This window comes from Dipodomys merriami, unplaced genomic scaffold (genome assembly GCF_024711535.1).
Source record: "Dipodomys merriami isolate MVZ:Mamm:240054 unplaced genomic scaffold, mDipMer1.0.p SCAF_16, whole genome shotgun sequence".
Taxonomy (NCBI): Eukaryota; Metazoa; Chordata; class Mammalia; order Rodentia; family Heteromyidae; genus Dipodomys; species Dipodomys merriami.
In genome coordinates, this window is record NW_027202937.1 from 13,173,710 (window position 1) to 13,245,798 (window position 72,089).

General features: G+C 36.0%; 3 protein-coding genes, 1 non-coding gene and 2 pseudogenes across 4 annotated transcripts; 5 read left to right on the plus strand and 1 right to left on the minus strand.

Annotated features, from left to right (window-relative positions):
- Nucleotides 1–4,489: 4,489 nt before the first annotated feature.
- LOC138827980 (olfactory receptor 2W1-like) lies at nt 4,490–5,449 on the minus strand. Its single transcript, XM_070023554.1, has one exon. It carries the CDS (start codon nt 5,447–5,449, stop codon nt 4,490–4,492), a length of 960 nt encoding a protein of 319 aa, XP_069879655.1.
- Nucleotides 5,450–28,548: 23,099 nt separating this feature from the next.
- On the plus strand, nt 28,549–28,655 carry LOC138828510 (U6 spliceosomal RNA). Its single transcript, XR_011372265.1, has one exon. It is a non-coding gene; the product is annotated as a U6 spliceosomal RNA (small nuclear RNA).
- A 1,928-nt stretch (nt 28,656–30,583) lies between these two features.
- Nucleotides 30,584–31,525, plus strand: LOC138827981 (olfactory receptor 2J3-like). Its single transcript, XM_070023555.1, has one exon. It carries the CDS (start codon nt 30,584–30,586, stop codon nt 31,523–31,525), a length of 942 nt encoding a protein of 313 aa, XP_069879656.1.
- Nucleotides 31,526–41,577: 10,052 nt separating this feature from the next.
- On the plus strand, nt 41,578–42,514 carry LOC138827801 (olfactory receptor 2J3-like; annotated as a pseudogene).
- A 10,448-nt stretch (nt 42,515–52,962) lies between these two features.
- LOC138827802 (olfactory receptor 2B11-like) lies at nt 52,963–53,901 on the plus strand. The gene has a single exon (XM_070023416.1). The coding sequence runs from the start codon at nt 52,963–52,965 to the stop codon at nt 53,899–53,901; it is 939 nt and encodes a 312-aa protein (XP_069879517.1).
- A 3,338-nt stretch (nt 53,902–57,239) lies between these two features.
- On the plus strand, nt 57,240–58,174 carry LOC138827803 (olfactory receptor 2B11-like; annotated as a pseudogene).
- The last annotated feature ends 13,915 nt before the right edge of the window (nt 58,175–72,089 follow it).

A 72,089-nucleotide genomic window follows, 5' to 3' on the forward strand; every position in this document is an offset into this window, starting at 1 on the left:
TGCATATCCTATGGAATGATTAAGTAACACTACTTAATGTAGACTTCATGTTATATAATACTTTTGTAGTGAGAACACTTAAAAATCTCAATAATGCCAGGCATCAATGGCTCATGGCTACAATTCTAGCTACTCTGGAGGCTGAAATGTGAGGTTCATGGTTTGAAGCTAGCCTAGGCAGGAAAGACCAAGAGGCTTGTAGCTAATAAATGAAGCTAGAAGCTGAGCTGTGGCTCCAGAGGTAGAGTGCTAACCTTGAGCAAAAGATGCTCAAGGACTGTGCCCAGACCCCAAGTTCAATCCACAGGACTGGCAGAAAGAAACCTCAATAACAATTTAGAAATGTGAGTATATATAGCATATATTAGTATTATTAGCTGTTGTCAATAAACTCTTGATGTTATTCCTAACTTTACTCTTTTTCTGTTCTTTTTTTATTGTGCTATTCACAAGGCCAGGATGCTGCCCCTGAGCTTTTTTGCTCAAGGCTGGGCTCTACCATTTGAACCACAACTCCACTTCTGCCATTTTGGTGGCTCATTGGAGATGAGTCTCACATACTTTCTTGCCCAAGCTAGCTTTGAACCACAGTCCTCAGATCTCAGCCTCCTGAGTAGCTAGGATTACAGATGTGAGCCACTTGGTGCTCAGCTGATTTGACTTTTACCATTTGACCAACATCTCACATTCTCTTTATTCCTTTGTTGATGGACACATGGGTTCCTCTTATATGTTGACTACTTGGATAATGCTTCAATGAAGTACAAACATCTGATATCTGTAGTGAATTCTTATATTTTATTTTATTTTGGCATGTATTTTCAATATAAATTGGACTTCCTTCTACTTTAAGCATGCTCCATAGTGTGTGGTTGTTGCCATCTTCCCAGCCGCCTCAAGGGTGTCAGTCTCAATGTCTGCCTTATACAACTGCCTCCTACAGAACACTTCTCTGGGAAAACTAGACTCTCCTTTGATCACCCCCGCCCCTCCCCCACTCCCCTGCTACGCTATCATGGATGGAATTAAAGGATCACTGCAGCATGCATCACTCCTCAGTTTTAATACAGCTGATAAATTCTTTTTCTTTTAATTTAATTTAATTTTATTTGTGAACATACTGTACAGAGGAGTTACAATTACATGGGCAGGATAATGCGTACATTTCTTACCAAGCATTGCAGCCTCCTCCTTTGTTTACCCTTCACATCCCTTCCCAGCCTCCCCCCCCCCCAATCCCAATCCTTCTCCTTCCCCCCCTTCCCCCCCCCACCAACGTTGTAAAGCTCGTTTTGGACATGACAACTTGTACTTCTCATTGTTGCAACAGATAAATTCTTATGGATTTCTCTAAATTGCCTTGTGCAATTGCAGATAGTTTAAGTACTTAGCATTGTTATAGAATGTGTGATTGTTTAGTAACATGGCTGGTGTTCTATATACCATTTTTTTGTGGTATATAGAACTGAACTTGATCATATGTGTTATTCCTTTTGTAACTTTATGTAAAAGTATCTGAAAACCTTTGAAGAAAATTTAAACATTAAGAATACATTGAGGGGGCTGGGAAGGTGGCTCAGTAGTAGAGTGCTTGCCTCGCATGCACGAGGCCCTAGGTTCGATTCCTCAGCACCACATAAGCAGAAAAAGCCAGAAGTGGCGCTGTGGCTCCAGTGGTATAGCACTAGCCTTGAGCTAAAGAGCTGAGGGACAGTGCCCAGGCCCAGAGTTCAGGCCCCATGACTGGCAAAAAAAAAAAAAAGAATACATTGAATGTCATTAATTGAAGTGTGCTGCTTTTTTATAAAGTCTTTATACACTTTATCCTTTTATTACTTAAGATGGTAAAAAGACTTCCTTTCAAACTTATATTAGCATGTATTGGTTGTACAAAGAGGCTTTGTTGTGATATTCTCTGTTTCCTCTATCATGCTCTCTCCCTACTTCTTAAAATAATTTCATCAGTTTCCATTTTTCTATTTGTGTACATGTTTATGCGGGACATTGACAAAATTAACCCTCCATTACTCTCTCCTTTAGTCTTCTCCCTCTAGCTGGTACCGACTCATGTTTATTTTTGTATGTATCTGTACCAAAGTTAGAACCCAAAGCCTCATGCTCTTCTTCAGCTTTCTTGCTCATGCTGAGGCTCTGCTACTTTGAGCCATACCTTCAGCCCATCATTTGGCTGGCTACTTGGAGAGGGAGTCTTGCAGACTTTTCAGCCCAGGTTAGCTGTGAACCATCTTCTAGGTATCAGCCTCCTGAGTAGCTAGAATTTCATATCTGAGCCACAACATTCCACTCTTTTTATTGTTTCAAGGACTAGATTCAAGGTAATGAAGTAAGCTAAGCATGCACAGTACATTCTCATGAATGTTGACGTGAATCTAGTCAGAAAGTAATTGTACTTTATATAAAATATTTAATTATTTTTGTTCTTCTATGTATATATTGATACAACATTTTGAGGCCACATACTATCTTATGTCTTAAACTTGACTACTAGACTAGATCTACTAGTCAGTTTACAGGAACTCAATGTATTTTAAAGGCTTATAATTTTAGTGTAGTGGCCTGAGTATTTACATTTATTTAGGAGAGTTTAAAAGAATGATTAGACAAAGGGTGAACCAGTGCAACTGTGATACCCACTAGGCACTATTTTGGAAATGAGCTTTACAACTCAGGGAGGAGGGGAGTGGGGGGGGACTGAGAAGGGGGAGAAAATGAGGGAGGGGGAGTAACACTGAAAAGAAATGTATTCGCTACCTTACTGTAATCTCTCTGTACATCACCTTTACAATAAAATATGTGTGATTATATTGGAAGAAAGTGGTATAATTTGCCCCCTAAATGCAGAAGTGACAAGCCAAAGAGGAGAAAAAATAATTTATATACACAAAAAACCAATTAAATATATAAAGTTAAATGTTATAAATGTCCATAATTACTGTATATTTTTGTTGTACATAGACTACTGAGGTTAATAAATGTTTTAGTATATCTCCCATTACTAATTATTAACCTTATCAGAGTAAGAATACACTTCTAAAATGTAAAAGTAATTGAAGAGGGGCCCTAGACAACACATATTACAATGAGAGAACTTATATTATCTCTATAGAACACTTTTATGGGCAGATGAATTCTTTCAGAAGGCAATTTCTAAAAGAGATAAAGACACTGACAACAACCTATATCATAGTAAACATTTTTGTAAGTCATTTCTAGGTTGTTTTGACTAAGCAAGCAAATAATTTTCCTACTAACAATTTCCTACTAACCCTTTCAGGAATTATTATCATTAGTAAATAATGGAGCCTCTTAGAAAAAAGTATCTGAACATATAAAATATCAAATATTAATGCAAAAGTCATATTTCCCATAAACATTATAACATCGTGGTAAATTAAAGTCAACAGGATAATCTTTGAAATTCCACTACATCATCACAATCTTTCTACATTTCTCAAAATTTACATAAAATCTTTGAGTCTATGGATCTAAGCCCAAAGCATTACATAGATAATACTGGTTATCAACCTGTTGAAACTGGAATGTTCACAGAAGGGAATTTTTATGCATGAGTCAGGAACAAATAAGTATACATTGTCACTATTTTAAATCTCTTAATCGATCCTATCCCACTTCCCTATAATATGCTAAAGAACTACTACATGTAATCAATAAAGACACTTTAGGTGGAGGAGGGAAGAGATAGTGGGACAACAAGGGAAGGGGTAACAATGACCTACAAGTAATGTACTCATTGCCTTACTCATGTAACTGTAACCCTGTACAGAATCTTACAATAATTAAAATTAAAAAATAAAATAGACACTTTACACAATTGATATCACCTTTCATTGAAAGAGCTGTAAATTGAAATCATGTGGTACTTATGACAATTACTTTCTCAGGGGCTACCATCACCCAAGCTAAACACGTTAATGTTTAGATAACAAGACAGAAGATTTGGCAAATGAAATAAAAACTATTTAATATAAAATCCAAATTTATATGGACCCATTCATTCAGTTCTATGTTTCTGATGTCCAAGCATTGGGTTTAATATACAAAGCTTAAGAGCTAAGACAGTTTCTTTGGGGCTTTAGAATAAATTAAATTGATTTACTTTATGTTTACATTCTCTGTATCATAAAGCAGATAAAATATTATTAATGACTTACTTTCCCAGACCCATGTGGTCAACTTGAAGCATAAAGGTAATGCTGCTTATATGCACAAAATGTTTTAAGTTAAGAACTATTGAAAGTGGCTCTATGGTTCAAGTGGCAGAGTGCTTTCCTTGAGCTGGAGCTCAGGGATAGCATCCAGGCTCAGAATTCAAGCCTAAGACTACCCCAAAAAAAAGAAAGAAAGAAAGAAAAAGAAATAAGAACTATCATGTTAATTCATCTTTATGATCTAAGTATTAAAGATTAGAAAACATGGTTCATTCTTTTATTTATTCAAATGCATGACATCACTTCAAAGTTTTCTTCAACTTTTCAGAGTCCTGGTGAACCCTCATCAGCTTCTTCAGTGCGTCTTTCATGTCCTTATTCCTCAAAGTATAGATGAGAGGGTTGAGACTTGGTGTGATAATGGTGTAAAAGAGGGTGAGGAACTTGCCCTGGTCCTTGGAGGCACTGTTACCTGGTTGCAGGTACAGGTAGATAATAGCTCCATAAAATATGGACACCACCGTGAGATGAGATCCACAGGTGTTTACTGCTTTGCGCCGGCCTGCCTTTGACTTCATTCTCAGCACAGCTTTGGCAATGTAGCCATAGGATATAAGAATAAGGATGAGGGGGGTGAGGACAATGATAATGCCCAAGGCAAAAACAGACATTTCCACCATGGTGGTGTCTACACACGCTATCTTCACCATGGCTGGCAGCTCACACAGGAAATGATCCAGAATGTTGTTTCCACATCTAGGCAAATTCACAGTGAGACTGCATAATACTACAGAATTGGCCAGACTAATACTCCAGACCATGATAATCATCTTGAGACATAGTTGTGGATTCATGATTACAAAATAATGCAAGGGCTTACAAATGGCTGTAAAACGATCATAGGACATGACAGCCAGAAGAAGACATTCAATGGAACCAAACCACATATAAACATAGAGCTGGATGATACAGCCCACATAGCTGATTGTCTTCTCAGGGCCCCACAGGTTAACCAGCATCTGAGGGACGATGCTGGTTGTGAAACATAAGTCTAGGAAAGATAAATTCCTGAGGAAAAAATACATTGGTGTGTGGAGATGAGAATCCAGGAGAGAGGCCAGAATGATAGCTGTGTTCCCCACCAATGTAATAAAGTAGAAGATGGCGACGACTCCTGACAGGATCATCTCCAGTTTGGGATGGTCAGAGAAGCCAAGCAGAATAAACCCATGTAAATAAGTGTAATTGTACAGTTCCATGATTCTCCAGAGCCTAAGCCCTAAAGTGTAAAGAAAGGGAGGAGTTGGGGTTGGAAGAGAAGGAAAAGGAAGAAAGGAAAGAGAAAGAAAGGAGATTGGTAAGAATAGAAGAAGAAGAAAGATAAAGAAAAGATGCAAGAATAATAAATGAGAAGGAACAGAGGGAAAGAAAGAAGGATGAAGAGAAGAAGGGATTGAAGGAGGGAGGGAAGAAGAGAAGCAGTGAATGATGAGGAGAAATATTTTGTCTACCTGAACTATAATTACATGGGGAATATAACTGAAGAAAGAGAGATAATTTATGTTTAAATTGAAATAAATTATAGAGGAAACGGAAGTATTTGTCAAATAATTTATCTGGTAATAGATTTAATATAAATTTTATGTTACTATGTATATTTGTTTATATTATAAATATAATTAATATAATATTAATAAAATTTGGTATAAATATAATAAAACAGAATATGCTTTTCTTCATTCTATTTATAACATTTAAAGAACTTTAAGTCAAATTATAAATATATAGTACATATCAAACTTGTAAAGTTCATCTTAAACTCAATCTGAATTTCCTCACATATAAATTTGAAAGGCTAAAATTAACCTGGTTCCAAATTGAAATGACTCTAATCTTTCTTATAAAGATAATTAGCTCCATATAATAAAGATTTTTTCATATATTTAGTGCTTTCAACTATAAAATATTTAAATATTAAAAATTTAAATATTAGTATTTAAATAAAATGTTTTAATAGTTTACTTATAAAATATTTAATATTTAAAATATTAACCAAATGATTAATATCAAAATAAAGACTGGTTTTCTTTTTCCACATATTAGCAATTAGCACTCTAAAAATCCCTGCTTTCTGTCAGAGATCTGACATTCACCCTGAGCCCTTTATTTCTCTCATTCTCAATACCTTTCTTGTCATTAAAACTGGCAAATTCACATGCAAAAATGTATCAGTTGTGATTGCATTAAAAATGTCTATCACGGGGCTGGGAAGGTGGCTCAGTGGTAGAGCGCTTGCCTTGCATGCCTGAGGCCCTGGGTTCGATTCCTCAGCACCACATAAGCAAAAAAAGGAAAAAAAGCCTGAAGTAGCGCTGTGGCTCAAATGGTAGAGCACTAGCCTTGAGCTGAAGAGCTGAGGGACAGTACCCAGACCCAGAGTTCAGGCCCCATGACCGGACCCCCCCAAAAAAATGTCTGTTACTATTATTCTCATTCAAACCAATAAGCTTCTGGAAATTATTACCATTCCATGGATCTAATATTATGCCTTGAAATTATTACAAGATTCTCTGAAATCAGGCCTTTGTAGACTTAATACATCAACTGCCTTCCAATTTAACAAATATTCCTTCTTTGTTTTTGTTTTGTTTTATGTTTTTTGCCAAACCTGGAGCTTGAACTCTGGGCCTGGGTGCTGTCCCTCAGCTTTTGCGCTCAAGGCTAGTGCCACTTGAGACATAGTTCAACTTCCAGCTTTTAGTGATTAATTGGAGATAAGTGTCTCACAGATTTTCCTTCCTAGGCTGGCTTTGAACCACAATTCTGAGTAGCGAGGATTACAGGCATGAACCACCAGCACCTGGCCAAATATCTATTTTTTAAGGAAGGTTTTGATTAGCTTCCTTTGAGCTCATTCTTATGACCCATTTTCTTTTACCCTTCTTTCAGCTTTTCAACATGACAATGTCCATTCCAGTCTAACACCCATGAAATTCTTGCTCTTATGGATAATTTCTACTTATGCTTGGACCATTCCTTGCTTAAATAGGGATTCCTGGAACTCTTAATCTCCTTTTTGTCTGATATATTTTATTCTGTGAGCAATCTTGTACAGAACTCCTACAGTTTATCAACAGAAGGTCATATTGAGCTTATATGTATCTTATGTCTGTTCTTTAGCAGTATATATATATATATATAAATATATATATATGAACATAGCATGATGTTCTTGCTTTGCTCATGTATGAAAATGGTGAAAATAAAAAGACCTAGAGTTGGAAATATAGATCAAATAATAAATGCAAGATGTGTAGAACATATTATGCCTCAGTATTCTTTCTTTATCTGAATTATAATGAGATTATAATCATGAACCATATTGATAAATGTTTAACACTTTCTTTCACACTAGTTTAAAATCTGTAAGAAAACAGAAAATCTACTTTTTGCATTCTATTTATGACACCTAAAGAACTATTCTTTAATCAAATTATAAATACATAATATATTTTAATAACTGAACATTTAAGCTACACTATGAATAGTGATGAAAATCGCTGAGAGTATAGTTAGCTTTTTAATATTAAAAATGGGTGGTATTTTGGAAAAATAACTAGTAGAAGGAGATGAATGGGCCAGAAAGATTGTGATTTATACAGATGGTAACAGCAATATTTACTCAGTTTGGTTAAAAAATAAATAACTCCTGAAAGGATTAACAAGCAGACATATTCAATGGTGGTTCACAGGTACAGTCCCTGTACATATACATTTGTATCTCAGGACCACCAAAATTTTAAAAATTAAACAGATGATCAACAACTAATCATGGAATGCAAAATGGTAACTTCTTACCACTTAAGGAAAAATAACATCTAGACAAGTTTCATTCTGTAGTGTATAGAGCACCTGTTTTCTACAAGGATTGATCCTATGCTAGTGTTCTTATCACAAGACCAAAAAGGAATGCTTCCCTCCCAGGAAGTTTTGGAGGTGATTAATAGCCTATGGCATAAATAGTAGTGATAACTTCACAAGTATTTATTTGCAAATTCACTGAGTCACACACAACAAATATATACAGCTTTCTGTATGTTAATAATACCTCAATATGTTTCACAAAAACTAAGAAAATATTTCATTGAGAAATAAAAGGACATCTCTCTTCCTGTATGTGGATTAAGTGCATAATTGTACTGTCATGTCATCTGAATTATATATCTTGATATTAGGAATAAATTTCTTTAAATTGCAAAAATGTCTCAGAATATATTGGTTGCAATAGCTGTTGTGCTTGATTCACTGGAAGATTTTTCTTAGAATTAGCTATTTAAAAATTATCATTGAATATGAGTTCTGCAACTGACCAATTTAGGTACTAAAATATGTTGCAAGCTGTAATGAACCATTACTATAAACATCATATTGTACTGCATAAATTAATTTAATTTTATAGGTCACTTAAAAATAATGAAATTTGACAATCTAAAAGAACTTTATGTCTGAGCAGAAAGAAAAATATTTACTTTAATAAAAATGTTAATATATGCAATTGAACTTAACTTCTCAATAAGACAAGACTTTATTTAAAAATTATTATGTAAATCAAAAGAAACATTCTTTTAAAACTGAAATCAACCTCACACTATTAAGTTCTTAATAGTTCTCATTATCACTCTATCTCCCAAAGATTAATTTTAAAAATTAATTAATTTTAATTAATTAATTTTAAAAATTCTTCTGTCAAATACTGAAATAATCTTCAAATAATTTTCAGATATATTATAAAAATTTAGAAGTGGACCGAGTCCTTCCAAGTGTCATAATCTTCAAGCCTAAACTACTTGCATTCTTCATTTTCAAGCTAATATACATTTCTGCTGGGTTATTAAAACTGTCACTGTCAGGAATTACAAATCCAGAAATAGTTCCATATCCTTTTCTTTTTAAAGACAATACATTTACTATTTCTCTCCTGGTCTGTATAAAATGTAGAAATCTACAGTACGTAATCATTCTTAGATTTGAAAGAAAATCAGGAGAATCAGTCCACACAGTTTTAAGTTCTTTTCTTTTACTTCCCACATTTTTTTTTACCAACCCAAGCTCACTATTTTCCAAGAGACATTAATGATCAACTTTACCGTAATTCAGAGAGAGTTCCTTTCAGGTCACATTTTTTAACCACTGTAGAGTCTAGAGTGTGGAAATATTTCTGGTTAAGCATCTGCTCTCCAGTCTTGTAGTTCTATTGTTTTCCTGAATTGCTATGGAAAAAGAAGTTTAAGAGGTCTTGTATAGTATGGTGACTATAATTAATGATGGCAGGTTATAGTCTCTAAAAATGTAGAGAACAAGGGGTTGTTAAGTGTTCTTATCACAGAAATAATAACCATGTGAGATAATGCAGTTGTTACATAGCTAGTTAACATTCATATCTATATATGCATAGATATACATATTTATTCAAAACTTTATACACTATATGACAAATAAAAAATCAAAGGCTTGGTATTAAAATTCTATGTAACCTAAAATTAAATACAACATTAGCTATCAGCATAAAAATCTGAGGAAAAAAAATCTCTTGGACAGGGAAATAAAAAATGTATTTTAAGACATTTTTCTCCAGGTAGTATATATGTGCAAATATTGTTTCTTAAATAAAGTACATTTCCAACATTAGAATGCTAGCATGCTAGTCTCAATATGATAATCTTATTTTTAAACACCCAGATTGATTGGAAATGAAAATTTTCTATAGGCAATTATCATTTAAATAAGTTACCTCTATTAGTTACCTCTGATAATCAAGTTCAAAACAGTTGTCTTGGAAAGAGATGTCATACTTAAAAGTCCTAGACCATAAGTTTGTGATCTTAATGTTTATATTCCTATTCAGTTGTCATGGTGACCAAGAGGTATGATTCAAATACTTCTGTGCCTATGACCATTTTTTTTTTTTTTGTCTCAGAGGTCACTATTTAAGTACCAGATCCTGGAGTAAGTACATACTCTGAAAACTTTTATGAATTGGTTGATGATAAGTTATAATAGCTCATTGAATTAAAATTCCAAAACATTTTATTACTTTTTGAATTTTAAATAATGCAAATATTATTTATAATAAATAAACACATAACTAAAAACTGGCTGCCATATGCAAATACATAAAAGCAGACAACTTTACATCATGCTGATTTATAAAACAGATTTAGCTGTTTCCTTCTATATGACAGTAATTAACATCACCCACAGTTTACATATAGTATGAAAGATGGTTAGATGTATAGATTATGAAATCAGAATATCTAGGATAGTATCTTGATGGTTCTAGTAAGCAACTTGGGAAATTCATTCTGTCTTTCAACACCTTAGTTTTTTTTTTAATCTAGAGTCAAAGTGTAATAAATAGTTAGCCTATAGTTATTTTAGAGGATTTTTTTTTGTTTTTGAAGATTCTTTAATTATGAGTTAAGTTGGACTAGAGTTTGGTTCTATGTAAATGTATAACTTATTGAGCCTAGCTATAGCTAATTAACTTATGAGTTCTTGGGTTTGGGTTTGATTAAAAAAATAAAAAATATACTTATTCATTTTAAAATATACTTATTAAAATAGCTTAAGGTTTATGGAGAGAGAAGTTCATGAAATTAATAATACATGGTGAAAATTCTGCACATGCATACATAAACATGTACAAAGACAGAGCTAAAATTAATATTTGCATTGACCATGAATACCTTATGGTTAACGATACTGGTATTTCATTTAAGCTCAGCTTATAATTGAGTTGACTGTGTTAAGGGTCTAATGGCCATGATGTATATCATACATCCTCTTATCTGGAAAAATGCCAAAGGTATCACACCACAGCTATGTGTGGTTATAGGCTGTGTACTCACCATTCTATTGACATTTCTTATAGATGAAACTGAGTGGATGTCAGGTGACGTGACTCTGGGGTGGGACCCAGACACCAGTTACAGTTAATTTCACGCCTGTATTCCTAGCTACTCAGGAGGATGAGATCTGAAGATCGTGATTCCAACCCCCCCCCCCACGACAGGAAAGTCTGTGAGACTCATCTCCAATAAACCACCAGAATGCTGGAAGTGGAGCTGTGGCTCAAGAGGGAGAGCCTCGCCTTGAGCTGAAGCACTCAGGGACAGCGCCCAGGCCCACAGTTCAAGCCCCATGGTTTCCCTTATTTGAAATAGCTAGTGTATGTCTGAGACAAGCATAAACGGTCAGATACGTTGATGTTAGGCGAAATAAACCCCGAGATAAGGACTCAAATGTTTTTTCTTTCTTGCTATTGTTTCTAACATATTTATAAGATGATTTCTTTTTTGCTTTGTATGTCCTTCCCCCACGGTATAACCCCTGCTTTCACTGTATTTGATGTTGGTATAATGTGTGGTGGGGAAGGGAAAAAAACAAATCGTTTAAATAAGGATACAGGTGGACCCATTGCAACAATGAGATGTACAAGACTAACGTCGAAAAACGAACTTTGCAACTTTGGCGCGGGGGTCGGGGGCAGAAAATGGGAAGGGATGGGAAGGGGAAGCAAAGGAGGAGGCAACAATGCTTGATAAGAAATGTACTCATTACCTTGCTCATGTAATTGTAACCCCTCTGCACGGTATTTTCACACACACACACACACACACACACACACACACACACACACAAAATCCCACATACTTCTGGAGAGAGTAAAAAGGCTTACAACTCATATAAGTTGCTGGTTTTTCATAGCGTGGTTGGTGGTAATATGCATGGTGGTAGAGATACAAATGTCGATGAGAAATTATTGAAATGAATGTGCCATGTGTGATTAGTGATCTTTTGTAAAATAATGGACTTAATATGTTGAACAATAGGTACATCATTATTTTGCTCCTATACAAATACCATGTAATTCATTATGTAATATGAATAATGTGATACATATCACTACAAAGAATACTTTATTGTTTGATTAACCATGTTTATTATATAATTAAAATGTACGTTTATTATCATGAATGAGCATTAATCACAATGTATGTGGTGTCGCTGAATTTAATCTGCTAGTTATGCTAACATAGTACATGAGGTTTCTTTATGTGTTCTCATGTCGGAAATGAATGGCATAAATGAAAGTTCCATTCAGTTGGGGTACAGATGGCAGAGAAAATGATTTTTTTCTTGATTGCTCTGGGGAGAAATATTCTCCATTTTGTTATACAAGACTAGTACTGTATAATATACTATAGAGACTCCTCATTTAACAGTTATTTTCAATTAAGCTGGTAAATGATATTAATATAAGGATAAATAAGGATAGGATAATATTGTCTAATAATGATGAAGCATACCTCTCCTGGCTGACCTCCAAACCGTGTGATGTCACAAAGTCAACTATTAGGATTCAGAATGAGCTTTGATAAAGGTGTTGGAATATTAGATTTTATGGCTCTGACAATTCAAGTGTTGGAACAATTGCTGAAATTAAGATTGAGAAAATTAAGAAAATGACATCTAATGTCTTAGGGATAAGTTGTAAAAATGTATAGGAAGTTAGTATTTATTGCTGACACCATGAGTTTTAGTACTTTAGAGTTTTCACTGGCATATAATTGGATTGGTCTCTTAAAATTCCAGGGCAAATGTGTTATATCTTAATAATTTTTTAAAGAATAACATTTTTAATTGATTCTATATTTACACTCAGTTGGATATTTACCCTTTTTATATTTATTCTTTGTTGAGTTGCATATTTGAATGGAGACATAGCTATAATTTACTTGGAAAAACTAATAAGAAAAATAAAATGAATTAATTGTAATAGGTTAGCTATTTTTTTTTTGCATGGGGCTTGAACTTAGCCCGAGGTGCTATCACTTGAGGTCTTTCACTCAAAGCTAGCACTCAAAGTTACCATTTTGAGCCACAGTACCACTTCTGGTTTTCTGGTGGTTATTTAGAGATAAGTCTCATGGACTTTCCTGCTGGGGCTGGCTCAGATCTTAGCCTCCTGAGTAGCTAGGATTACAGGCATGAACCACTAGTGCCCGGACTAATTTTGAACACTGTACACAAAGAGAGGGATAGATAGGAGCATAAATTAAACTAATTTTTTAAAAAAGATAAACTAACTTGTAATTAAATTAAAATCAATTATTTTTCCTAAGACATATTAACAACTTTAGTTGAAAGATCATTTTATTTATAACAATTTAATATACACTGAATAACATAGAAAAATATTTTTAACCTTTGAAAACCTCAAAATGAGGCAGGAAACACAAATTTTTAACAAAATAATAAATCTGTAAATAATTTCTGTAAATATTTCATCTTTACATAGTACACACAAAAAATTATATCTATATGGAAGAACAATGTTTCTAACAATATAAGACAACGTATAGGAAAGTGGCCCCATAAGATGATAATGAAGCTTCATGATTCCTGTAGTCCTGTGACACTGTAGCTGTTAAAGTGTCATGGTGTGGTATAGTATTTGAATGCTGCTCTAAACAAACCTGTGGTACTGTCAGTTGAATGGAAGCCTGGCACATAAAATTATGGGCAGCACATAATGCTTCATAATGATAATAAATGATTATGGTACTTATTTATGTATTTACCCTACTGTACTTTGTATTATTATTTTGAGATGTTCTCCTTGTTTTAAGTTTTACTGTAAAAAATAAAAGTATGCCATGTTCCATTGATTGCAATCAATCTTACACTTGCTGACTGTCCTGTGTCATTCTGTTATTTTCTCTGTGCGTTGACTTAAGTTCTTGCTGTGGTATTTATTCAAGGTCGAAGGTGAAATAGGCTGCACAACAAAAGCTCTGTGTGTGGGTACCAAAGGATCAAAGTGTATGTATGGAGACACGATAATGTTGGCCCAATAAGAAAATTAATGATAATTTCTTAGATATTAGCCACCTTGTTAAATGATACACAACTGTACACAGAATATACAGTAATGAGACTATTTTTAAATTAAGGAGTCACTATTTCATAAGTATATATTGTTTCAGTTGACTTCTGAAAGAGTACAATTAAGTTGGAAGCAATGTGATTGGTTGGTTATTAAGGCTAAGATTAGATCATGAAAGATCTTTGGCTCTTCGATGAGTATTTCAAATCAGTACTACTTCACAATATTTAAGATTTGTGGGCATACAGAATAGTTTTAAATAGCATTTGCCAAGTATTTGTCACAAGTTGGGTAACAGAGAAAGGAGACACTAAAATGGAATCAAATGCACTGTTTGGAGGGAGGAATGTGCAGAAATGGGCATAGGAGAATCTGAACTGTCCTTTAAGGCTCAATACCAGACTTGGTACATTCACATGGGAAGACCAACATTAAAATGGCCTATCAGATTTGCTCCATATTGGGAAGACATAGCTTGCATCTATAACCTTCTTTGGCAAGTCACTGATTATTTGACATGCATTGGTGAGGTGGAGCTGATGCAGATTCTAAAGGAGTGATTATTGAAAGCCAGCTACGAATGGTGCTCCCAGCAACTGGGCACAAGCTCTTCCTGAATGGGGCCGCCCTAAGCTGTGCACCTCCATGTCCACCTCACCTAATTGGCTGCTCAAATGTTAGACTCTCTGCAAAATTCCACTTGCTTTTTTAAAAATAAGGTATGCTAATGGGAGAGAAACATTTATCTCAACTTTTTTTGTTGGTGGTCATGGAGCTTGAACTCAGGGCCTGGGCCCTGTCCCAGAGCTCCTTTGCTCAAGGCTACTGTTCTACCACTGTCAGCCACAGCGCAACTTCCAGTTTTTGAGTGGTTAATTGGAGGTAAGAGTCTCATGGGGACTTTACTGCCTAGCCTGGCTTCAAGCTACGACCTTAAGATCTCAGCTTCCTGAGTAGTTAGGATTACAGGTGTGAACCACCAGGTGCCTGGCTATTTATCTCAACTTTTAAACAGCAGCCAAATAAATGTAGCTTATCATATATTCTCTGTGTTGTCTTTCTGAAAGCATTCTTTAGAGCCTATTTTATTAACCTCATTGTCTTTTCTACATCTGTTCTTTCCAACTTCCTAAGTGATACACTCGCCATACTCCATAGGACACCAGAATGGGTGGAGCTTTGGATACTATATATACATATATGTGTGTGTATACTATATACATGTGTACATATGTGTATATATGTGCTATATATGTACATGTACATATGTGTGTGTTATATACATATATGTATGTATGCACATAAATGATCAATCTACCATATATCTATGGTATCCATATATGTCAAATATATGCATATATATTGGATATACATATTGCATACATATATCTATATCTATAGCATACCCTTATGATGCAGAAAACAAAGTGAACAAAGATGAAGGTTTACATGGTAGAGAAAGTCTAGTTCCTGTTACTTTCTTCTACATGTACAGCATATAAGAGCCAGATAAATTCTCTCATAGTATAACTTGATCCAGTGAAGGAAGAATAGAATGACCATAGCTTAGGGAAGAGGAAAAGGGGGGTCAATAAAAAGTAACTACAGATTTATACTAATTCTCAAAGCAAAATGAATTCATAATGGCATCTCTTTTCTTTTGTGAGCAGACAGAATGTGTGATAGTTGTCCCAGGTCAGGAATTCCTTTGGAATAACAACAAAAATTCTGTTTAAACTTTTAGAAGGAATGACAATTGGGGAAAAAAAAGAAGATTTTTTTTTTAATCGAAGTGTTTTGAATTTGATATAATCTGATTCGCATTGCCAGAAAATCACCAATTACAATTACCAAGTGAGAGGTTAGAGCTGAGAAAAGAAGCTAGAGAAAAAAACACTTTAGAGAGAACCTAAAATGAGGTCTTAAAGGAATTAAAACATCTGTTTCTTTCTTGGATCTTGGATCTGTTATACATTGCTGCATAAAAGAATTATCTAAACTCATTCTTTTCTGATTAGATTGGATAATTCTTTTTTCATGTGGACTGGTTTAGCTGACCACGGTTGGGCTCTCTCATATGAACTCATTATGGTCAGTTGATACTTTGGTAGGTAGCTGGGTGATCACGAACAGCCTCAAATTCCAGAAGCTTCAAGGTTGTTATGTGGGCACCTCATTCTTCTGTTACTTGTCCTTTCCTGCAGGCCTGTCTTAATCTCATTCATTCATTTTAGGGCTTCAAGTGCAGTAAGAGAAGTGGCATTAATATGTAGGCTTTCATAAAAGAAATGCAAATCAAAACAACGTTGAGATTCCACCTCATCCCCATTAGAATGGCTATAATCAAGAAATCTAATAACAACAGATGCTGGAGGGGATGTGGCCAAAAGGGAACCCTACTGCATTGTTGGTAGGAGTGTAAACTTGTTCAACCACTTTGGAAAGCAGTATTGAGATTCCTCAGCAATCCCACTATTGGGTATTTACCCAAATGATCACAAACAAGGCCATATTAAAGCTACCAGCACAGCTACGTTTATTGCAGCATTATTTACCATAGCTAAGATATGGAACCAACCCAGAGGCCCCTCAACAGATGAATGGATCAAGAAAATGTGATATATATACACACACACACACACACACACACACACACACACACACACATACACACACACACACACACACACACACACACACACACACACACACACACACACACACAGAGGAGTGGAATTCTATGCCTCCATCAGAAAGAATGACCCTACCCCATTTGTTAGGAAATCAAAAGACTTGGAAAAATTACATGAAGTGAAGTAACTCAGACCCAAAGAAACATGGGTCCCATGGGTTCCCTTATTTGCAATAAGTAGTATATGTCTAGGATAATCTTACCAGACAAGCAGAAAAGGTCAAAAGTTATACACGTATGGCCATATAAGATGATGCTAAGTGAATGAACCCCAAGATAGGGACACAGAGATGTTTTTCTCTGATGCTGTTTTTGATGCACTAGATGATTTTTTTGTTTCTTTTGTATGTTCTTCCCCCTATCGTTTATCCCCTGTTGTCACTGTATTTGATCCCGGTGCCCTGCATCTTGTATATACATTTTTTCTAATTTGGAGAGGGGAAGGGAAATAACAAAATGCTAAAACAAGGACACAGGTTGACTCATTCTAACAATGAGATCTACACGACACTATGTTGAAAACAAACTTTTCAACTATGGGGAGGGCAGGCAGGGGTGGAAGAAATTGAGGGGGTGGGAAGGGAAGGGATAGTAGGGGAAAAACAAAGGACAAAGGAGGGGGTAACAATGCTCAACAGGAAATGTACTCATTACCTTACTCATGTAACTGTAACCCCTCTGTACAGTATCTTTACAATAAAAATATTTTAAAAATATGTAGGCACCATTTAACCCTCCACTTGTCTCACAAATGTTAGAGTTCATTTGGCATGAACAAGACAGGTGGCCAACCTAGAATAGGATTAGAGCATATGAACACACTCAAGAGTAAAGCAAATCCCTAAGCTGATGATGTGGTCACTGAGTAAACAACAAAACTAGAACATTATTTTAAATATTCTCTTCTTTAATATTGCTTTCACTTGAAACTCAGCTGACTGAGGCACATGATCTCCAGAGGAGAAAGATTCCAAACTATATCAGTCTAAAAGCTGGAAATCTAAGAATATTTCCATTCATGATATTGGTTGCAAAGATTCCATGTTTTGCTAACAAGGTATTTCTTTTTTTATTTGTTTTTATTAGCATGAAGGAATTATATTATTTTCATACATGCATCTAATGTACTTTTGTTATATTCAAGCCTCTATTACCCTTATTTTCTTTACTTGTAAAATTGGCTATAGATTTATCATACATAGACTTTTTTATGTTAAATAACATCATATTACTCTTAGTTTCTTCAGAGCTTTGTTCATGAAAAAACATTAGATTCTGCATCTATTGAAATGATGATATGACTTTGTCCTGGATTTTATTTATATGATAGGTTGCATTTATTGATATTTATATGTTGAGCAACCCTTGAATTACTGGTGTAAAAATATTAATCATGTGTGTGATGATTAATCTTTATATTAATCTTTTAAGTGTGTTGTTGAATTTGGCTTCAAAGCATTTTATTGAGTTTTGTATCTAAATTTACTAAGGATGTGGGTCTATCATGGATGTTTTATGTGTCTTTATTTTTCCATCAAGGTATTACTGTTTTCATAGAATGAATGTGGAAGCTCTGCATTTCTTTCTATTTTGTGGAATCGTTTGAGGAACAATCATGTTAGTTCTTCCTTGAAGATCTGCTAAAAAAAAACAAACAAAAAACCAACTTAGTGCTGGTGTCCCGTCCTATGGGTGTTTTTCTAATTGGAAGAATCATGTAATGATTCAATTGTATTTCTCATTTTATATCAAAGTAGGATTTTGTATCCCTCTGATTAAATTAGTGTATAGAAATGTATTCATTTCTCCTAGATTGTATCCATTAGAGCATAATTTTTGAAAAGATTTCCTAATGTTCTCTCCATTTCACTGGTGTCTATCATAATACCTCATGTCCCATTTCTAATCTTAATAATTTGAATCAACTCTCTTTTACATTTTGTTAGTTTGACTAAGGGTCTTCCAACTTTGTCATTTTGAAGACCCTTCTCTGTTTCATTGATCTTTTGCATGGTTCTTTTGTTAATTTCTTTTCTGGTTATTATTATGCCTTTTCTTCTGTTCTTTTTGATTTTTGGTTGATTTTTTTCTAAGATGCTGATGTGCATCGGTATGTTATTTATTTGCTATATATCAGATTTTTTTTAAAATCAGGCACTTACAGCTATTAACTTCCATCCTATGAGTGCCTTCACTGTATCCCACAAGCTCTGCTATTTATTTTTTTCACTTGATTCCTGGATGTTGTTCATTTTTCCTCTGTTTTTTTTTTCCAATGGTCAATTGAATGGTCAAAAGTACATTTTTTTTGAAATTTTTTAAATTGTGAAAATACTGTGTAGAGGGGGTATAATTATATGGGCAAGATAATGAGTACATTTCTTATCAAGCATTGTAGCCTCCTCCTTTGTTTCCCCTTCCCATCCCTTCCCATCCTCCCCTCCTACCCCCCATCCAATTCTCCTCCCACCCCCCACCAAAGTTGTAAAGTTCATTTTTCCACATAAGGACTTGTACATCTCATTGTTGCAATGGATCCACCTGTATCCCTATTTAAACGATTTGTTTTTTCCCTTCCCCTCCACAAATTATACCAACATCAAATGCAGTGAAAGCAAGGGTTATACCATGGGGGAGGGACATACAAAGCAACAAAGAAATCATCTTATAAATGTGTTAGAAACAATCACTTGAAAGAAAAAAAACATTTGAATACATATCTTAGGGTTCATTTCATTAACATCAACTTATCTGACCTTTTTTGCTTGTCTCACACATATACTAGTTATTGCAAATAAGGGAAACCATGGGACCTAAGTTTCTTTGGGCCTGGCTTACTTCACTTAAAATAATTTTTTCCAAGTCTTTCCATTTCCTAACAAATGGGCAATGTCATTCTTTCTGATGGAGGCATAGAATTCCATTGTGTATATATACCACATTTTCTTGATCCATTCATCTACTGAGGGGCATCTGGGTTGGTTCCATTTTAATATTACATATTTCTATGTTTTATAGCTTCTTTTGCTGTGTTCCCAGATATATTCCATTATTGTTAATATATAAAAATATTTCCTGCATATTTTTGGTATTTGTTAAAATGTACTTTATAGCCTAAAATGTGGTCTATTTTGGGAAACGTCCCCTGAGCTGCTGAGATATTTGTATATCCCTCATCTGTGAGATGTGCTGTTATGTAGATGCCTCCTTAGACTATTTTCTCTGTTCAATTTAATTCTGAAATACCTTTGTTAAGGTTTTGTCTATATGATCACTTTGCTAATTAGAGTGGGATTTTGAAATCTCCTATAATTCTTGTACCTGGAACTATTTGTATCTTTATACCTTCAGGTTTATTTTCTAATCAACCTAAACAGAAAATTGAACACATCACTGCACTGCTTTCTCATGACAGATATTTAAAATGTTGAAATAATAGTACTGTTGTGACAGCATGGAGAGAAAAGTAACTGAAATGTTTTATAAACTGCTTATGTCAGCAGTTTTTACGTAAAATTAAATTCTACTAATAAAATTCTGACTAGTTCCTATGAGATTACTTGACTGCATATTCTCACTGAAGTCTGTAAGTTTGGCACTCTCAAAACAATGGCTTTGAACCCAACTTTGTTCAAAAGTGACTTTGTTTTCCCCTTTCTTTTACCTTAAAAATGCATCATTTTATATTTAGAAGACAGAAAACATATATTTTTTTAAATCATCTGGTAATTGCTTGTCCAAATCAATTGAAAATCACTTTGAATTTTGACAACTTATTCTTTTTTCCTGTCCTCTATGTGAAAAATCTTTTCTCCTTAATTCCATGAGTAGTTGCTTTACATATCTTTATGATGGTTATTCCCTTAAGACAGAGAGAAGAAAGACAGTAGCACTAGGAATTAGTGTATTGATAGCCATCCTCACTATTTTCTGCAGTATTAAAGCTTTGTTGCATTTGATCATGTAATCTCCCCGAATGAATACGAATAATCTTTACAGATCCAGATATAGAACATTTTTTGTAAAGCCAAAGAATTAGTTAGGGAAATGTTTTAAGTACTCAATTTTTTTTCTAACAAGGAAGGCAAACTCTAGGGATCTCATTACTTTACAGCCTATGTACAGTGACTAATAGTAATGAACTCATTTTCACTATATCCCCAGGGTTTCTGTCATACACTGGAATAGTGGAGCTGTTTAAATATGTTTTATTCCCATGCTCAATGTAGCCATTTAAAAGTTTCCAGTGTTTATACTATTTCATCGTGAGATCTCTAGGGTGATATCTCTGGGAAGAAAAGAGATAATGAGGAGCTAATTATTGTACAGGGTAATGTACATATCTTATTCCATGTTTTTTTGGTAAACACCATTCAGAACACAATGGAACAGTGGGTCATCACTCCAATATAAAGATCAACTTTTAATTCTTGAATTTTTCGATGAAATCAGTATCATCATTTATTCCTTTAAATTGAGAAAGAGGAGAAAGAGTTAGTAGGCACCTCTGAGAAATAGGCCTTAAAATGGGCATTTTCTTGTGATGCATTCCAGAACAATAGACACAGTGATCTTCAGCATATAATTATTCTGCTTACCAGAGTAAGCATCTTTCACGACACAATCTAGGTGACCATGTAAATTATTTGCTAAAATAGAACATTTTTACAAGGGGAACATTATTGAAAATATGTGTAAAACTGAATACTGAGAATTTTTTAAATGTACTCACAATGATCATTGCACTTACATGATGGATTAACCTTGTACTGTAGCCAGAACATATTAAACTGCTCAGGAAAGCTGTTTGAAGATTTCCTCAAGAACTTAACATGGCACTGCCCTATGATCCAGTGATATCATCTCGAGCATTTGTCCAAAGGATTACAAGTCAGGATAGAGTAAAGCCACTTGTACAACCATGTTCATTGATGCACTATTCACTACATCCAAAGCATGGCAACAGCCCAGATGCCTTTCAATTGATAAATGGATCAAGAAAATGTAGTATATCACATTGAGATTCCATCTCACCCCAGTTAGAAAGGGTGTTATCAAGAAAATAAATAGTAAAACAAAGGAGGAGGTAACAATGCTTGATAAGAAATGTTCTCATTATCTTGCTCTTGTAACTGTAACCCCTCTATACAATATTTTACATTAAAAAAGTATAAAAAAATTTTAAAAAGAAAATAAATAGTAGATACTGGTAGAGATGTGGCCAAAAGGGAATGCTACTTCACTGTTGGTGGGAATGTAAATTGGTTCAACCAGTCTGGAAAGCAGTATGAAATTTTCTTATGATCCAGCAATCCCACTCCTGGGCATTTACTCAAATAATCACAAACAAGGCCACACTAAAGCTACCAGCACAACTATGTTAATTATTTGTCATATTTACCATAGCTCAGATATGGTAAATATCAGTATATGAATGGATCAAGAAAATGTGGCATATATACACAATGTAATTCTATGCTTCCATCAGAAAGAATGACATCCCCCCATTCATAAGGAAATGGAAAGACTTGGGGAAAAAATCATATTAAATGAAGTAAGCCAGACCCAAAGAAACATAAGCTCCATGGTTTCTCTCACTTACAATAATTAGTATTATGTCTAGGATACTCCTAGAAGAGGATCACAATAGCTCACTAGCTATGTACATATGACCATATAAAATGATGTTAATCAAAATGAACTCCAAGATATGGAAACAAGAGTATTTGTTTTGTTTTTGTTTTAATGTATTGTGTGAGTTATTTCTTTTTCTTTCATTTTTTCCCTTTGGTTTATCCCTTGTTGTCACTGTTTTTTATTTTGCTACCCTGTGTCATATATATATATATATATATATATATATATATATATATATATATATAAATGTATGTATGTATGTTTATCTAATTTGGGGAAGGGGAGGGGAATAACAAAATGGTAAGACAAAGGACAAAGGATGAATCAATGCAACAGTGATACTCACAAGACACTATGTTGGAAATGAACTTTACAACTTAGGAGGGGGAGTTGAGGAGAGGGAAAATGGGAGAAAATGAAGGGGGTGGTAACAATGTTTGACAAGAAATGTACTCATTACCTTACTTACGTAACTTCAACCTCTCTGTACATCACTCTTACAATAAAAAAGAAAATGTGGTATATATACACAATGGAATTTTACTCATCCATTAGGAAAACTTGGATGGACATGAAAAAATTATGTTAAGTAAAGTAAGTCAAGCCCAGAAGGACAAAAGAATGCAGGTTCTCTCTCATTTGTGGAAGCAAGAGGTAATCTCTAAATATACAAGTAAACACACCAGAATCATATGCTAATGTGCACAAATATATTAGCTGAAGTATGGAATATGCAGAAGTAAATTCAAATGGTGTAATTTCCTTAGAAAAAGCAACTCAGGATCCAAAAGAATGAATATCAGACGTCTAGTATTTGAGATGGAAGGAGATCAAGATGAGGAAGGTAGACCAAGGAAAACACAAACTGGGGAGAATGCAGTCATAAAATTCAATATATATCCTGTGAAACTAGGAAAATTGTGAGGTGGGGTTGTACAAGTACTTAAAGGTAATAAAAATATAATTTTTTGAAAAGTTCTAGACTCCTGATCCACAGATGCTGTAAGTTAATAACTTCTTTTTTTGGATCAATGCTTGTAGTATGTTGCACATGTATATACAGTCTTGTGTGTATATACATATTATGTGTATACATATACATTGTGTTATTTTTCATATTTTATCTGATACATATTTTCTGTTGGTTGTGGGGCCTGAACTCTGGGCCTGGGTGCTGTCCCTCAGCTCTTCAGCTCAAGGCTAGCATTCTATCACTTGAGCCACAGTGCCACTTCCAGCTTTTTCTGTTTATGTGATGCTGAGGAATTGAACCCAGGGCCTCATGCATGCAAGGCAAGTATTCTACCACTGAGCCACCTTCTTAGCCCCTGATACATTTTCTTAAATGAAGTTTTTATTTTTTCCCTGACTCAAAATCTCATTGTTCTACTTCAAATATATTATTTGATATTCTACTTGTTCAGATTTGCTGGACTCCTTGGGTGGTAAATCTCTCATTTCACTTATATTTTTAAAACTACTGAATTTCCTTTTCTGGCAAAGAACTGTCTATCACTACAGGTTCAATGTTTTTAAGAACACTTCTGCATTATTTGAGTCAGAAGCTGGAGCTGTGTGTTTCAATATTTTGTGGAAGTAGCTAAGTTTATTTGGGAATTAAGTAATCATGGGTGGGATAAATCACTGAATGCCTTAAATGGACTATGTCTCATTCTGTATTATCACATAGACTTATATGTAAGTCAAGCATGGTATTTGGGGACCACTGACAACTTCCCTCAGAAGACTTACAAAATACACAAAATGATACCAATCATTTGCCAGATTGCTTTTTAGTTTCTGATGACTTTCATAAAACTTAGCTTGAGAAGCCATCCAATCACATGATTATGGCACCCAGCCTACAGCCTTGTCCTCTGGAGTTCATCCAGGATCAGTGCCTACCAGGAACAGCAGACAGTTATAATCCCTGATGAGGCAATTGCGGAACACAGCAAGGAGATTCACATGATTTTAGATCTATCAAATAGTCTTAAACCATCAAGGAACAAAGAAAGCAAGTCCAGCCAACCTCATCACCTGATCAATGGCCCAAATCAGGCATCAAACTCAACCTACTTGTAGAGTTTACCAGGTGTCCCATCAAGAGACTGTGAGGACTAAATGGAGATGATCTATCCTCACAAAATGAATCTGTCTAACAGTACAGTGTCTTTTGAGTTCAATCTCTTGTACTAAACAACAAAAACAGGAATATTGTACCTGGTAAAGCTATCCTTTAAAACTAGAAGTGAGAAATCCAGGCTCATGCATGTAATCCTAGTTACTAAAGAGGCTGAGATCTGAGGATCATGGTTCAAAACCAGCTCAAGCAGATAAGTCCCTGTGAGACACTTATCTCCAATTAACCATTCAAAAAGCCAGAAGTGGGGCTGGGCCTAAAGTGGTAGAGAGCTAGCCTTGAGCAAAAGACAGGGACAGTGCCTAGCCCTGAGTTCAAGCCCTACCACTGACAAAAAATAGAAGAGAGATAAAGTATTTTGCAAATAGTGAGAATTTTTCTCACTATTTGATAGGCTTTATATGAAATCATAAACTGATTTCTTCAATGAGAAATGAATGGATACTACCAACATAAAAACTCACCACTTAACAATATAAAACTTACTAATAATAGCAAGGACATAGTCATAACCAGATTTCTGTAATATTTTATTAAAAAATACATAAATTCAATGCTGGCATAAAGTTTTTTAAAGAGAAATAAATAAGACACAAAAAATGTATTGGCTTAACAATGTGAGGACAAGGAAAGAAGTAAAACTATAGAGACTTGACTGTGATCAAAGTCATCTTACTGTGATCTTAATTAAAATAGTATAACCAGAAGATACTTTATACAAGTCACATTGTAACTAGAAAAGAGAAGTTTGAAATAAATTAATATTAAAAGAAAAAGATCAAAGTATAGCTACACAAAATTCATCAAATCATAAGAGAAAACAGTAAGAGAGATAGAAAGGAACAGAGGAAAGCCAAGCACCAATGGTTCATGCCTGTAATCCTAGTGACACAAGAGGCTGAAATCTGAGAATGGCTGTTCGAAGCCAGCCCAAGCAGGAAAGTCTGTGAGACTCTTATCTCCAATTAATCACAGAAAATGTTGGAGGTGGTGCTATGGCTCAAGTAATAGAGTACTAGCCTTGAACAAAAGAGCTCAGGGATGGTGCCAGGCCCCAGGACTGGCAAAAAAAAAAAAAAAAGGAATAGAGGAACTACAAAACAAGAAACAACAAAACACCAGTAGTGAGACCTTATCTATGAATGATTACTTTAGAAGGGCTGAGTACATTGACTCATGGCTATAAAGACATCTACATGGAAAGGCAAAGGGAAAATATAGCAATCTAAGGCCAGTCCTTGGCAAAAGAGAAGATTCTATCCAAAAAGTAACTGAAGCAACAAAGAACTAGGAACATGACTCAAGTGGTAGAGTATCTACCATTCTTCAAGCAAGCAGGAAGCCCTGAGCTCAAACCTTAAGAGTTCAAAAAATATATATTAGATATTATAGATTCAGTACTCCAATCAAAATACACAGAATGACTGCATAGATAGTTGAAATAGCCAACTGTAGGCTGCCTAGAAGAAACCTAGAAGAGGCTTTAAAGGTACACATAGATTTCAAATAAAATACTTTTAAAAGATATCCAATACAAACAGAAATCAAAAAGAGCAAGGATAGCTCTACATAACACAAAATGGACTTTAAATATCCAGTGAGACCTTAGAAAAGACAAAATATGAAGGTGAAAAGACATGGTCACTATACAATGACTAACGCATCAACTCACTAAAGGAATATTTCAATTGTAAGTATGTATGCATGAAGAGCTTAGATATTAGTTCACCAAAGAGACATTTCAATTGTAAATACATGGAATATCACTTAAAGAAAATATTAATAGATATTAAAAGAGAGACTGACCACAGCTTAATATCCTACTTTCCACAGACACAAATCCTCCCAATAGGAAATCAATAAGGGAACACTGGATTTGACCTACACTTTAGAATATATGGATTTATCGATCATGTACATAACACACCATCCATGCACAACAAAACCCATATTCTTCTCAGAGTACATTGTCCAGGACAGATTCTATGTTAGGCTATCAAACAAGTCTTTCAGTAATAAACTTGTACTTAAACTTAAAAGGTAATTAGGAATTTTCAATTGATATAGGTCATCTTTCAAAGAGCACCTTCCATTTTTATATAGAAAGGCTTTTAGTTGGCCATAAAACCTTGTAAAAAGAATGTAAAAATGAAAGAAAATAATAAGATATTAAAATATTATCTACATATTGAGATTTTATTATTACAGTAAAGGAAAACATCATTTTTTACAAAAATATTTCTGTCTTAATAGAGTTGATGCCTCTATCAAAAATACTTTTAACAATTAAAAACCAGATACCAGTGGTTCATGCCTGTAATCCCAGCAACTCAGGAGACTGAGATCTGAGGATTGTGGTTTGAAGCCAGCCTAGGCAGGGAAGTCCATGAGACTCTTTTTTTTTTTATTGTAAGAATACCATACTGAGGAGTTACAATTACACGGGCAAGATAACGAGTACATTTCTTATCAAGCATTGTTACCTTGAGACTCTTATCTCCAATGAACCACCAGAAAACAAGAAGTGGAGCTGTGACTCAATGTGATAGAATGCTAGCCTTGAGCAAAAGAGCTCAGGGAAAGTGCCCACACGCTGAGTTCAAGCCCCACCACCAGCAAAAAAGCAAAAAACAAAAAAAAACACAAATCTTTAACAATTAAAGAACAGAAATGTAAGTGCTAATTGTATCATAAATGACTCCCAAATGGGGAAATCCTATGCAATGCAGCCATTATGTGTTCTAAGTTTTCTACTTTGTAGACCATTAATAGGCAACCTTAGCCTAATGTAGAATTGAGGCAGAAAATGAAACGATTTGGTACAACTCATGCCTTTCATCATTAATACAACACCCAGCATACAGCTCTTCCTGCCATGGTGACAAAATCCTCACATCAGTGGGAAGATGACATCACACTGAAGGTCTGTCGGTGAAGAGTTTTGTGAGAAGGTTAAGCCACGGACAGCTCCTTGAAAGGCATTAATTGTAACTGTGGGATTTATTGTCCCAAGACCCCAGTCCAAAAAAAAAAAAAAAGGCCTATTATTTTCTGTGTTTTTATAAAGGTCCAACTTGCTCTGGGATATTGGATGTAACCCCTGGAGCCTTTTATACCCTAAAGTGTTCCACGTTCTGCTAAAAGCAATCTTTGGGACAAACTCAGGCTTCCTTCGTCTCTGACAATGATGATTTTTCTCTTCACAGCAAGATTTATTACATTAACCAAAATGGCATAAGAAAGCAACTAGCCTGATGTTCTCAGGTTGCATGACAAGCAGAGAACTCACACACTTAAATATGCTGAGGTCATAGACAGAGGAGAAAACAACAGAGAATGTGGACAAAGTAGAAGGTCAGTATCAACATCACGCACTCAACTCCTGTACTTCATATCACTCAAAGAGCAGATTTTTAATAATCTTATTATAAAAATTAAGTATGCAAAGTGATGATGTTAGTTATCTTGAAATAGTTGTTTCACAGTGTATACATAGATCAAGATACCACAAGACATTGCATTGTGTTCTGTACATGTATAAAAGTATTACTAGTAATTAAAATTATAATAATCCCATTAGAAATGAATATAGTAAAAATTAGAAAACTGTCTTATTATGATACTATGGAACTATAAGTAAGTGTTAAACCATTTATTTGCCCTGTAGTGGTTAATTTCAAAGTAGAGAGAAGTACACCTAATAATGTGATTTAAAAGTAGAGAGAAGTACATCTAATAAGGTTTTCATTTTCATTTTCATTTTCTACCAAGGAGAAAATCAATGCTTCATTTTTTTTCTACATAGGGTATTTATTCATTTATTTTTGCTAACTTATTTCCCATCTCTTTTTTTATAAATAAGAGAATGCTAGAAAACAAATCATATAACAGATGAAGTATCACACTGCCACTTGTTTTAAACTAATATAATCAAGCAGTGCTCACTTCAGCAGCACATACACTAAAATTGGAACGATACAGAGAAGATTAGCATGGCCCCTGCGCAAGGTTGACATGCAAATTCGTGAAGCGTTCCATTTTTTTAAATAAAATGATGCTAATTGAAATTCCAAGATATGGAAACAAGAGGGTTTTTGTTTTTGTTTTGTTTTGTTTCGTTTCGTTTCAATGTACTGTGTGAAGTTATTTCTTTTTCTTTTTTCCCCCCTTGTTGTCACTGTTTTTGATTTTGGTACCCTGTGTCTTGTATATACGTTTCTCTGATTTGGGGAAGGATAGGGAAACAACAAAATGGTCAGACAAAGGGTGAACCAATGCAACAGCAATACTCACAAGACACTATGTTGGGAATGAACTCTACAACTTGAGGGGGAGTCTGGGAGGAGGGAAAGTGCAAGAAAACTGAAGGAGGGGTAACAATGTTTTACTCATGCAACTGTAACCCCTTTATACATCACCTTGACAATAAAACTAAACTAAAATTTAAAAAAGGCAGCTCAAAAAGGGAAGAAAACTATGCTGCATCAGAGAAAGTATTCACTGCCATTGAAGTTGTTTGTTTGTAGACAGTCCCTTGTGTCTTAGCCTGCCCTTATATCTTCTTTAAGAGGCAAAAATACAATTTTTGACTCTTAAAAATAACCACAAATACAGAAGGTTGGTGTGCTGTGATTATTTTCATCTTTCCTGGATTTTACCAGAATATAACAAAAATGAAGCTGTGGCAGGAGGAGAGAATAATTTGCATGACAAAGCCACTTACTGATATTTAAATAGTGAAGTACTATATAACATCGAAAGACTAATGAAAGATTTTTACCTTTCCCATGAAAGATTAAAAAAGCACAAGAGAAAATGGCCAATTGAAAGTCATAGTGTCAGTGCACATTTGAATTTCTTCTTTACTTTTTTTTTTAACAAAAGAAAACCTAAAAGGTAAATCTGTCATTGAACTTTATACAAAGGTTTGCATATGTTTAATTGATTTAGTATTAATTAATATTTAGTTAAAATCTCCATTATAAGTCACATAAAACCTGAAGCATACAAACTATAAATTCTGGCTCAGAATTGAAGCAATATCTCAACATATATATGTATATATATATATATATATATATATGATTTTATTGTTATGGCAAAGGTGAAGTACAAAGAAGTTAGAGTTATATAAATCAAGTAATGTGTAAATTTTGAGGGAAGGGTTAACACTGTTCAATTACTATCTAAAATTGTGAAAGGGGGCTGGGAAGGTGGCTCAGTGGTAGAGCACTTGCCTTGCATGCCTGAGGCCCTGGTTCTATTCCTCAGCACCACATAAGCAAAAAAGAAAAAAGCCGGAAGTGGCGCTGTGGCTCAAGTGGTAGAGCGCTAGCCTTGAACTGAAGAGCTGAGGGACAGCGCCCAGGCCCAGAGTTCAGGCCCCATGACCAGACCCAAAAAATAAAATAAAATTGTGAAAGAATAGGGCATTTTATGGTATGGATCTTTAATTCCTATTGTCTAGGTCTCTAAGCTCTGTGATATATACTCTTTCAACTCTGGGAACCACAACGTTAGTTCTCTTTTCTTTCCTGTGTCCAAAATTCCTTGTCTTCTCTTGCCTGCCTCCTCCTTTTTCTTACATTCTGTAATAAACATAGTCTTCCATCATTAGCATTAATTTCATTTAACACTGGAAGCTTTGCATCAATGAGTTCTGTGGTCTTTATCATTCTGTAATTATCAGCTTTTGCTCATATAATGGAACTTGATAAATTGATGTATATGTGTATATGTTAGCATGAAATGCTATTTAAAAATGAATTAAAAGCAAAAGGAAAGTTACATATTATATCTACAGAGAGCAAACATGAATGAAACAAAAAAATGACAAAAATTTTACTGCCTTCTGACACACACAGAATTACATTTCAAAATGGTATACTTAAAAAACAAAAACCAGCTGATTAGTGTTTGACAATTATGGACAGCTTTTTGAAGTTAAGTGATCCTTTCTTCAGATACAGAAGATGATGAATGATGTTGGAAAAAATGCTACTTCTGAAGGCTATTTTATTCTACTGGGATTTTCAAAATGGCCTCAGCTGGAAATAGGTCTCTTTGTGGTCATCTTAATCTTCTACTTGATGACACTAATAGGCAACTTGTTCATTATCCTCCTATCATGTCTAGACACTCATCTCCACACTCCCATGTACTTCTTCCTCTCAAACCTCTCTGTTCTGGATCTTTGCTACACTACCAGCTCCATCCCCCAGTTGCTGTTCAATCTCCAGGGTCCAGACAAGACCATTTCTTATGCTGGCTGCATGATACAGCTCTACTTTGTCCTTGCTCTGGGCAGCACGGAGTGTGTGCTGCTGGTGGTGATGTCCTACGACCGCTACGCAGCTGTGTGCAAACCCTTGCATTACGCTGTCCTCATGCACCCTCGCTTCTGCCACTTGCTGGCTCTGTCCTCCTGGGTAAGTGGCTTTGCTGCATCAGCACTACATTCTTCCTTTACCTTCTGGGTGCCCTTGTGTGGACATCATCAAGTGGATAACTTCTGTGAAGTCCCAGCATTGCTACAATTATCATGTATCGATACCCATGTGAATGAGCTGACTCTCATGGTCATGAGCTCGGTTTTTGTCGTCGTACCTCTCCTCCTCATTCTGACTTCCTATGGTGCCATTGCTCGGGCAGTGTTGAGGATGCAATCAAGCACTGGACTTCAGAAAGTGTTTGGGACATGTGGAGCCCATCTCATGGTGGTGTCCCTCTTTTTTATTCCAGTCATGTGTATCTATCTCCAGCCTCCAACTGAAAACTCCCAAGACAAAGGCAAGTTCATTGCCCTGTTTTACACAGTTGTTACACCTAGCCTCAACCCTCTCATCTACACCCTCAGAAACAAAGATGTGAGAGGGGCAGTAAGGAGGTTAATAGGGTATAAGAGTGTGACATGACCACATCCAACTGTTGTACAAAGTCTGGTGCAACCTAGAAGAAAATATCTCTGCTTTTTTGAGATTTATGTTTTAGTCAACAAATTAACAAAATTAGTTGAGACTTGAAGTTGTTGTTTCTTTTATCATTAATCTTGAAATATTGCTTAAGAATCAATGTTTTATTATTATTTAATTCTTAAATATTTCTGAAATTCCATGGAATGAAGTGTTAACATATATCAGGATCTATGGGGGGGAATGTATCATTAGGAAAAGATTTTATTAAAACCACTTGAAAATATATAATATCCTTTGACTGTTTTCAATATAAATTTATATGCTAATTTATGAACCTCTATAGAGAAAGAGGAAGACATTGGAAAGACAGCATAAGGGCTTTATTCCCCTCAAGCAGACCTTAAAGTTAGTCCAAAATATCATAATAGACACAAATGGTAACTATGATGAATGATGTAGTCTATTATATTGTACAAGCATATATGTTAATTCTTTTGGTGAAGAAATAAAGTTTTCAGTAATGAAATTATATGAATAATTTAACCAGTGGGTCTATGTAACTTGTCACATTGAATATTGTAAGTAAATACCTGTTCAACGTACGTATCTGTTCATCCTTCTGCTTTTCATGAAATTATTTTTCAATTATTTTATTAGCAACGTCATTTTTGGACATTTTCTCTTTCTCAGATTGCTTGATTCTTGTTAAGATACATGAATATAACACATCTTTTGTCTGAACAGAACAAGGGCAAGATAAGATTGAGGAATTACTGTATATGTGTTAATTTGTCACTGGGCACAATGATAATAAATTAAAGTTGCTTATGAGAACGTTCCAAGAATTTGGGCTGGTCAGTGAAATCAAACAAAATGATAATGGATTTAATTTGCTTTGATTGGCTAGTTAGTAACATATTTCAGCTATCTTAATCCTCTTTTCTTTTTTTTTTTTTGATGCCAGTCATGAGACTTGAACCCAGGGCCTGTGTGTTGTCCCTAAACTTTCTTCCTTGCTCTCTTGCTGTTTTATAAGTACAGGATCACATTCTGCCCAGATTTGCGCTCTTAGTTGCATCTCTCCAGAGGTTGTAACCTATATATTTCACTTCCACACCTTATAGCATTGGCCAGGGAGTTCCAGATAATTTTCAATAGAAAAGCAAGAAGCAGGAATCCTCACCTAGCTGGGAATTTTAAGGGAAAGTATGTAGGGTTTTTGTTGTTGTTGGTGGTGGTGGTGGTGGTTTTGTTTGTTTTTTTTTTTAACTAATTATTATGATTGGGCATAATCCTGATAAGTGTCCTTTTCCAGGTCTTGGAATATAACCAAAGCAAAAATATCTAGAGTTTAGATTAAAGACAGGGACTTGTAAGTTCCAGTCATTCCCATCTCTGAAAAAAACAAAGCCCTCATAGTCAATGGGTGATGAAGAATCACTGGAGTTGGGCTTGGGGGAAATCAACAAGAAATCTGCACTGGTTACAGCAATAAAGGCTTACTAGTAAGAGAGAAATCTGTAATTTAAAACTGCATATTTTACTCTACAATCCAATGGCCATCTACCTTGTGGTAGCATAGGAGAGATACAGTTTATGGAAATACAAATGTTGATGGTGTTATTTTTTTGCATCAGGTATAATGTCAGTACATGAAAATCACCTATATGGAGGATGAAAATGAGACAATGGTAGTTGGGAACACAAAAGCCTCAAGTGCCTTATTATCCACACGGTAGGGTAGAATTCCAGTGTGAGAACAATGTGTATGAGTATACCTTGTCAGCAAGGCAGAGTTATTTTTTTTGTTTTTGTTTTTTAAATTTTATTTTATTTTATTTGTGAACATACTGTACAGAGGAGCTACAATTACATGGGCAGGATAATGCGTACATTTCTTACCAAGCATTGCAGCCTCCTCCTTTGTTTACCCTTCACATCCCTTCCCAGCCTCCCCCCTCCCCCCCAATCCCAATCCTTCTCCTTTCCCCCCCTTCCCCCCCCCCCCCTGCACCGACGTTGTAAAGCTTGTTTTGGACATGACAACTTGTACTTCTCATTGTTGCAACAGGTCCACCTGTATCCTTAAACAACTGGTTTTTCCCATCCCCTCCACAAGTTATACTGACATCAAATATAGTGAAAGCAGGGGTTATACTGTGGGGGAGGGACATACAAAGCAACAAAGAGATAATCTTATAAATGCGTTAGAAACACATGCATGAAAGAAAAAAAACATTAAAATACATATCTAAGGGTTCATTTTCCTGACATCACATTATCTGACCTTTTCCGCTTGACTCATACATCTACTAGATATTACAAATAAGGGAAACCATGGGACCTATGTTTCTTTGGGCCTGGCTTACTTCACTTAATATAATTTTTTCCAAGATTTTCCATTTCCTAACAAATGGGGCAATGTCATTCTTTCTGATGGAGGCATAGAATTCCATTGTGTATATATACCACATTTTCTTGATCCATTCATCTACTGAGGGGCATCTGGGTTGGTTCCATATCTTAGCTATGGTAAATAATGCTGCAATAAACATAGTTGTGCTGGTAGCTTTAGTGTGGTCTTGTTTGTAAACATTTGGGTAAATGCCCAAAAGTGGGATTGCTGGGTCATAGGGGAGTTCTATGTGAAGTCTTTTGAGGAACCTCCATACTGCTTTCCAAAGTGGTTGAACAAGTTTACATTCCCACCAACAATGAAGTAAGGTTCCTTTCTGTCCACATCCCCTCCAGCATCTGTTGTTGTTAGAGCTCTTGATTTTTGCCGTTCTAACTGGAGTGAGGTGATATCTCAATGTTGTTTTGATTTGCATTTCTTTTATGGCTAGGGATGTTGAACATTTCTTCATGTGTCTATTGGCCATCCTTCTTTCTTCTTCAGAGAAGTTTCTCTTTAAGTCTTTCGCCCACTTATTTATTGGGCAGTTGTTTCTTTGAGGATTTGTTGTTGGGGGGTTTAATTTTTTGAGTTCCAAGTATATCTTAGATATGAGACCCTTGTCCGTTGTATGGCTAGTAAAGATCTTCTCCCAATCTTGCTAGCTATGTCATTTGCCCTGCAGAAGCTCTGCAACTTTATGCAATCCCATTTGTCCAACCTTTCTTTGATTTGTTGTGTTTCCGGGTCTCTATTCAGAAAGTTTCGGCCTGAGCGAAGGAGACCTAGGGTTTCTCCTATTCCATCCTTTAATGTCTTCAGAGTGTCTGCTTTGAGTTCAAGGTCTTTGATCCATTTGGAGTTGATTCTGGTGCAGGGTGATATATAAGGATCTAGTTTTAGTTTTCTACATGTAGATAACCAATTTTGCAAGGCAGAGTTTTGTAGATAGCACTTTTCCCATAGGTAATGACAGTTAAGTAAGACTCATTTCATTCTACTGACTCCCAGGAAAGCACTGATAGCAAATCTAGGTAAAAGTAGGTTATGGGGCCACAATATTGAAGGGATGGAGTCTGTGGGGAATCCCACATCTAGTAATGAAAGCATGACCCCCTGAGTGTATGTTTGCATGGGGAGCTGTAAATCTAAGATGAAAGTAAGAAAAGATCCCACTTTCTCTGGAAAATAAACTAATATAATATGCAAAAAATCACCAGGAGAGCCAACTCTATGCAAGGATAGTTGGAGGAACACAGATTTTAATGCTATGATACAGGCTTGTTTTTTATATATGTTTTTATTGTAAAAAAAATACTATACGGAGGTGTTACAGTTACATGAGTAAGGTAATGAGTATATTTCCTATTGAGCATTGTTACTTCCTCCTTTGTTTTTCCCCTACCCATCCCTATCCTTCCCACCTCCCCAATTCCTCCTCCCCCACCAAGTTGTTAAGTTTGTCTTCAACATAGTAGCTTGTACATCTCATTGTTACAATGGGTCAGGTTGTTGTTGTTGTTTTTTTAATCCTCTATTATGTTTTTAATCTCTTATGAAGAAACAGTGTCTGTGAAGTGGACACAATTTGTAACTTTGAAATGACTATGAGAATAAGTGAACAAGTGAACATCAAACTGGAAATGTCATCGAAGGGACATTAGATAATACAATGTCTGGAAGGCACAATATTTTTGTGCAGCCATTGTTGAATAATTGCTTATCAGACATGTTAAAATTTTACCAGAACAATGTAAACTAGTTCATAGTAAGTGGTTCTCTTTGGGCTAAGTGTTGAATCACAGAGTAGTAGATGAAGATTATATGGACCATATCTGTGACATGTGTGCTGAATTCTGGAAATAAATACAAAAATGAAAACCCTTACAGTTGATTATTCTAAATGATTATATGTGATGAGGGGTAAAAAGGTTGTTTTTTATTTTAAATACTTTCAAGTCTGAAGTAAACATTATCAAAAGTAATGTATGATTTCACAAGTATCAGTCTTTCTTTAAAATTTACCCTAATGGTACTAACAGCTAAAATGCATGGAATGGCTATGCCCTCAGCTCAGTGAAGAATTTTTACATTTGTTTCATATGGAAGTTTCAATTACTTTCTTTACTTTTACATTAATACGTATTAATGACACAAATTATTGGGGTTTAGTGGGACATTTTAACACACACATATATAATGTACACTGATCACCTGCACAATTTTTGTCCACTCACTCTCTCATTCTTCCAACCTCTAAAAGTCATTATTCTACATGCAGGTAAAGACCACAAATTCTTTCTTACACAAGGAAGATAAAAACATTGATACATTGAGTTTTTATAGCAAAGAAGACTATGGAAGCTGAAGAAAATTTACTGTTATTTCTGTTGCACAGAAAGTACCAGAGCACTCTCTAAAGAGTTAAATTTTATGTGTAATTCTATTTTAACTTAATATGATTTTCCCTACCAAGACTTTCTCTAGTAAAACCTACTATGAATGGACCAAGAAGATGTGGTATATACATGCAATGGAGTTTTATGCTTCCATCAGAATGGCATGGCCCTATTCATGGAAAGATTTGGAAAAAATTATATTAAGCAAAGTAAGCTAGACCCAAAGAAAAGTGGGTTAAATGGTTTATCTTGTTTAGAATAAGTCTATGATATTTTTTTTTTCTTTTTGACGGTCATGGGGTTTGAACTCAATACCATCCCTCAGCTATTCAGCTCAAGGCTAGTGCTTTACCACTTGAGTGACTGCGCCACTTCGGTTTTCTGAGTGGTTTATTGGAGATGAGTCTCATGGACTTTCCTGCCTGGGCCGGCTTTGAACCAAGATCCTCAGATCTCAGCCTCCTAAGTAGCTAGGATTACAGGCATGAGCCAACGGCACCTGGCTTTATGATATTCTTAATGGAATTTCAATAACCCAATTGCTAAGTGCATAGGACCACGTATAATGAAGCGTATCAACATGAACTCCAAGAATGGGAAACAAGAGATTTGTATTATATACTGTATATAGTTATTTCTTTTTTTCTGTTTTATATACAACTCTTTGTGTTGTATATACATTTTTTCAATCTGTGGAAGGGAAATAGAACCACAGAAACAGCAAGACAAAGGAGGAACTAATGCAACACTGATACTCACTTGAAACTATGTTGGAAATGAATTTTACAACTTGGGGGTAGGGGAGTAGGAAGGGGTAAGTGGGAGAAAATGAGGGATGGGGTAAAAGTATTTAAAAACAAATGTACTCATTACCTTCCTTATGTAACTGTAACCCCCTGCTCATGACCTTTTCAATTAAAAAAATGTTAAAAAAATCAATCTACTAGCTGAAATAACAAAATCCTTTATAAATTCAAGTCAATTATTGTAGATAGACTATCAATATCAACTTCCCTTAGTAATATATCTTGATATATCTTGGAAAAATATAAAAAATTATACCTAAAATGTTTTGAAAATATTAAAATTTTGTTAAAATATTTTGAAGATTTGATAGTTAATTTCTAAGCAAATTTTGAACAGTCTTTAAAGTATTTTCTTCATAATTGAAGGGCTGAATTTAGCCTGATTTTAGGCATATCAGGTAGATATAATTAAAGAACTCAAATTAACCAAGCAAAAATATACAGTTTAAGCTAGGCACTAGTGGCTCTTGCCTATATTACTAGCTACTCAGGAGGCTAAGATTTAAGAATCACCGATGAAGTCAGGCCTGCCAGGAAAATCCAGACTCTTTTATCACCAATTAAAAAGCAAAAAGCCAGAAGTGAAGCTGTGACTCAAGCGGTAGAGTGCCAGTCTTAAGTACCAAAGTTTAGGGACAAACCCAGACCCTGAGTTTCAAGGTCCAGGATCAGTCCACACACACCCCAAAAAAGAAGTTCAATTTTTTAGAAAAACTTTATACTCATTAGCAACTTATTCCAAGTTTAGCTCTTAATAAAAACTTGAGAAGAAACATTCAAATATCTCAAGTCAATTTACTCTGTGCCTGGTAATCATAGCTTAAAGCATTTTGCTCAGTGATGATTGAAATTCAAATACTGTTATGTTGGTGTGGCTGCTGACCACATTTCTGAGAAAGAGTTCTAATTAAAACAACTCCTTACATGGCATCATTATTCAACACTTTGGGATTTACCTTTCAAATTAACTCGTCAAGGAAATCCAATCATATACTTTTTAGTTTCCATGAAGGCCCCTTTGGCCCTAAAGAGTCCATCCCCCGATAAGCTAAATGCTCTGATGAATCTCTCCTTTGGGCTAACCACTTTTAGACTCATACCTCTTCTTTAGAGATGACAATCACACATTCAGATTCAACTTTCAGATTCAACTTTATTAACTTGATGTGATCAATTAGCCATTTATATTAGTGACTCTAAGAAGATCAACCCCAGTGATGAAGTCATCCACAAAGGTGAGGAATAGATAGGAGAAAGAACAAACTAATTGAAGACATTAACTACTGCCTAAATACAAGGTAAGAATATTGAAGAAGGAATAGGGCCAAGAACAGAAAATATTGCTTAATGATGAAAAAGTTAAAAATAAGCCACTACTTTCTCCTCACAATGTTCCTTTATTACCCTAAAGAGGTAAAATTATCCACAGCCCCCCAAAACAACTTTGATAAGCATTATTTTCCATACTTCATGTAAGAAGCGAATTCAACCACAAATTCCAAGTTCCTTCTTTATTGCTTCTGGTATTTCCCCCTTATCTCTTTATCCCTTTCTAATCTCCTTTTATAAGACTACTAAAGATTCAATAAAGATAACTCACAGTTAATACTTTGTTGTACACAATATACTAAGTCATGGAAGCAATTGTCTGTAGAAGTTGAAAATTATATCTGCATGAAAGGAGGAGTTGTAACTCTTTGATCCATACCTCTCATAATGTATTGTTTTCATCTGAATGTTCCCAATTTTTATACTGAAATACAATCAATTAGCTATTCTGACATCTTTTACAAGAGTTGCATTTAAGAACCCCAAAACAGGAAACAACAGGTGGCTCTATTTTTATTTCTTTCTTCTCATGCCTTAGTGTAGCATTATAGAATACATTGGTTCCATAAGGAACTAGAGTTAAAGAATGTAGCAATGCTGGAGTGGGCAGATAATTCAAAGAGAAAAGAGAACATTGAAATGCTGGGTTACTATGTATTGTCACCCATTAACTATAAGACAAAGCCCAGATGAAAAATTAAACACATAAAAGAGAAAAGGAGTCACCTACAAATCATAACTCTTTGTGAAATACGATTTATTTTTAACCAAACAGAAAACACGCTGGGCACAACACATTAAAGTGATAATATTTATGGATTCAATAAACAGTCTTATTTCTTCTCCAAACATAAGACTAAAATGTATAGTAATTAAGATTTATGCTTAGAATTTCAGTGTTGTGGTTATTGTTCTAGAGAAAAATCTATCATGTAGAAACTACCTTCAGGGCCTGTGTTTAGCTTTCTCAGTCCTGTGATTTATGCACCTCCCTAATATTATCAGATCCTTCTCTTGCTTGTCCTATTTTCTCTTACTGAATTTTTATTTTATTTTTAAATGTATTTATATTCCCTTGTCCTTTAGGAAGAATTTCAAATGTTCTTATTCAGATTCCCATTTTCCGTACCATTATTAGTTGCAAGTTACTATGCATGTGGCTATGTGTCTTTTGTTAGTCTTTCTCTACAGTTTATTTTTCAGGTAGAAAAAAATACTTTTCTGTGAGGTCAAGTCAACAACACAAATCAAGTTTCTTTCTACTAGGACATCTGTCTAAGGCTAAGTGTTCTCACCTTGCAAAAACAATTTGAAATCACTAAATTTGATGTTTTTCTTAGATTATTTAAGCATATATTAAGCATAATAATTGCAGTTCCTATATTGTGACATATATGTCACAATATAGGAACTGCAATTATTATGCTCTTATCATCATATAAGTAATAACAATTTGAAAATTATGAAAAGAAAACAGAGGATACTGATTTGTTAAGAAAAACGCTTTATTGTCTTCTCTAGCCACTTTTAGTGTTTCTTCGATAGTCATTTACTCAGATTTCACACTAGAGGGAAGGAATTGCACTTAATAGACAATTTTTCTGTAAAAAGAAAAATAGTTAAATGAAATATAAAATTATTTTGGACTTTCTTTTGGTAGCATTTCGTTGTGGGGGAAATTGCAGACTTGCAAAATATATAAAAGTAAAAAGTAGTGCAAAAACACACATTTACACTTCAAGTCTTAGCTTCAATAAATATTATCCTTGAAAAGTTTTATCTATCTATCTATCCATCCATCTATCTATTTTTTTTTGAGGGGGGTTAAAAACTTTTATTTATATTTTATTATCTTTAGGTGATTGTACCAGGAGGTTTCAATTCAACATATCAGTTTATGAGTACAATGTATCTTGATCAATGGTCAATGTCAATTTTAAATGGGAAGGGAAAGGGAGACCTTGTTGGGTTCAAGGAAGTTAAAGAATGTGGGAGCAAAAATGAAGAGCAGGAGTATTCAAAGCAGGAAGAAGAAACAACTAAAGCTTCATCTATCTATTTTTTATCTAGCTGTTCATCTATCATCCATCTATTTATCTCTATCCATGTAATCTGTGAATATGTGTCTCTACAATCTGTCTACCTACATATCATCTATCTCTATTTCTGGACCATTTGAGAAGAAGTGGAGATGCAATACTTTTTACCATTGGCTAACTTAGTATTTCTTTTTAAAGAACCAGGATAGTACTTCACATAATCTATGGAAAGTTTAAAAAACAGGTAAATCAACTTGAGGACAATATTCAGATTTCTCCAATGGTCTAAATAATTTGCAATAGCTTTTTTTTTTTTTCAGCTGTGGGATCACACATTTAGTACTTTGTCTTTTGGGCCTCATTTACCCTGGACCAGTCAATGCTTCAGTCCTCACTGCCTTTCCAGATCTTGAGTTTTTGTAGATTATAGGTAAGCTGTTTCTTTTCTCAGTTTGAATTTGGCTGATATTTTTTATTATAATAAATGGACTATGGGGCTGGGAATGTGGCTTAGTGGTAGGGCTTCATGCATGAAGCCTTAGGTTCAATTTTTCAGTACACATTAACAGAAAAGGCCAGAAGTGGCACTGCGGCTCAGTGGTAGAAAGCTAGCCTTGAGCAAAAGAAGCTCAGGAACAGTGCCTAGACCCTGAGTTCAAGCCCCAGGACTGTCACACACACACAAAAAGACTGTGTATTGGGGGCATAAATATCACTTTGGTGATATATCTTTTTGAAAGCATAACATCAGTAGACACAGAAAGTTGGTTTATCTCCACGTAGCTGTGGTGACTAGTTAGAGTCCAACAGATTATTCGTCTGTCCAAACAATTACTTTTCATTTTGTCATTAAACTACATGAATAGTCTGCTGCCCATCAAACTTAGTTTGCAAAGCTACTAGTTTTATATCCACTAGTTAGTATGTTTTCTAACTCCATTATCATTTTACCCTTTAAACTTCTAATGTCTGAAAAAATTCTGTCTCCATCAGTTAGAGATTCTTATGTTGTTCAGTCAATCCCTGAAATAATACCTTTTGATACCCAAATCTCCCTAGAATTGAATGGAAAACACAGCAGAAAATGAATGAGGATGGCAAACATCAATATGACTTCTGAAAGCTACTTCATCCTAAAAGGGTTTTCTAATTGGCCCCACCTGGAAGCAGTTCTCTTTGTGGTCATCTTGATCTTCTACTTGATGACACTGACTGGCAACCTGTTCATCATCATCCTGGCATACTTGGACTCCCACCTCCACACTCCCATGTACTTCTTCCTCTCAAACCTCTCTGTTCTGGATCTTTGCTACACCACCAGCTCCATCCCCCAGTTGCTGTTCAACCTCTGGGGCCCAGACAAGACCATTTCTTATGCTGGTTGCTTGGTCCAACTTTACTTCGTTCTTGCTCTGGGAACCACAGAGTGTATTTTATTGATGGTGATGTCCTATGACCGCTATGCAGCTGTGTGCAAACCCTTGCATTACACTGTCCTCATGCACCCTCGTTTCTGCCAATTTTTGGCTATGGCTTCCTGGGTATGTGGCTTTACCAACTCAGCACTTCATTCCCTCTTTATTTTGTGGGTACCCCTATGTGGACATCACCAAGTGGATCATTTCTTCTGTGAAGTTCCAGCTCTGCTGCAAATAGCATGTGCAGACATACATGCTAATGAGATGACCCTCATGGTCACAAGTTCAATTTTTGCTCTCATACCACTCATCCTCATTTTCACTTCCTATGGTGCCATTGCCCAGGCTGTACTGAGGATGAAATCAACTACTGGATTTCAGAAAGTTTTGGGGACATGTGGAGCCCATCTCATGGTGGTATCCCTCTTTTTCATTCCAGCCTTCTGCATATACTTCCAGCCACCCATGGAAAATTCCCAAGACCAAAATAAGTTCATTGCCCTGTTTTATACTGTTGTCACACCTAGCCTCAATCCTTTAATCTACACCCTCAGAAACAAAGATGTCAGAGATGCAGTTAAGAGACTAATGGGACAAGAGTAACTTGTATATCTGTGATATTAAAAGTATAATGGTGCATCTCTCCCCCTATGGTTATCAATCCTCCATTTATCAACTTTCCTTTTACTCAATGAGCAATTATTGTGAATCTATTCTCATAGAGTTCCAAAGATTTTTGGAATGAATATAAGTAAAATGTAGCATAAATACCAAACACTTTTGATGAAATACCACCATTGAATTTTTTCCATATCACTATATAACAGATCCAAAACTTTTCCTCAAATAAGAATGAGATGAAAGCTTTGTTGCAAATTGTGACAAAAAGAATTTTATAATGCCAATAGAAATATGATATTGTCCAGTTAGCAATCTCAAAAGACCTAATGACATGCCTGAAATGTTTTGTCCAATTTTGATATTCTTTGTTGAATAGCAATTATTAATAGGAATTTGTTCCATAATGTTTCAGATGCCATTACTATTAGTGAAAATGCAATTGTGTGAATTGTTGTAAAACATATTTGACATATATATTAGAAATAATCACATTTACCCTTTTCACAAGATATGAAGAAGTATAAATTATGGAAGATAAACACAATGTAGAACTTCTGATATATAGCTTGTCATGCAATAGTTATCACTGATTGCATATAATTATGTGATAGAAATGCTTCAAGGTCCCTACAGCCTAGGGAGACATCTGGAATGCAAGAGATTAATGAAGAGCTACAGTCAAAAATGACTGTAAAGCTAATGGGTTTTTCAAGTAACTATTTGAAAATAATTTGGAAAATTATTTGTGGTAAAGCTATTGTGTATGAAAGGTTATTTTTCTTTTTAAGTTTGGTTTAAATTTAGCATTTGTGATAAATAATTATGATATGGTGATCAACTTACAAATTTCCCAAATATATTTTATAAAAGAAATAATTTCACATTTATAATATTTTCAACCATCACTATATGAAATAATGATCTATGTATGTCTCCCTTGGAACTTTCAGGCATATTAATTGCACTGGACTAATGATCAGAGGAAAATGCAATATAAAGTAACATCTTGGCAATGCTTGAATTTTGTCCATAAGTCAAATATCAACAACAGTCTTTAGGGCCTCTAGAATTTAGTTATTGCCTATTCAAGTATTGCTTTCTTTTTTTTTTTTTTTTTTTTTTTGGTCCGGTCGTGGGCCTGAACTCTGGGCCTGGGCGCTGTCCCTCAGCCTTCAGCTCAAGGCTAGCACTCTACCACTTGAGCCACAGTGCCACTTCCGGCTTTTTTTTCCTGCTTATGTGGTGCTGAGGAATCAAACCCAGGGCCTCATGTATGCAAGGCAAGTACTCTACCACTGAGCCACCTTCCTAGCCCATCAAATGTTACTTTCTAATTATAAAATAAACTACACCCAAAACTGCCCCTCAATGGGTTGCAATTACACTGATGCTGCTCATGTTTTCTCTTTCTGTGTTTGTAACTCTTTATCTCTACCTTGTCAGGAATAATATAGGGCATATTCTTTTGTCTTGAATGTACTACCAAAGAAATGAAGACCCAGAAGGTGCGTTTATAGAAGTTTTAGTACTAAGACTACATAGAGTGAAACAACACATGGTTAAAAGCTGTGTAAATATTTAAAAGATAACTTATTATATTCATACATCTTGCAATGTGAAAGTTTTAGAGAATTTGTGCAGCATCTTGGTCTTTTACAATCCAAATTTTTCCTGCCAGGTTGATTAAGGTATAATTGACAAAACTGTATGTATTTATATTGTACAATGTCATGTTTTGATATATATATATGTATGTAGATATACATTAACTAACTTGAGTAATTTCTTTATAAGTCATTTAATGTTTCTGTCATTTCATTTGCTCATCTTTTTGGTAATAAAAACATTTAAGATCTGTTAATATTGTTTCATGTATATAGTGGCATTAATAATAGTCACCATGTTATTGAATACATCTCAGTAGATCAGCTATTTGCCTGAAACTTTGTATACCTTTACTAATATTTTCCCATATCCCATTAAATATGAATTACCAAGCCCCTATGACAATCACAATTGTGTTTTTTCTGGATCAACATTTTTAGATTTACATATAAGTGATTACCTGTGCTATTTGTCATTGTCTACAAGCTTAGTTCATTCATATAACATTCTCAAAGTTTGTTATGTTGTCACAAAATCAAGATTCGTTTATTTTTAAAAGTATTCAATTGTGTTTGCATGTATACATGCATGTGTGCATGCATGTATATATGCATATATGTTTTGCATTTTATTTATTCACTCATCTATCAATAGGTTTTTCTCTCCATTTCTTAGCTTATTGTGAGTAATACTTCAATGAATACAGACCTGAAAACATTTCTTTGACACAATGATCTCAGAAATTGAGGGTGGGAAGGTGACTCAGTGGTAGAGTGCTTGCCTTGCATGCATGAGGACCTGGGTTTGATTCCTCAGCACCACATAAGCAGAAAAAGCCGGAAGTGGTGCTGTGGCTCAAGTGGTAGAGCACTAGCCTTGAGCTGAAGAGCTGAGGGACAGCGCCCAGTCCCAGAGTTCAGGCCCTATGACTGGCAAAAAAAAAAAAAAAAAAAAAAAAAAAAAAAAAAAAAAACAAAGAAAGAAAGAAAAAGAAAAAAAAAAGAAATTTAATCTACAAGGTAGATCTATTTTTTAGTTTCTTTTAAGAATTTTCATATTATTTTTCATAATGACTTAATTTTTTACTTTACAGTGGCTTAATAATTTAACACAGCTTGCAAGGTTCTTTCTTCTCCACATCCTTGGCAACACTTGTTACCTTTTATTGTTTTTAATAATAGATAGCTTACCAGGTGTGAAGAGAAAGGAAATAAGTACTAGAAAGGAAGTAAGGCTGGAATCTGGCTCATGGGGTGGGGGAGTGGATTTGGAGCTTGGTCTGTGGGATTCCAGACTAGATATGCATGTGCTATTCTGGATTCAGGTTTTGGGGAACCAGCCTGGGTTCTAGAGCCAGGGACTGGCCTGGTTTAAGGTTTCTTTTGAGACTGATTGGTACTATGATAGACAACAAGATCAAATGTGCACTTCACTGTCCATTCCCCATTCAGGAAGGTCATTCTGTCTTTGTTATGTTGACTTTGGCCCTGGAGGAGGGGGTAATTGGTAATGTGAAATGATTCTTCCTATTCTCAGCATGGCTATTCTTATTTCCTTGCTAAACTAGGTACTGGATACCTACATTGCTGAGAATGATTTTTTTTTTCATATGTGTTATATGAAAGTTGTTTGAATTAATGTTTCTGGAGGCATATGAGGGGAAATCCTTCTTTACCTCCTGTTACTCTATTTTTTTTCAATTTTAAACTTCTTGTCTTGTCCCCATTTGCTTACAAAACATAAATTCTTTTCTTCACTTAGATATATTTTTCTTTGGAATGCTCTTATTATAATACATATGGTTTTGAAAACTAGCCACATTTACATGATACCCTTTTCAAGTTATAATAAAAACAGAGATCAGTTGTCATGACTCTTTTGATATTTAATAAAGAAGTATTATTTTTGTTTTGTTTTGCACATTTGTGAGCAGTTACATAATAAGGAATAGGGATGGTCAGGTGTCATTGAAATAAATAAACATAGAAATTTAGTGTGTTGATTTTATTGCACTTTCTATCTCAAATTGGGTGATGGAAGGTGCTTATTTTGTTATGCTTTAAAATAAATGCTTCATTGTTAAATATTTAATGATACAATTTTATTTAATTTTATTGTTGGTCCTTGGGTTTGAACCTGGAGCCTGAGCACTGTTCTGGGGCTTTTTTGCTCAAGGGTAGCTCTCTACCACTTGAGCCACAGCTCCTTTTTGGTAGGGTTTTTTGTTTTTGTTTTTGTTTGTTTGTTCGTTCGTTTTGGAGATAAGAGTCTCATGGCCTTTCCTGCCCAAGCTGGCTTTGCATTGCAATCCTTCCATCTCAGCCTCCAGTGTAACGTGGATTACAGGAGTGAGCCACCAGCGCCTGGTTTAGTTTTACTTTTTAAAAAGAACAATGGCAGTAAGGTCATATCTCACGTTCAACGAGAGTTCAGTTCTGTGCCCATGATTTTATCTGTAGCCAAATTTGCATTTTCTTCTTCATGTGGTAACTTGAAATTTTCCAGGCCTCATATATACGGATTAAAGAAAAGGTATCATACAGCCTGGGTTTCTGCCACATACTATTTATTTGCATATCATAAATGGGTTAGAACATCACACACCAATTGCTTATATGCTGCACACTTTCCTGCTCAAGCCTAGCCTTATGTGTGACATTTATATTCTATTACATGCCCAACTTAATGATTTTGTAGGTCAAACCACTCATTTTAGTACATGGAGTTCAGTTTGTTACATTGTGAACTAGGTTGGCTTCCGGTTTGTTCAACTGTGGATAGCAAGTAGAAACTCCTTTCCAAGTAGAGAATGATTATCAGCATAAGCTGTCATTCTCAAATGAGGCCTGCACTTTGAAGTCTGCATTTCGGTTTTTTATGGGTTACCAATCTCAGGTGTGGTATTATGTTCTGATGCTTGTCAGCTGTATCCACATTGAAGGATACCTGCCTATGTCACACTCAGCTATATAACCAGAGCAACAAACATCTGCTATTCTGTGGGGTTTTTCCAAAGCTATAGCATGTCACAAGTTATGTGCATTAAATGCATTTTGAGTTATGATATTTTCACCTTTTATATTTTATCAGAATGTCTCACATCATATATTGTGGTGGATCTGTTTATTACAGAGAATACAAATCACCTGTCTGCTACTATATCATTTGCTATTACCTTGGTGTTTAATTCTTACACCTAAAGGAGAAATTATTACACAATTAGCATGTATCCCATTAAAATATGTGTAGTAGGCAGATGATCATGGCCTGAAATTATCTCTGCTTCTTGACACATAAACATATAGGTACAATCCTCTCATTTAAAAAAATTATTTTTATTGTAAAATGTTGTACAGAGAGGTTACAGTTACATGAGTAAGGTAATGAGTGCATTTCTTGTCGAGCATTGTTACCCTCTCCTTTGTTTTTCTTTTACTATCCCTTCCCTCAATCCTCTCATTTTGGATGTGTATAAACCTGTGACTAGCTTCTAACTAATAGGATATTCAAAACGTGAATGGACTTACATTATTATGTGATGTTAGATTGTCTTTTTCTGGCTTTGATGAAATAAAGAAGTATGTTGGAAGAGCCCATGTGGCAAAAAAAAAATTGAGAACAATCTCCCCTACACACACTCAAAAAATGCTAAAAACTAAAGACTTCTAACTAGAAACTTTAATAAAGGGTAAAGTCTTCCTACTAATAAGGTATAAAAAGCTGAGTTTGTAATGAGCCTTAAAGAGCTCTTTCCTCAGTTAAGTCATGAAAAGAGTTTGCAGCCTTTGTCAACACTTGACAATCGTTTACAGATGAGACCCTGAAGCAAAGGCCTACAGTTGGTCTACAGTTACTATAATCTAATAATCACTTGTTTTGAGAAGAGAAAATGGCAAAAGAGGGGCGAGGGGGGAAGAGGAGACAAGAAAAGAGACAGAGGAGAGACAAGGAGAAGAGAGGAGAGGAAGAGTAGAAAGGATGAAAAGGAAGTATACATACAAATACACGTGGAACTGATATAAAGCAGACACATAGACCAATACAACAAAATAGAGTAAAATTGAATCATTGTCTCATACTGTATACAAAAATTAACTCAACACAGATTAACATTTGGAAATGAAACAGCAAATAAAAGAGAGATTAAACCTGCATGTCATTAGCCTCCACAATCACATTTAGATACAATCCCAAAGGAGTACCTAATAAAAGCACAGATTATACAATAGGATTACAATCAGCTAAAAATGTTCTCGATATCCAAATAAATAATTAACAAAGTGAGGGCAGCCTACACAATGAGACGAAATATTTGTAGACGATACATATAATATACATCTATATAATATATAGGGAAATGCAAATCTCAATAGCAAAAAAGAAAGAAAAAGAAAAACATTTTAAAGTGAGTAATAAATCTACATGCAAGCCATACAAATGACCAACAGGCACAAGAAAAAAATGCTCAACCTCACCAACCATCAGGAAAATCAAAACAACATTGACATCCCCTGATCCAGTAAGTATGGATTTAGGGAAAGTACCCCCAAATTAACCCTCCTTTCACTCTGTAGTCCCTAGAAGGTGACTTCCAGTCTCTTGAACCCAACCAAAAGCCAGATATCAAGAAGTCCTCTTGTTACATCCTTGAAGGGGACAATACAAAATTAAATGACATTACACAGCTGTTTAGAACTGAGTTCTGAAACATTATTCCAACTGACTAGACCAAGGCAAAATATAATCACTCATCAAATGCCACATAATCAGGCATAACTTTAAAGAAATAGGTAAGATCCTGTAAAAAAAAAAAAAAGGTGTATTACCCCAAAATCAGGAGATCCCATTCTATATAAGTGAATATCATTAGGAAATCTCCCCTGTTCCAACACTCTATAAATAGAAGAGAGAGAGAGAGACCTAATATCAACCAGTCTTCTTTTTCTAGCATTTTATTTCCTTGTCCTCAGCTTACAAAGTCCACTATTACTGCCCTGAGATGGTGACTGTCATTCTGTTCTAGAGAACAGAATGTCATAACTAGGAAGAATAATAAAGTCTATGGTGAGCTAGTCTAAAGAATTGATGAAATAAGATATTCAAGAAACTTTGATATCAATTCTCCATAATCAGTTCTGCAAGCATACTATTTATTTATTGTTCAGTTGGCTTTATTATTTTTAATTGCATCCCATTTGAAGTTAGTAAAAACTATGCTGGAAATTTGAATGAGTTTATTTTAGAATACACAACAACAGAGGAGACTTCCACTCAAAATCTATTCAGTGTGTAACTAATTGTACATAAGAAGTAGGATATCCATAGAGAGCTCAGTCCCAAGGAAATTTCTCTACTAACACACCTGGGAGAAGGATGAATGAATGGCCTGTAGGAAAACAATGTCTGAGAGGTGTCAGGAAAAATCTACAAATAGAATACTCACAGGACATGTTCGCTGTTTTCTCCCATTGTCTTCCTAACCTGGATGTTTTTGTCCTTTGGCATCTGTGTCAAATGAGAAGATAACATTTCTGAAACTAATCTTAACGATGTCTTTGGACAACAACTTTTCTTTTCTTTTTGAAAGCTAGAAATTGAAAGTATATCCTTTCACAGTTGCTTGTGTGTGAAGAATTTTTTTAATAAGGTAAGAATAAGTGAATGTGTAAGATCACAGAGTGCCTATCTATGTATGTAAGAGGGCAGGCTATTATTACAAATAAAAATCAATTCGTTTCTTCAATCACTACAATGTTAAATGTGCTAGAAACATAAATTGAATACATTATGTGATGAAAATGAAGTATGACTAAGATACACTAGAATAAACTTGTGAGTGGAGATTCAAAGATGTCAGAAGGAATTGGCTCAGTAGGAATTTATTGAAATGGCTTTAAACATTTGTGTATAAATATAGTATAGTCCTGCAGAAATTAGAATGGAAAAATTCATAGAAGATACAAATGTGATGGAATTCAATGGCTGAAAGTATGAAAGATGAGAATATTATGGAAGCAATGAAAGAGCTAATGGTATAATTAATACAATTAGTGAGCTTAAATGTAAATCATAATGCATCTCACTGAGAGGCACAAATGCTGTGTCTGCAGGGAAATAAGAGAGATGAAGGGCTGAGAGCTGAGTAGCACTCACAGACAAGACTTCACTGAATAAAGCAAATGATAAATAAATAGAATATTTCATCCACACTAGAGAGATCATTGTCATTGCAATGCAGTTGAGAACATAGATCATGGAATAATTATTTCCTGAAGGATCAAACCCAGAATTACTCTTTAAAACTATGAAGAATGGCCAGTTATAAAAAGAAAACAATGTAAATACAGCAGAATTAAGTGAACAGATATTTTATAAGGTAGGTAGATTGCAATGTTTAGAAAATCTAAGAATCTAAGTTATCCCATCCTTAATACAGAATTTTTCTCCTCGCCAGGAACATCAGTTAAGATACTCTTAAAAACTCAACTTGTAGGGAGGGAAGAGACAAAGGGAGAACAACAAAGGAGGGAGTAACAATGCTCAATAGGAAATGTACTCAGTACCTTACTCATGTAACTGTAACCCCTGTGTATAAAATCTTTACAATAAAATAAAATTTAAAAAGAAAAAGTTGTGCTAAAAAAAAAAAAAAGACATCTTGAATAATGCCTGCTAAGTGCGTGACTGGAACCAAACTCTTTCGGGGAACATCCTCACAGTACATATACTTTGAAGTCATGAAACTAATCCCATAGGTAGTCTCGGTATCTCACTATTAAATTTAAGGAATTGAATGATTTTTTATATAGAGAGCTCACTAATTTTAGCAAACTATAGGAATTCATAATCATAAATATTCTAGAGTATGAATGCTAAAATGGTATCTATCTTATGACTTTGGGATGCTTTTGTAGGTGTAAAAAAGCTTCTTGAGTTGCTTGGCCCACAGAATCATTCAGGACTGATTGAAATAATTGTTGCTATTGCACTATTGACTAGGACAATGCCTAATTTTAGCTGTTGGTGGCTTTGAGGATTTGATGACCTAAAAACAGTGAAACCTCTGCTTTCTTTCCTCAAGAATATAATTTGGTACCATAAAACTACTAATTACTAACATACCTCAAATTTTGGCACATTATGCCATATTAACTTCCCATGTGACTATCCCCAATCATAACAGAAGATAGTGAATATCATGAAAATGCACTTCACCACTGAAAGATAGAACAACATCAACAAAACTGATTACTTAATCTTTCTTTCCTCTTGTTACTGCTATAAGTCAGCTACTTGAATTTGTCCTTCAAATGTACTTTCTAAATGAAAACAAGACAAGATGACCTGAAAGTATTGAATTACTTTGATTCAATTTGATCCCAATAATTCTCTGAGGATGAACTCAGGTACCAATAGTCAGGATCCTGAGACCTAAGATAAAAATGTATTCACGGTTATCACTGACAACGGTTCTAACTCTTCTATTAAAATAAGACTATTAAGACTCTTGATAAATGAAAATTCTTTACATATGGATAAATTAATTCACATGTGACATGAAGAGCAAATGCTCTTTAAGTAAGTAGTTATGGAAGAAAAAAGGAAACAAAAACACATTCTTGGTGAGGAAAAATCCTTTTTCTTTGCAGTAACATGTAGCACTTCAATTTCCATGTGAGGAGACAAATGTTAAAATTGTGTGGATTTCTTGCATAATCAAATAATGCTAGAACAGATTTGTTTATCCAAAGTGTACTTATTCCCTATTGAGGTCAAAAGTCTATTCAAGAACATAAATGTAAATAGGATTCTCTTAATTCTCCCAGCTCCAAGTCATCTTTTCCTTGTCTTCCTATTTCTAATCTTGACGCTTCTTCCGTTTTTACTGTTCCTGTAATGTCTTATAGCCATTTCCTGAATAGAAACCATCAGATTCCAAGATTCCTTGTTATATCTACTCTTACAAAACACCTAGAGAGAGAATTAGCGATTTTCATTTTAACAAGTTGAATTTTAAGCCAATGAAAATTGGCAAGCCTCTCTTTTTAAGTCTCTCTGTCACAACCACTCGACTTTTCATTGAATCTCTCTCAATTCAAGCAGATAATTATGGCCAAGTTCATTATACAGTTCAGGAAAATCTGTACTTGTTAGCATAAGTATTTTGTATATGCCAGTACTGGGTCTTGATCTCAGAACCATGGCATTGTCCATGGGCTTTTTGTTCTTTCTCAAGGCTATCCTTCTACCATTTGAGCATTGTAGCTCCACTTTTGGCTTTTTAGTAACTAATTGGAGATAAGAACCCCATAGGCTTTCCTACCTAAGCTGGCTCTGAACCATGATCCTCACATTTCAGTAGCTAGGGTTACAGGCATGAGCCACCAGTGCTAGCAACATAAGTTTGTTTGTGTGTGTGTTTGTTTTTTGTTGACCATGGCCTTTGAACTCAGGGCCTGGGTGCTGTCCCTGAGCTTGCCTGCTTTCTTGCTTGCTTTTCTTGCTCAAGGCTAGTACTTTGAGCCATAGCTCCACTTCTAGTTTTTCCAGAGGATAATTGGAGTTTCACAGACTTTTCTATGTCTGGCTTCAAATCACAATCCTCAGATGTCAGCCCCCTGAGCAGCAAGGATTACAGGTGTGAGCCACAGGTGCCAGGCAAGAATTTTTCATTTTAATGTTATGAATGGGAATTTGATCTCTGGTGCTAGATTTCTGGATTTTTTTCCAAGAGTTCATGCAAAATGTATTCTACATTGACACTCAATGTATCATATGGTTTCTCATTCCTCCCTTGTCTTTCTTAGGTAAAAGAAATTAAAAGAATGTCACTAAGTAATGAAAGCCACCCTGAGGAGTTCATTCTACTCGGCTTTGCTAACCATCCTTGGCTGGAGCTTCCTCTATTTGTTATTCTTCTGATCATATACCCCATGGCCATGATGGGAAACATCGTCATTATAGTGGTATCCAAGGTAGATCCCAGACTCCACAGCCCCATGTATTTCTTTCTCACCAACCTCTCTTTTTTGGACATGTGCTACACCACCAGCATCGTCCCTCAGATGCTCTTTAACCTGGGAACCACTAAGAAGACCATCAGCTACACTGGGTGCATCATTCAGCTGTATGTCTTTCATATAATGGGGGGCACAGAATGTTTGCTCTTGGCTATTATGTCCTTTGACCGCTATGTGGCCATTTGCAGACCTCTACACTACTCCCTCATCATGAACCAGCGCCTCTGTATCCTATTAGTGTCCATTATGTGGGTGACAGGAGTGATCTTTGCTTTCTCAGAAGCCACTCTTACATTGCAGTTGCCCCTGTGTGGTATCAACACGTTGGATCACTTGTTGTGTGAGATTCCCGTTCTGATCAAGACTGCCTGTGGTGAGAAGAAGGTCAATGAGCTTGCATTGTCTGTTGTATGCATTTTTATATTAGCTGTTCCTTTATGTTTGATTCTGGCTTCTTATGCTAGTATTGGACGTGCTGTAGTGAAGATGAAATCTTCTGAAGGAAGGAAAAAGGCTTTTGGGACATGTTCCTCTCATCTCATCGTAGTTTCTTTATTTTATGGCCCAGCCATTAGCATGTACATTCAGCCCCCTTCCTCCATCACAAGGGACCAGCCTAAGTTCATGGCTCTCTTCTATGCAGTGGTGACTCCTACCCTCAACCCCTTCATCTACACTCTGAGGAATAAGGATGTGAAGGGAGCATTAGGCAAGCTATTGAAGAGTGTGTTCAAGTTCAAGTGAATATTTATTTATATCAAATGAAGTTATTACACAATTATAGCAAGTTTATATGATAACTCATTCTTGTTTCATAATCTAATCCAATGTTACATATTTTCCCTTGACAAATTGTCTTATTTCTGATATTTTTATAATCTGATTGAGTATGGATGAGATTCAACTAATTAGCACCAATTTACTAACTACATTGGTGAAAATACAAAAACAAATGATTGCCCTGGTTGATATATATAAATTGAACTAGTAACTGTGTTACATAATAGAAGAAAATAGTAAATATAAATTTGTTAGCTGAAGGTAGTCATCAAAAAACTGAACCACATAAAACAGAACAAATGGATTTCCTATCAGTGTTGTCTTAGAAATATTGCAGCGTCCTTTGGCCAATGTGTGAGCAAGATGCCTTTATTTTTTGTTCAGTGTGAAATGTTCTGTGTTCATAGTGCTGTTATGAGCTGATCAATCTCAGCTATTCAGGTAGATGCTATTCTTTTCATTGATGAAAGTGGTAACATTGTATCGTATTCATAAACTTTTTGTTCACTGAAAACATGTTTGTACAACTACTTAATGCTAATTAAAATATATTTTAGAAAAGAATCTGAACTCAGAAAAAAATCATTGTTATTATTAGTTGGTTGGCGTCAAATATTTTGTATGCTTAACTAAAGAACATTTTAAATATTCAAGTAAATGGAATGAGAAGTAGGGATGTAGGTCAGTGATGGATCGATCACCTTCCTGAACACTCACAGATTCAATCCTCATACAACAAAACAAAATGAAAAATAAATACAATGATTAGACTATGGACACAACAACTAAGATTAAATTTTAAGTTTCTTTTAACATCATAACCTTGATTCTTGCAAAGGAATGAGAAAGCAATGAAATGAATATTGCATAACTTGGAAAATTTCTCTATGAAAATTGGAACAGTCACAGATTTCTCTTGAAACTGGGAAAGAATCAATATAAGAAAGTAAAACATTGATGCTGTGGAATAGAAGTGACCAAGTTACAGCCATAAGAAATATAGGCACCTTATATGAACACAGGTTTTATCATAACAAATAAGTTATGAAAATTCACTGCAGAATTACACCTAAAACTTTAAAGTTTGCATTGTACTCAGTTCTTTTTATGAAACCAAAGCCACGAATGTGTGTATGATCTTGAATGCACATCGTGAAAACATAGACCTTTATTTTTAAAAGTAAAATATTTGTTTTCTAAATGCCTATGGTATGATCATTATTTGAACCAAAGTTGAAAGAAAAATCCTGTAACCAAGGACAGAAAACCAGTTATATTCTTTGAAAACTACTGTATCAACCCACTTGAGTGTTATGAAAATATGGTTTCTGAAGAGATTATAATGACATTAAAATGGATCAGGAAAATATGGTATATATACACAATGGAGTTCTACTCTTCCATCAAAAAAGTGATATTGTACCATTCATAAGGAAATGGAAAAACTTGGAAAAGATTGTATTAAGCAAAGTAAGTCAGACCCAAAGAAACATAGACTGCATGGTTTCCCTCATTTATGGCAACCAGAATTTGCACATAAATTTACAAGTAAGTACACTGGATAGTAAAAGACAAAAATTATACTTGGATATGATCAATTATACAGGTCTCTAGACATTCACATAGTGAGACCAAAGGAGGGTATTCTTAGGAGAGGATCACAAAGGCACAATAACTATGTGCATATGATCATACAAAATCATATAAAATGATGTCTATCAAAATGAATTCCAGAAAGATGCTGAGGAAGAGATACTTGGCACTATTACAGGGAAACAAAATATACAACAAAGAACCTAGAAAGTAACAGATGAACTGAATGCACTTTGCATTATAAGATGAGTGTGATCCTTTTGGAAACCATGAGCAAAATGTTATGACTTAAGGAGATGTGATTTGGCATCAAGTTCACAAAAGATAGATTCATGATGATTAACCTTGATTGTCAATTTGATTAGATTGAGAAGTACCTCTCTGCATGTGGATGTAACAACTATATAAATTGGAGGCCCAATGGAGGTAAAAGGATAATATTTCTTCTTTCTCCTCCAAGACTTCCATGATGTGGTATGCTCAGCTGTATCCCATACTTTCTAACTTGGTAGACTGAAACCACGAAGCAAAATAAATCTTTCTTGTTTTTAAGGTTTTCATGCCAAGTAATTTGTCATAATGACAAAATAAACCCAACTCACCTGATAATCCATTAATATAGAAAATACATAAATGATAAAACCAACTCAATAACAATCTTAAAAATATAATTAAAAGCTGGCAAGGGCCCAGAGTACACTTTCTAAAATATTGACATATAGTCAAAAAATACTTGGAAAAGAAATTCTCCACAGAATAAAGCATTTGGTAAACACGTAGGTATCACACATAGGTCAGAATGACTACAATTCCCCATGTATAACAAGTGAAAATATTGTGCTGTTTAAATTAGTATCCAGTGATTGAGAAACTGAAAACATTTAATGAGAGACTTGCTTTCGTTTCAATTCAATTAGGTAAAAACTTGTAGACAAGAAATATTTCCACAATGAATTATGCCCCAAAGAACTGTCTCTGCCAAATCATTTGGGAGAGGATAAATGAGTGGTCTGTGCGAAAACAAAGCCCAGGAGTTCTCAGCAAGAGTGTACAAATAGCATGGCCACAAAGCAGCATGTTATTTTCTAGTAATCTTCCTAGCTCATGCTTTTTCCTCGTTGGTACCCTGCATCACCTGGAAAACTAGGAGTTCTGCAGGTTGTTGTTAAATATGCACCTGTAAAAAAAAAAGTCTTTTCTGTAAGTAATTCCTTTTTACTATATAATATTTATAAAATAGGAAAACTAAAAATACACTTATGGTTAAAGGCTATGCATTCTCAGGAAGGGCAAGGATGGGTAAAGATCACTGTATATGATACATATACAAGAGATGCTAAGCATTGTCTTTCACGAAGCTTCTACTAAACTGTGGCTTTAGAAACAACTAGTCTTATCTTTGTGATTAATCTCTTACCAAGCCTCTCACTTAAATCAACTTTAAAGGCATTTACAATTAACACTACATATCAAAGAGTTTAATTTGGCTAAAGTGAAACATGAGCTTTAAATATAACAAAAACAGAGTCACCAGGTGACTGACCATAACAAAAACAGAGTCACCAGGTCACTGACCATTTATATTATATCTCTTACCACACCTAATAGTTTATATCTGCGTAGTCAAGGTGCAATTGCACTTTAGCATTCTCCAAAATCATCTACTTTTTCTGATCCCACCATACTGTTTGTGAAATAAACTAAAGGCAATGACACTCATGAATGAAAGCCATCCTGAAGAGTTCATTCTACTAGGATTTGCTGACCGACCTTGGCTGGAGCTTCCTCTCTTTGTTATTCTTCTGATAATATACCCCATAGCTATGTTGGGAAACATCATCATCATCCTGGTGTCCAGGTTAGATCCCCGGCTCCACAGCCCCATGTATTTCTTCCTCACCAATCTCTCCTTTCTGGACATGTGTTACACCACCAGCATTGTCCCTCAGATGCTGGTTAACCTGAGAAGTTCTACAAAGACAATAAGCTATACTTGGTGTGTGGTTCAGCTTTATTTCTACAGCATAATGGGAGGCACTGAATGTCTGCTCTTGGCCATTATGTCTATTGACCGCTATGTGGCCATCTGCAAACCTCTACGCTACACCCTGATCATGAACCAGCGCCTCTGCATCCTGTTGATGTCCATTGTGTGGCTGACTGGAATGACCTATGCAATTTCTGAAGCTTCCATTACACTCCAGTTGCCAATGTGTGGCACCAACACACTGGACCACTTGGTGAGATTCCAGTTCTGATCAAGACTGCCTGCGGCGAAAAGGAGGCGAATGAGCTCGCACTCTCTGTGGCCTGCATTTTTGTATTAGCTGTTCCTCTGTGTTTGGTTCTTTCTTCCTATGCTAGTATTGGACATGCTATACTGAAGATTAATTCTTCTAAAGGAAGGAAAAAGGCCTTTGGGACATGCTCCTCTCATCTCATTGTAGTTTTGTTATTTTATGGTCCAGCCATTAGCATGTACCTTCAACCCCCCTCGTCCATCACAAGGGACCAGCCTAAGTTCATGGCTCTCTTCTATGGAGTGGTGACTCCTACCCTCAACCCCTTCATCTACACCCTGAGGAATAAAGATGTCAAGATGGCATTAGGAAAGTTATTGAGAATAATTTTCCGTTCTAAGTGATATTTGTAGACATCAGATGATACAATTTAAGAATTATAGCAGGTTTATATATAGGATTCTCCATTAACTCATTCTTGTCTCATAGATCTCATGTGGGTTGTTCTTTCCGAATATTTCATATTTCATCCTCAGTATGATGTTTGGAAAGGACTAGCTAAAATGGATTAGGGTGAGTATTGTCTTGTGAAAATATATTCATTTGTCCATTCTGGTTCTTACCCAGTGAAATTGTAGCTATTAAGTAATTAAAACTTTGTAATATGAATTATAAAGCAAATGAATTACTTCCAGCTAACCATTGTAAAAATAGCATGGCATATGTTCATCATTATAAGATCCTGTCAGATTTGCCAGAGGAACATTCTGTGTCTCTGCAAGTTTAGCCCAAGTCAATAAATGTATCATAGCTACAAACTGGTATTCTGTATGAAGTACTCTAATCTTGCAAAGAATTTTGAGTGTCATATGTTTATTGACCTCAGCTATTAATACACATAGCAGATACCATTATATATATACCATTGCTTCTTTAAAAATGTGTTGTAGTGGTTCTCACCAGACACTGTGTTAAAAATGAACCATACAACTTATGAGTGGGGTCAGAAAGGGAAAACTGAGAGAGAGCAGGATGACATTATTGTAACCCTCTATGCATCACCTTGACAATGAAAGAAAGATAAATAAATAAATAAATAAATAAGAAATGTACTTGTTACCTGACTTATGCAACTGTAACCCCTCTGTACATTACTTTTATAATAACAATAAAAATTAAATATATTGCAATTAATTACCAAACGTTATGTGCTATTTTTGATTTTTATTTTAACTTTACATCATTAAATATTAATAATAGAAGATACCCTGAGCACATAAGTTTCTTAACATTCTTTCATATACCATAAGCATAAGTCTTTGAATCAATGAGAACATATGGAAATGTTAAAATGATTTGAATCCTGGCACCATTTCCTTGCACAAATTGGAAGAAATTTGATATGCTTTTCAAATACATGAAATAGTTAATGTACAAAGAAGCTATATTTCTAGAATGAAAAGCAACTTGGTTACTTCAGGAAGTTGGGTGCTTTTAAAAAAATTGTTTGGATACAAATAATACTCAAAAATATGTTAATAATGCTATTATATTCATTAGGTAAAATGCTAAGACTTATTTCTAGTTCTGACACTCTGCTTTTTTAATGTATCTCTTCCAAAATATGTGAATTATAGAGAAACCTTTAAGAGGCAATAAAGTCATTGTAGCAACTCTTACTTGGGCTCTCTGAATGCAGGCTGTGAGTCATGAATTGATATTGTGTATACATTACCCACTATTCAGTATTTTGCTATATAGAAGAATACATGGATAAAGACATACTCAGATTTTGTATATCATCACAAATCTTTATATAATTTTTAATATCTTTAAGTAGTTGTACAAAAAATGTTTCAGTTTGTGAGTGCAATCCTTGAAATTCTCTCACACCACTAAGAATGGCCATCATCAAGAATACAAACAACAATCAATGCTGGCAGGGTGTGAGGGGAAAGAAACCTTAATGTAATGTTGGTGGAAATGTAAACTGGTGCAACTACTTTGGAAAACCATTTGGGCATTCCTCAGAAAACCTTTAGATCTGCCTTATGATTCAATGATACCATTTTGGAGCATATGTTCGAAAGATCACAAGTAAGGATAAAGACATTTGCACACCCATGTTCATTGCTGCATATTTACTATGGAAACATCCCAGATGATCTTCAGTGATATTATTTCATTTTCAAGGAAATGTATAGACCTGAACAAAATTATGCTAAAAGTAGGTCATCACAAAATGTGTACATAGTTATGAGACCAACTTAGGAACTTCACAATTAATTCAAATTGAAGTTGAATATATATATTAAGATTTCAACATGATGTTGGACAGTGAGAGAAATCAATTCCAAAATAAAAGCAGATTAGTTGGACTTATCTGACATGACTCTTCTTATGATCAAGCTGTAATCAAACCATTGGAAGAAAAGTTCTATGTTATCATGAACTGCAAACCAGATCTTCTCTCTAAAAACTGGTTGTCCTATTGTCAAGAATGTTGGGTTATAATTGTATGGTTAGTTGGGAAAAGACTCTTAAAAACCTTGAATCTAACTGGTTTCTGGATGATATGTGGCTAATTATTAAAAAATATTTTTAAATTATGGACACAACAAATGTATATGAAATAGAATTTTTGAGATGTTAAATGATGTGTTGTACTATTTGCATTAGTTAATGTATCTTTTGTCTACATTAGTCTTTCAAGGTGAAAAGTGAAGTATTTTTAGTCTGCAAGGCAAAATGCAGCAAGATATGTACTAAAAGTAAGGCCATGCAGACTGGTTACAGTTTTTCTGTCTGCATTCTTAAATGATCCTGTATTCTGAGCTCCTTAGGGAGTATGTTCCTTTCTAGCCTTATTAAGTTTACTCATCTTACAAATGTGAGGAAATCCCAGGCCCTGTGAAAAATAACTTTAAAAGAATATATAGAGAGGGGGGACCAAGATGGCGATGGGGCAGTAGGGAAACGCCACAGCTCTCTCCAACCAAAAAGAGAGTTCGAGTTCCAACGCTTAATCTCCCCAAGAGACCGACAACAACAAAAAGACGAACACTCAGAGAAAAACCAGAGGCGGAGAATAACAAAAAAAGAAAGAGAGGAAAAGAAGAATTTCAGAACAGAGAAAAGCGAAGACCCCTCCCCCAACCTTTACTGGCCGCGCGGCAGTGCGCCAAGCCTCCAGCCAGCCGGCCCGGCGGGGGCTGTGGGAGCCCCAGAGACACAGCAGAGACACAGGGGGCCGCTTTCAGAACATCAGGTACTGGTTTGCAGAACAGCAGATCGCCAGAAACAGAGAAACCTACCAGCCGGGAGTCTCCACGAGGATCCCACCCCCACCCCTCACTCTCCACCCGAGCAGAGAGGCTCCATCCCGCCAAAGCCCCTCGGCATCAGCAGAGTGACAAAAGGACCTGTAGGCAGACCACCCGGCCCGCCTGATCGCGATCTCAACGATCCAGCACTCTCCACCCGAACAGAGAGGTTCCATCCCGCCAAAGCCGCTCGGCGCCAGCAGCGCAACAAAGGGACCTGTCTGCAGACCACCCGCCCGCCCCATCACGATCGCAACGACCCGGCGGGGTCACTCGGGCCCCAGAGGTACCGAGAAGAAGCTGCCTGAGCGTGGACACTCTTGACCCGACAGCTTCGACAGAGGCAGAGACAGAAAAGAATCACACAGAGCCACCACCGCCCAACCCAGCCCGGATTGCAACAACAACTGACGACCTACACCACACAGAAACAACCAGCTCCAGGGTGAGTACCCCACAGGGGAAGTGTATCCCTCAAGGGAGACCAGAGCTGGAGGAAATCCCCAGACCCTGACCTAGACTCCCTACCCCAGCACCCGGACCACAGGACCCACTAAAACTGGGAACTGTTTGAGAGCTCCACCAGCCCGTGGAGCACACTCAGCTGGCCAGGCTAGAGCAAGAGCTTAAATGCCCAAACCAGGAACAGCGCCCCTGGGTCAAGACTACCAACAGTAGAAGAAATTTGAACTGTGTCCCCCAGGCTGTATAACCTAGGTGGTATACACATCAGCACAGGCCTAACGAGTGCGCTCCAGGCTGCATAACCTAGGTGGTATACACATCAGCACAGGCCTAACAAGCGCGCTCCAGGCTGGGGCCGGAACCAGGCCCGGGGATCCGGCGCCTGAACAACACAACCAACTCCTCCCAATTGAAGTAAAAAGCTGAGCATACGCCTCAACAGAGGGGAGAAAACCAGGAAACAACACTCCCCCGGGAAGCACGCCTGTGACAACAAAAGACCTGGAGGCCCAGGACAAGAGAAGCCCAAACCCCACCAAAACTCCACCCATATACCCTAGACTGGGAATTGGGCAACACAGGCTGCCAGCACCTGATAGTAAGCAGGAGCTCAGACTGTTAAGGCGGCTCAGCAATAGAGTGATAGTCTTGGATGTATGAGGCCCTGGATCTGATTCCTCAGCATCACAAAAGCAAAAAGGGTCAGAAGTGGTGCTGTGGCTCAAACGGTAGGGTGCCAGCCTTGAGCTGAAAAGCTGAGGGACAGCACCCAAACCTAGAGTTCAAGCCCACAACCAGCCCAAAACAAATAAACAAAAACACATCAGGAGCCCATAGCAGACTCCAGCATTTGGGAGAGTGCATCCAGAGCATCTGTTCTTCACAAGAGCACCCGTAGGAGCAAACACAAGCAGTCTAGGCTGCTCAACCCTTCCAAAGGCGGGAACTGCCAGCAATCTACAGCAGAGAGCTGAGAATCCTAAGTAAGTCAGAATAGCAGCTGGAAATAGGCTCCCAACAGAACCCAGATCAGGCACAGACTCTCTCTACCAATACAGAATCAGCAACCAAGCAAAGACAGATACACCAAAACAAAATTGAAGAGCAGTCTCCTGAACCTCCATGCGAAAATCACAGAGAAAAATCACAAGGTTTACTACCACCCAGGACAGCAAGCTCACCTCAAAAGCCAGCAGCCACACAGGGGAGAGCCCCAGTGGGAGCAAAGCAGGAATGGAAGACAAAGGCTACTTCCAAGGGTTGCTGGAGGCAATGACTCAAGAAATAAAGCGAGAAATTGATCAGAAATTGAAAGAGCACAAGGATGAACTATCCAAAGAGATACAGGGTATCAAACAAGAGATGCATGCAAAAATAGAAGCTGCACAAACCTCAATAAGAAGTGAGATAAACGCCAAATTAGAGGTAATGCATACCTCATTGAGAGGTGAGATCAGTACTCTGAGAACCAACATTGAATCCATAAAGGGATCCATTTCCTCCATGCAAACCACAATAGAAGCCACTGTCAACAGAGTGAATGAAATGGAAGGTAGAGTGTCAGATACAGAAGACAGAATACACCAACTGGACCAAAAAGTGACAGATATGGAAAAATCACTCAAATTAAACCAAAGGGATATTCAAGAGCAAGCAGATAATGCTAAAAAATTTAACCTTCGCATAATTGGAGTGGACGAAGGTGAGGAATTCCAGAGCAAGGGAATGCAACACCTATTTAACAATATAATCAATGAAAATTTTCCCCACCTCAAAAATGACCATCTTAACTACATCACAAAAGCTTATCGAACACCCAACAAGCAAGACCCCAGGAGAAACACTTCTAGACACATTATAGTAAAAATGATAGATCTGAATAATAAGGAAACAATCCTGCATGCAGCAAAAATGAAGAAGGAGCTATACTACAATGGGAAAAAAATAAGAATTACTGCAGATCTCTCCACACAAACAATGAATGCAAAAAAAGCCTGGGAAAGCACCATACGAGCCCTGAGAGCCAATAACTGCCAACCCAGACTGATCTACCCGGCAAAGCTAGCATTCACATTTGATGGAGAACTGAAAACTTTTAATAGCAAAGAAAAACTAAATGAATACATAAACATTAAGCCAGCATTACAAAGAATTCTAAGAGGGGGGACACAACCTGAAGAAAGCAGCCAGGAACTGGGGCCTGCCCCAAACAGGTGTTACTCAAAGTCTAACTGAGCAAGCACAGGAGGAAAGGAAAAAAGAAAAACTTAGGAAAACGGAATGGCAGGGACAACAATGCATCTCTCTATACTTTCTCTTAATATAAATGGACTGAATTCGCCAATTAAAAGAAAACGAACTGAGGACTGGATAAGAAAACAAGACCCATCCATCTGTTGCCTTCAGGAGACCCACCTCTCAGCCAAACATGCAAACAAACTCAGAGTGAAGGGGTGGAAAAGGATCTACCAATCAAACGCCCCCAGTAAGAAAGCAGGTGTAGCTATCCTGATATCTGACAAAATAAACTTTTCATTAAAATCAGTACAGAAAGACAAGGACGGACACTACATATTAATAAAGGGAACAATCCAAGAGGAGGATATAACCATCATCAACTTATATGCCCCAAATATTGGTGCACCCAGATATGTCAAACAAATGCTCTCAAACTTACAGAATAAAATAGATCCCAATATGATAATACTAGGAGACTTTAACACACCACTCTCACCAAAGGACAGGTCTACCAACCAGAGGATTGGCAAAGAAGCTACTGAATTAAGAGAGGCCATACTTCAAGCGGAATTAACTGACATCTACCGAGTATTTCACCCTAAAACAACACAGTACACATTCTTCTCAGCAGCTCACGGAACTTTCTCCAAAATAGACCATATCATAGTTCATGCAAGGAACTTAAGCAAATACAAAGGGATCGACATAATCCCCTGTATCCTATCTGACCACAGTGGAATCAAGCTAGCTCTCAATAACAAAGCATACCGCAGAAATTTCTCTAATACATGGAAATTGAACAGCACACTCCTTAACAATGCCCCGATAACAGAAGAGATCAGAGAAGAAATAAAGCATTTCCTACAACTCAATGAAAATGAAAACACCTCACAAAGAAACTTGTGGGACACAGCAAAAGCAGTCCTGAGGGGCAAATTTATTGCCCTCAGTGCCCACATCAAGAGAATGGAGACAGACCAAGTAAATAATCTCATGTTGCAATTAAAACAGCTAGAAAAACAAGAAAAAATGGGACCTAAAGCTACTAGACGAAGCCAGATAACCAAATTAAAAACAGAGATTAACCAATTAGAAAATCAGAAAACCATAACCAAAATAAACCAAACAAAAAGCTGGTTCTTTGAAAAAATAAACAAAATTGATGGCCCATTGGCTAGATTAATTAAAAAAAGAAGAGAGGAAACCCATATTAATAGGATTAGGGATGCCACGGGAAACATCACCACACGTACCCAAGATATCCAAACAATTCTAACAGACTACTTTCAAAAGCTATACTCTCTAAAGGAAGAAAATCGGGCAGAAATGGATGCATTTTTAGAGAAATACAAGTTGCCCAAACTGAGCAAAGAAGAAGTTAACCAATTAAATAAGCCAATATCCTATAATGAGATACAGGAAGCTATCAAAAGTCTTCCAACAAAAAAAAGCCCAGGACCAGATGGATTCACAGCAGAATTCTATAAGACCTTTAAACAAGAACTAATACCCATACTCCTCAAGCTCTTCAGAGAAACAGAGAAGGAAGGAGCTATCCCAAACTCATTCTACGAAGCCAATATCACACTCATCCCCAAACCAGGCAAAGACCCAACCAAAAAGGAGAATTACAGGCCAATCTCCTTGATGAACACAGATGCAAAGATCCTTAACAAGATTCTAGCTAACAGAATCCAGAAACACATAAAAAAATAAATCACTATGACCAGGTAGGCTTCATCCCATAGACACAGGGATGGTTTAACATACATAAGTCAATAAATGTAATCCAACATATCAACAGAGCCAAGGTCAAGAATCACATGATTATCGCTACAGATGCAGAAAAGGCCTTTGACAAAATTCAACATTCATTCATGCTAAAAGCTCTGGAGAAAATAGGAATAGAAGGAATATTTCTAAAAACAATAAAAGCCATTTATGACAGACCAATAGCCAATATTATACTTAATGGGGAAAAGCTGCAACCAATTCTCCTAAAATCAGGAACAAGGCAAGGATGCCCACTGTCTCCACTCCTCTTCAATATAGTCCTAGAACCCTTAGCCAGGGCAATAAGGCAAGAAAAAGACATTAAACGGATCCGCATAGGGAAAGAAGAAGTTAAACTATCCCTTTTTGCAGACGACATGATACTATACCTCCACGATCCCAAAAACTCCATCCCCAAACTCTTAGAAATCATAAATCACTTCGGCAAAATAGCAGGATACAAAATAAACCCACAAAAATCAGTTGCCTTCCTATACACTGATAATGTACAGGAAGAGAGGGAAATAAAGGGAGCAACCCCATTCACAATAACCTCCCGAAAAATAAAATATTTAGGAATTAACCTAACCAAAGATGTAAAAGAACTATTTAATGAGAACTATAAAAAGTTAAAGAAAGAAATTGCAGAAGACACTAGGAAATGGAAAGACCTCCCATGCTCCTGGATAGGCCTACTTAATATAGTAAAGATGGTAATACTTCCAAAACTAATATACAAATTCAACGCAATTCCTATTAAAATCCCAATGACGTACATCACTGAAATACAGAAAACAGTCCAAAAATTCATATGGAACAACAAAAGACCTAGAATAGCCAAAACAATTCTAGGGGATAAAGACAATATGGGAGGGCTATCCATGCCGAACTTCAAACTCTACTACAGAGCTATAATAACAAAGACAGCATGGTACTGGCACAAAAACAGACCCGAAGACCAATGGAACAGAATAGAAGATCCAGAAATAAATCCACAGGCCTACAGCCAGCTGATATTCGACAAAGGAGCCAAAGACATACAATGGAAGAAACACAGCCTCTTCAACCGCTGGTGCTGGGAAAACTGGGCAGCCACATGCAGAAAACTAAAAGTGGACCCCAGCCTATCACCATGCACCAACATCAACTCAAAATGGATTAAAGACCTTAACATTAAACCTGAATCTCTGAAACTACTGCAGGACAGAGTAGGAGAGACACTTGAACTAATAGGCACAGGAAGGAACTTCCTGAACAGAGTCCCAGGGTCACAACAAATTGGAGAGAGACTCGACAAATGGGACTACCTTAAAATAAAAAGCTTCTGCACAGATAAAGCTATCGCAACCAAGCTAGAAAGACAACCAACTAATTGGGAAAAAATATTTACCAGCAATATATCAGACAAGGGGTTAACATCCTGTATATACAGGGAACTCAAGAAACTAATCCCTCCCAAACCCAACAAACCAATTACTAAATGGGCAAGGGAACTAAAGAGGGACTTCTCAAATGAAGAAATAAAAATGGCAAAGAAACACATGAGGAAATGTTCATCATCCCTGGTGGTGAAGGAAATGCAAATAAAGACAACCCTGAGATACCACCTTACCCCAGTCAGAATGTCCCACATCCACAAATCAGCCAACGACAAATGCTGGAGGGGATGTGGAGAACGAGGAACGCTATTACACTGCTGGTGGGAATGTACACTCATACAACCACTTTGGAAAGCAGTCTGGAGGGTCCTTAGAAAGCTAAAGATTGACCTCCCTTACGACCCAGTCATACCACTTCTAGGCATCTACCCTGAACAACAGGAACCAATATACAAGGACACGTGCACCTCCATGTTTATTGCAGCACTGTTCGCAATAGCTAGGATATGGAAACAACCTAGATGCCCCACCACAGATGAATGGATCCAAAAATTGTGGTATCTATACACAATGGAATATTATGCAGCCATTAGAAATGACAAAATAATGGCATTTGCAGGGAAATGGATGGAGCTAGAAGGAATCATGTTGAGCGAGGTAAGCCAAGAACGAAGAGACAAACAGTACATGGTCTCCCTGATAAGTGGATAATGAATCCAAAATGTTAGGTGATATGACAAAACTAACAGGACTTAAGAAACAAAGAACTCCCACTCATCTGGTTGAACCACTACTAAATATCCCCATGCTGCTGATCACATATATGGTATATAACATATGAGCACCGTTATATATTACAGACTGTGATAGACAATTTGCTCCAGGAAAGTTAGAATGAACTTGTGACTTTAAATGAGCATCATTATTCCACAATACTGTGAATTTCCGGAAATTAAGTAATCACTTAATCACAATCAAAAAAAAAAAAAAAGAACCTTGGGGAAGGGAGGGAGGGAGGGGATGGTAGGGGGAAAACAATGGAGGGGGTAACAATGTTCAAGAGGAAGTGTACTCATTACCTCACTCATGTAACTGTAACCCTCTGTATAGTATCTTTACAATAAAAAAATTTTTTAAAAAAGAATATATAGAAAAATCTCAGTGCAACACACATTGACATCAGAGGTAGTAAACACCTGCTAATAAAATGTCTTATTTTTACTAAACCATCTTCCGTTTCCAGAGTCTGTACAGTCAGTGTATTCTACCATGAAACATACTGTAGTTCGCTTTTAAGAAGCTCTATGAAGGAAAGGCACATAGGTAGCTGAAAGTGACAGTGTGCTTTACTTTGAAATAAAGCGTGGTAGTCCTGGCTCTGCCTTTTCCAGGGAGGTGGTTTACAGCTTTTCTCTTTTTCCCAAGCAAGTATTTCCTAAAGAGCAAATTGGAAACAGTAAAGCTTATTTAGCAATTATAAAATAGACATCATGCAGACATATATTTAGAATGCTTAAGGTAGAAATCAAAATATTTTAACAATGGCTTCCTCCACATTAAAAAGTTGTCTGGGCTACATGACACAATACCCACAAGGCAGGAAGTGTATCCTGTCTCCGAGGGATGACTCAAATAAAGGCATATTGTGATTCAGGGTCCAACACACATCATAATGAATAGTAGAAATCCAGTGTTTTCCCAATTATGATTCTTAGAATTCTACTTCTTTGAATGTGTTCCAAAAGCCACTGAGAAATGGATATTTGGTAAGAAAACATTACACAAAACACAAAGTAATTAATACATGTCAGGTGTTGTTTCAAGAAAGGGAGCTGGTTGGCTTATTCCTATAATCCTAGCTATTCAAAAGGCTGAGATCTGAGGATCATGGTCTGAGGCCAGCTCAGGCAGAAAATTCCCTGAAACTTTTATGTCCAATTAACCACTAAAAAACCAGAAGTGCAGTTGTGGTTCAAGTGGTAAATCACTAGCTTTGAGCAAAAAAGTGGGAGGATAGCACCCAAGGCTTGAGTTTAAGAACCCAGACAGGCATACACAAAAAATGACAATAGATAGAAACGTAGATGAATATTGTCCAAGTATTCTACTATAAAAAGTGGCCATTGTTTTATTATTATTTTTTATATTGTCATCAAAATATATTTAAACTAAATTTTCTATTATTTATGTGCATATTTGGTAGCAGTCATTATGCTCCAAAAGTTATACACATACACATAAAATGAATTTCAGTGAATAGTGATAAATCTCTTAATTATTTAAGAATTTATTGCAAACTCTAATAACAACAGTTGCTGGAGGGGATGTGGACAGAAGGGATCCCGATTGCATTGTTTGTGGGAATGTAAACTTGTTCAACCACTTGAAAAGTAGTATGGAGGTTCTTCAAAAGACTCCACATAGAAGTCCCCTATGACCCAGCAATCCCACTTTTGGGCATTTACCCAAGTGATCACAAACAAGACCACACTAAAGCTACCAGCATGACTATGTTTATTGCAGCATTATTTACCATAGCCAAGATATGGAACCAACCCAGATGCCCCTCAGTAGATGAATGGATCAAGAAAATGTGGTATATATACCCAATGGAATTCTATGCCTCCATCAGAAAGAATGACATTGCCCCATTTGTTAGGAAGTGGAAAGACTTGGAAAAAATTATATTAAGTGAAGTAAGTCAGGCCCAAAGAAACATAGGTCCCATGGTTTCCCTTATATGCAATATCTAGTATATGTATGAGTCAAGCGGAAAAGGTCAGATAATGTGATGTTAGGAAAATGAACCCTTAGATATGTATTCTAATTTTTTTTCTTCCATGCATTTGTTTCTAACGCATTTATAAGATTATCTCTTTGTTGCTTTGTATGTCCCTCCCCCACAGTATAACCCCTGCTTTCACTATATTTGATGTCATTATAACTTGTGGAGGAGATGGGGAAAAACAAGTCGTTTAAGGATACAGGTGGACCTGTTGCAACAATGAGAAGTACAAGTTGTCATGTCGAAAACGAGCTTTACAACGTTGGGGGGGGTGAGGATTGGGGGGGGGCTGGGAAGGGATGTGATGGGTAAACAAAGGAGGAGGCTGCAATGCTTGAAAAGAAATGTACACATTATCCTGCCCATGTAATTGTAACCCCTCTGTACAGTATGTTCACAAAAAAATAAATTAAATTAAATTAAAAAAATAAAAAATAAAAATAAATAAAAAAGAAAGAATGACATTGCCCCATTTGTTAGGAAATGGAAACACTTGGAAAAAATTATACTAAGTGAAGGAAGCCAGTCCCAAGGAAACATAGGTCCCATGGTTTCCCTTATTTGGAATAACTAGTATATGTCTGAGACAAGCAGAAAAGGTCAGATAAGTTGATGAAGTATATGTCTGAGACAAGCAGAAAAGGTCAGATAAGTTGATGTTAGGTGAAATGAACCCCAAGACAAGTATTCAAATGTTTTTTTCTTTCATGCGATTTTTTTTCACATATTTTCTAACATTTTTCTAACATATGATGATTTCTTTGTTGCTTTGTATGTCCCTCCCCCACGGTATAACCCCTGCTTTCATTGTATTTGATGTTGGTATAATTTGTGGAGGGGAAGGGAAAAACCAAACCATTTAAATAGGGATACAGGTGAACCCATTGCAACAATGAGATGTACAAGTCGTTATGTCGAAATTACAACTTTGTTGGGGGGTGGGGGGAGGATCAGGTGGGCGTAGTGGGGGAATATGGGAAGGGATGGGAAGCGGAAACAAAGAGGAGGCAACAATGCTTGATAAGAAATGTACTCATTATCTTGCCCATGTAATTGTAACTCCTCTGTATGGTATTCTCACAATAAAAAAGAACAGAAAAGAAAAAACGAACTTTGCAACTTTGGCGGTGGCGGGGAGAGCAGGGAGATGGGAAGGGATGGGAAGGGGAAACAAAGGAGGAGGAGGCAACAATGCTTGATAAGAAATGCACTCATTACTTAGCCCATGTAATTGTAACCCCTTTGTATGGTATTTTCACAATTAAAAAAAACTAATCATAATAGTTTAAAAAAAGAATTTATTGCAAGGTCAGAACACCTTTATTTTCATTAAGATTGGTATCATAGAGATTAAATAAAAGATTCTTGAATTCTCATGAATCTGAAACAGAATCTCAGACCTGTGACTTCAGGCAGATGTAGGTGTTTTAGAAAGACGTGATAGGGCTCCATTAAATAGTTTCAGGAAATCTGGCAATATTAGCTCTATAGGGAAAATTTAATATAGAGCGTTAAGCAAAATAGGAGTGGAAGATGGTACAATAAATAAAAGAAAAGAAAAAAGCTTTTTTCAGAAGGGAACCCATAGGCACACAAATTGACATTTTTATGTGTATTTTTATTATCTTTAAGAAGTTGTACAAAAGAGTTTCAATCCAACATGACAGTTTATGTGTACAAGTCATCTTGATAAATATCACTCTTTTCAACATTTCCCCCTCCCTGCAACCCTATTCAGCCCCTCAATTTTCTTAGTTTAAGATATTCATTAAATATTTTGCATTCTCCTCACTTCCTCTCTTCATTTGGCTACCTATTTCCCCTTGAATTCTCTCTTTCCCTCCCTCTTCCCCACCCTCTCTCTCTCTGTGTCTCTCTCTGTGTGTCTCTCTGTCTCTCTGTCTCTCTGTCTCTGTCTCTCTGTCTCTCTGTCTCTGTCTCTCTGTCTCTCTGTCTCTCTCTCTCTCTCTCTCTCTCTCACACACACACACACACACACACACACACACACACACAAAAGCACCAGATCCCTGGTGTTAGACCGTAAGTCTCCCTGAGTCATTACACCATTTGAATTCTCCCCTGTATATACTATAGTTTGGTTAATGTATTTGTGTTCATGTGAGTATGGCTGTTTATGTTTCCTTATATATTTATAAGTTAAATCTAACTTCCACATATGAGAGAAAGCATGCATATTTTATCTCTCTGAGCTGACTTACTTAACATAAGTTTGTCCAGGTCTCCCCATTGCCATTTCTTTGTAAATGGTGTAATATTTTTTCCAAATGGATGGATAAAGTTCATATGTATGTATGTATATATATATATATATATATATATATATATATGAAAT

Coding starts and splice junctions, on each gene's coding strand:
- LOC138827981 (XM_070023555.1), top strand. CDS start 30,584: ATGATGAATGATGTTGGAAAAAATGCTACTTCTGAAGGCTATTTTATT.
- LOC138827802 (XM_070023416.1), top strand. CDS start 52,963: ATGTCACTAAGTAATGAAAGCCACCCTGAGGAGTTCATTCTACTCGGC.
- LOC138827980 (XM_070023554.1), bottom strand. CDS start 5,449: ATGGAACTGTACAATTACACTTATTTACATGGGTTTATTCTGCTTGGC.